General features: G+C 55.0%; 3 protein-coding genes across 3 annotated transcripts; all 3 read left to right on the plus strand.

Moving 5' to 3' along the window:
* Positions 1–6,787: 6,787 nt before the first annotated feature.
* On the plus strand, positions 6,788–9,497 carry LOC128774591 (testis-specific Y-encoded protein 1-like). Its single transcript, XM_053893658.1, has 5 exons — positions 6,788–7,474; positions 8,691–8,768; positions 8,925–9,036; positions 9,175–9,320; positions 9,426–9,497. The coding sequence occupies exons 1-5, from the start codon at positions 6,788–6,790 to the stop codon at positions 9,495–9,497; spliced, it is 1,095 nt and encodes a 364-aa protein (XP_053749633.1).
* Positions 9,498–22,168: 12,671 nt separating this feature from the next.
* LOC128774534 (testis-specific Y-encoded protein 3-like) lies at positions 22,169–24,716 on the plus strand (the record flags this gene model as incomplete). Its single annotated transcript, XM_053893600.1, has 6 exons — positions 22,169–22,351; positions 23,150–23,308; positions 24,001–24,078; positions 24,223–24,334; positions 24,427–24,572; positions 24,666–24,716. Coding segments are annotated over exons 1-6 (729 nt in total), but the record flags the coding sequence as incomplete, so codon positions are not given.
* A 22,309-nt stretch (positions 24,717–47,025) lies between these two features.
* On the plus strand, positions 47,026–49,573 carry LOC128774535 (testis-specific Y-encoded protein 3-like; the record flags this gene model as incomplete). Its single annotated transcript, XM_053893601.1, has 6 exons — positions 47,026–47,208; positions 48,007–48,165; positions 48,858–48,935; positions 49,080–49,191; positions 49,284–49,429; positions 49,523–49,573. Coding segments are annotated over exons 1-6 (729 nt in total), but the record flags the coding sequence as incomplete, so codon positions are not given.
* Between the last annotated feature and the right edge of the window lie 19,592 nt (positions 49,574–69,165).

Raw genomic sequence — 69,165 nt, forward strand, 5'->3', positions numbered from 1 at the left:
TGAGACAGGGAGTCTTAAGAAGTAACGTGTCAAAGAGGCTTTGCCCCTTTGGGGAGCCTGAAGGTGGGAAGGGGGCTAGACAAAAAGAATGAGCAAAGCGGGACAACCAAAGCTGGCTCATCACATAGCACGGTGACAACTGTCATTCCCGGACCATGAACCCCACCCTCAGGCCTCCTACCACCATCCCACATGTTGTCTGGCTTCTGGATCCCCTTGTCAGCTTTGGCACAGCTTATCACACCCTCCCATCCTACTTTCCGTTTGGAAACATTCAAGCAACCTTACTCAGGGCCAAGATAAGACTCTCACCTGTCCTGTGTGTGTGTGTGTGTGTGTGTGTGCGTGTGTGTGTGTGTGTGTGTGTGTGTGTGTGTATGTGTGTGTGTCTGTCTGTCTGTCTGTCTGTGTGTACCCATATATCCCAGGGATATGCACGATCTTGAGAAGAGTATGAAGGAGCGTCGCACTTCATCGACCCCAGTGGAAACCCTTCCGATGCTCACCGATGGTCCACAAGATTCTCCTGGCCATGAAATAAGGACAAGGGTGGTGGTGACACGTGGCGCAGGGCGGGGGTCCAATACATTTGAAGAAATATAGAATGGGAGATAAACAGCATGAAGTGTTTGTGTGTGTCTTCCTCTCAGGTTCGCTCTGGGGCGTGTCCATGTATACATGCGGCTGTCCAGAGGTGTAAGTGTTCTGTGCCTGCACATTGGAGTTCCAAGGAAGGGCGGGACGTAGGACATTGTCCGTAGGGATGGGTCACACATTGGGATTGCATGTGAGGTCAGTAAGATTGAAGCAATGGGGACTTGAGTGAGGGAGGCCAGGGCACAAACCTGAGAGAAAGGCCAGTGCCCAGGTTCATAGCTTTCCTGTGAAAATGAGGAAATTCAAGGAAACGGAGAGGCCAGCACAGGCCAGGGATGTCCAATATTCAGGGATTGGGCATGTCCATGATGGTGCCCCCAGAATCCTGCATGGGGACACCCTCAGTCATGTTGACTGAACCGCCACACAGGGAGGAATTCCCAGGGTTGATTACCCTCTGGTTTTCAGACGTCTACCAATGCAGACTGTCTTGTGGACAAGGTCAGGATCTCAGGACCAGCCACACATATTTGAGGGATTGTGAGCAGGTTGTAAGATTGGCGTCCAGGGGAAGGAACTGAGGGACCAGAGGCAGAGTGGGTGGGTAAGACCGATGAAGTTCTGCTTCAGGCAGAGTTGACAGGGACAACATACACACTGCAGAGAAAACAGCCCACTACAGTCTCACGCAACTCCAAAATCACAGCGAACTTTTCTGGTTCCACTTCCTGAAGCTGAGCCTCCCAAACACCGCTTCACTTATTCTCACACACACACACACACACACACACACACACACACACACACACACACAAGACTCCTGAAGGAGTCCTAGTGCTGATGCCCTTGTGTGAACTTTGCTGTTTCTGAAAAGACCTCTGGTTACGAATGGGTGGCCCAGATTGCAAGCCAACAGAGGGGAGGGTCGCGGGGAGGTGGGGCTCTTCAAGGGCACGAACACGCCAACCTCTCCCGTGTGCCCTCTGCCCTCTCATCATCAGCCGTGATGAGTCGGGTGATGCTCTTCCTCTGTGTCCACAGGCTTAAGCCGTGTGTCCAACACGCCATGTGAGACTTGTGAGAAGACTCCCAAGTGCAAACACCAGCAGGCGCTCAGGGAGGTCGCCTCGTCCCAGGCAGCCTGTGTTCCTTTGCCTGAGTGCCAGGACAAAGGCTGCCTCAGCCACATAGGGAACGATGGACTTGTGAGGCCTTAGCATTCTGTGCAGAGGTCCCCGGCAGGCCTGGAGCTTAGAAAGGACTGGGACGAGCCTCACCTGCGAAGACGTGAGTGCTGGGATACTCCTTACACAGCAGATGGCTGCTTGCCAGAGATGTCTGTGCTAGGGATGGGGCAAAAGCTCCACCGTGCGAGCAGTGCAGTCGACAGAGTTCAGCCTTGTCCATCGCAGGCTCTTCTGTATCCCCATGTAACACGGCCCCCAGCACAGCGTGCCTGACACTGACCTCCCGACACTAATATTCCTGTCTCCCAAGCTGCCCAAGCTCCCCAGGATCCCCACTGCACAGCTCTGCAGTACAAGAGCCTTCTCTGCAGTGGCTCTATTCCAGAGAAGGCGTGGGCAGTCCCAATGCATGGAGGCCTCTTGCCCCTATCATATGCAGACAACACGGTCAGCGGGGTGTCAGCACGCTGTGGAGTTGAGGATCTGTGCGACCAAGCCTTACCTCTTCCAGGGCAGAGGCTGTCGCACTCTCTAGAAGGGAAGGCAGGCCTTTCTCTCGCTGCTGTCTGCACACTGGCTGGAGAGGCACGTCTTCTCAGCTGCTTGATGGGTAAATGTCAGGGTACCCTGGAAAAGCTCCCAGTGCTGACCCGAGTCTTTGGGTGTGAACATCCAAAGAAAGTATGGCCAGTGATTGTGCAGTGGGAATACGGCCTCAGTGGTCATGAGGCTGGGCCCTTTGGGGCATCTTCCTGCACAAGCAGGCCGTTACTTGATAGGTCTTGCCGAGCAGGAACACTTTACGGGACAGGTGAACACAGGGTCCCCCACATGTTAATATCTCCAGCCAATACCTCCTTAGGGGCCAGGGTGACGTTTCCGCCCGGCCTGTCCCAAAGACAAGGTACGGACAAGGTGTGGGTGTGGAATGCACTCACGGCACCCAGAGCCAAACCCTCGAGTGTGGACACTTGAGGTCCGTGGGCAGAGGCCTCGGTGCTCTGTGTCTGAGGGATTACAGCCCTCATGCTGCACACCCGGCATCCCCGGGTGTCCTCCCATATCCGCAGCTCTCCCCGGGGAGCCCTAGGGTCCAGGAGCTGCTAAAGCCCCTGCACAACTGTATCTGCTGCCCAGCGGCCTCTTCCACCCCAACATCAGCGTGTGTGGGCTCCAGAGTGCTGTCCCTCGAGAGAGGACACCCTCAGCAATTCAGGAGCCTTCTGACTTCCATGTCTCTGAACCACACGTGTCTCATTGGCCTGTCGGGATCGTCACGTTGTTCTCTGTTCACAGGAAATGTCTCGCATTGCCTGTGCTCCTCTGTCTCCCTGAGTGAGCCCTGGCGTGTTTGTGTCTTTTCCTGGCTTTGCCTGTGCCGACACCTCTCTGGTGATGCCTCCTTGCCTGGCCTAAGTGGGCACAGCTGTACCCGTGTAACCGCCTTCGTCTCTGCACACCTGTGTGTTGGGTCAGCTGTGGCTCTGGTGGCCTGTCTTGTCTTTGGTGTATGCTTCTGCGCTTGAGTGTGCTTCCCTCTGCATTCAACCCCTTTCTTCCACTGACAGATCCAGTTGCTGTCCTGCTGTCAGGTGGAGGGGCTTCTGCGTGTTCTGTTCTATGTTCCAGGAGCCAGAAATCCTTCCGTGCCTGTAGGACCTTCGTCAGAGGATTGGCCATGCACTCACTGCCAGCCAGTTAATGTCCCCAAATGCAGCTGGCTTGCTGTGAGCATTCCGTCACACCTCTATTTTCTGTCCTTCTGTTTTCAAACCCTTTGCGCCCGAGGGGCTCAAACGTCACTGGCCTGCACATTGCAGATGCAGGCGTAAATTGTGAAAAGCGGACCGGCAACGTTTTCCCACTTACTCTTTTGCCACGTGGCATGTTCCTGGCTGGGAGAGACTTCCCCCTGCCAGTGTGTGTCTCGTTTCCGTGTGCCTCCTGTGTGTTCTGGTCCCTAATTTGTCCATTACGTCCTACCTGGGAGTCTGATCCATGTTTGCAGGAACGAGGCTGACACCTTTGACTGCTGGGTTCTGAGCTCAGCTTAGTCCACCAGGACTAGTGCGTGCCTGAGGGACACAACGGGCAGTGACGGATGTGCCCGTATCCTTCACGTGCAAGCGCTCCGTCCAGCCACCTTCACCGGGACATTTCTCAGCGACCCCTCTTTGTGTGTGGTGAGAGCACTTGCCTCTGAGAAATCTGACGAGGCGGTGAAGCATTGCTTACGGCTGCCCTGTGCAAGTTAGATCTCCAGAACTCATGCACATGGCATGACTGCATCTTCACACCCGAGCCCCGACACCTCCTCATCGCACCCTCCCCTGATTAGCACCACTCTACTCTCTGGTGGACTGCATGCCTTTAACTCCTTTAGTCTCCTCAGGAATCCATCAGGCAGGGCTCACCACCACTGTGCTTCTGTCAGGGGCTGGCTTCTTTCAGTGAGCCCAGTGCTTTCTGCACTGATGCTCAATGCACCCGCAGAAGGGTGAGCCACACTAAGCCCGGCGGCAAACCCTTTGGCCCTACGTTTCCCACACGTGTGCCTGGTGGCAGAGGTGCACAAGGAGCCCGCCTGCATGCGTCTCCCAGGTCCTCCACAGGGTACAAAGTACCGCCTCAGGAGGCTGATCCGCATCACATGGGCATAGCTCTGCTTGCACGTGTTAGCCTTTCGTATCATACAGGCAGCCCAGACTTAGAAATCCTGCTACCTGCTTACAACTATCCAGCCCTCGTGCTTCTGCAGACGCTCTGTGTCTGTACAGACATTTGAGTCACGGTCTCGTGACCTTCCAATACAGCTTGATGGTCTGTCCTTAGCTTACAGCCTGGGATGCGGTTCTCACTCATTGTCCTCCCCTCGGGTGCGAGTTTCCTCCATCACTGTGGTGGAAGGTAACCTTTATCACCATACGTTGGCTTGAAATTACTGGGCGGATCACCTGTCTGCGTCCGGGGATCCGAAGGAGACCTTGGCTCTTTTGCTCACGGTCCACCCTTTCTCTGTGATGAGTCGCATTGGATGAGAAGCTTGCCAGAGGCGAGGGGGCCTCAGAGTTGAGCACATTTCCTGGGCATCTGTGAGAACTTCGTTGGTTCCACACGGAAAGCATTGACATTCATGGATGTGCAGCCTCTGCTTTTGTTTGAATTTGCCGAGCTTTGGGACGTGATTTCTTCCCGCATGTGCTGTGCCTAAATCTCTGCTGTGTCTTTCCGGCAGTCCCGTTTGCTGTCTCCTGCTGTTAAGTACAGGACTTCCAGCAGCCCTGTGGGGAACGGGTCCTTGTTTTCTTCCCTGCGGTGCCCTCTTCCTCACCCCGAATGACCTCACTGCAGCTTCCTCCTAGTTCAGCGATCGTTTCAGACTGCCCTTAAGGTCCAGGTGGGAGCGGTGCCTTTTGTGCTGAGGGCTGACCACTGTAGAGCATTCGTCTCTGTGCAAATTGCACAGGTGAATTTCACCAGGTGAAAGAGAGTGCACACTGCAGTTGCCCTGTCTTCAGAGTCAGCCCACCTGTCTCCGCCTCGGCTGCCCCTGCTCTCCTTCCTCCTACCCTCTCCTTGCCTCCCCCTCCCTTGTCTTCTTCCTGTCCCTCCCTCCCACTTTCCTTCCAGCTCTCTTTGTCTTCGTCTCCCTCCTCTCCATCACTAATGCCTCCCCCTGTCTCCGCCTGTCTTCCTTGTAATAGGTGCCCCTCTGTCTCTTCTTGTCTTGCTCCTCCTCCCTGGCTCTCCCGCCAATCTCCCCGGACTCTCCCTCTCCAGGCTGGTCTTCCCCTCCACTCGTCCTTCCTTCATCTGCTCTGCTAGCACGTGTCTCTCTCTCTCCCTCTATAGCTCTGTCTCTCTGTGTGTCTCTTTTTCACTGTCTCTCTCAGTGGACCTTCTGTGTCTGGGTGCATGCTTCTTCAGAATTCTTGTTGGTGCCTGGGAAATGGGAAGGGAACTCGTCTGCTTTCGTGTGTCCTAGTGAAAGCAGGCACGGGGCTTTCTCAGAGACAGACACAGACAAGTCTGCAATTCTCGGTGAAGGGCCCCTACGTGCCCTGCGTGGTTGGAGTCGTCCTCCTTTTAGTGGAAGGTTAGATTTCAGGACCGGAGCAAGCTGCTAAATCCTACTACCCCCATCTCCCTGGCGCTCTGTACGGAGATCAGTAGGGCACCAGTGGCAGATGGTGCTCTGGGGGTTGTTCTTTGCTCTGCATTGCAGTGCAGTGAGGTCTACTGAGCTGTGTTCTTGCAAGGACATGGCGGTGGGGTGGGTCTAGGGTGGGTGTCACTGGTTCTGGGTGGGCACCCACCTTACCGCCGCCCTCAGCCTGACGGCCAACGAGGAGATACCGTGGGGACGGCCATGTGGCCCCGGTAGGCGTGACACTAAGGACTTCTCCAGGCTTTGCCCCAGCTTCATGAAGAAGGGGCAAGGCACGGAGCAGGGAGTGGCTCACGGCGTGGACGATCCTGTGCTGAATGCTCTGGTGCCCGTAGTGAGGCCTCTGGGGAAAGGGTGTACAAGCGACCACAGACTGCGCGATACCGGGGACCTCCCAAGTGAAGGCTGGAAGGTGACAGCGCTGAAGAGGACATGCGGCAAACGGGGGCCACGCTGGCACCTTGGCACTCGCTCCAGAGCCTGGACCGGCCATTGGCGCGCGCTTGCTGGCGGCCAGCACCCTGTCTTGCTGTCTTGCAACTGATTGCTCCCCGAACCTGGCCAGCTGGCCTGACCTGCCCTGGAACCACTTCGCCCCCAGGCCGCATGCGCACACTCTTCACTGCCTCTGTCTCGGCCCCTCCTCCACAGCAGCCACAGCCAATGCGGAGTCCTCAAATCCCAGAGCCTGTGCGCCTGCGCTCAACTTTGGCGGGCTGCGGCGGGAGGCTTCAGGGAGCTAATGGTCTTGCGGCCAAGGCTCCCCCCACCTGCTGCCGTTTCCTGTCCTTGTCCTGAGGCTGCCCTAGCTACACTGGGGCCGGGGCCGAGCGTCATGGCCAGCGTGTCGCGGTCCGGACAAAGCGGAGATTCCCGCCGACCCTGGGCCCTGATCGTCCCGGATGCGAAAGGTGGAGAGTCCCGGCCCCGCGGGAATGCAGGGGCGCTGGAGGGCGTGGGCTGGCCGCAGTCCCCAGGTTCAGGGGCGGCAAGCGCCCATCCTGTGCAGGAAACCCAGGCCGGGTGTGAGATACAGGTGGCAAGCCCAGCGGAGGAATTGGTGCTGATATTGGATGACGGAATGGTGGCGGCTGAGGTGGTGATCGGGGAGGAGGAAGAGGACGGCGAGGCGACCAAGGATGAGGTGGCTGGAGAGGAGAATTCTGAGGAAGCCAAGCCAGAAGCAGAGGACATGCACGAGGAGGAGGAGGAGGTGGAAGTTGAGAGACAGCAGCAGGAGGAGTTTCAGGAGCAAGAGGAGAAGCGCGAGGCAGATGCAGAGGCGGAGGAGGGGCCCCAGCTCTCACAGCCGCTGCAGCAGCAAGAGCCAGCGCTGCGTCCTGCCTCAGCCCAGGACCCGCTGGCAGCACTGGAGCGTCTTCAGCTGGAGATCAGCGCTGGGAATGCCCAGGATTCCAGGGCCTTATGGCGGCTGAAGCGCAGGATTCTTCGGAGGCAGATTTCTTACCTGGATCACAGAAGGGCCATCATCAAGCACATCCCTGGCTTCTGGGCCCAGGCGGTATCCTTCCTTGTGCTGGTGGGTGATGGCGGGGGCTGTTGTGCAGGAGGGCTGGGCACTGAGAGCAGGGTGCCTCAGGGCGATGGCCCCCAGAGAGGAGAGCTGGGGAATGGTCCCTGGCCCTGGGTTGGTGTGGTCTGGGATCCAGTGTAAGGCCTTGGACAGGGGCGGTTGTTGGGGATGGGGGGACTTGGTGACTGGGTCTGTTTCCTCTAGGTCTCCGCCAACGTTGGCCTGCAGGCTGGTCTCAAATATTACTTGCAGACACGAGCCATGTGTCCCCATGCTACCAGAGCTAGGGTAGCACAAAGCAGCCTTCACTCAGAGCAGATAAGGCAAGGAAACATTTCGCTGCAAAATGGGAGAGTTACGCAGGCCGCACACCCACCTTCACATTCACAGGCTGTGCACGTTTCCTAGCAGTTCCTTCAAAAGAGAGCATTTCAGACACACACTCATGACCTTTAGTGGAACCACGCCACGCCCCTTTGCCAGACAGTAGGACGACTGAGACCCACTCCGAATGGGGTACAAGCTGCCTCCTCAGACCCTGACACACACACACACACACACACACACACACACACACACACACAGAGGATTCTCTCCTGGTATCTCCACCCCTGCTTCCCTCTCTGTCCTCAGGGTCCGGCTCGGTCCCACCCATGTCTTTCTCTCCGGACTGGCTGTGTCACTGTGTCTAATCCTTTTCCCTCCTCGGCCCTCCTCGTCCGTGCTTCTCGATCTCTTTCTCCCTCCCACACCCTCTGCTTGCAGCGTAAGTGTGCAGTCGGGTTCCTGTAAGCCATGTTATTCCATCTGGACTCAGGAGGCTGGTGACAACATAGGTCTTCACGGGAATATGCCAAGAAACCCAGCCGTGAGGAGGGGTCAGAGCACATGCCGACATCACAAGCTATGATGGGCTGCTGGCAGCCCACACAGGTCAGATATAGGAAGGAACTGTGAGGCGTGCAGGCAGTGGAGTCTCTCCCTGCTGTGTGCAGACAGCGTGGCAGGTACAGGAAGCCAACGGACTGCCCAGTGTCGATGGGGTCTGATGCATCTGCAGAGGCTGAGGAGTGTGGGGACTAGTGTTTCCTGGTCTTTCTGCACATGCCGTGATCTAGTCCCTTGCTCTTAGCCTGGGAGGGTTGGAGGGGGGCTGTGTCTGTTTCCACAGCATCTGAAGGCACAGCTCCTTGACACAGCACAGATTCTGAATCACCCCCAGTTGTCGGCCATGATCGGTGCCCAGGACAAAGACGTGCTCAGCTACGTGGTCGACTTGGAGGTGAGACCGGGGAGGCTGTGGCTGGGGGCCGTCCCGTCGGGTGTGGGATTTGGGCAGGAGAAGGTGAGGCAAAGGTGCTCACCCTCACAGCCAGGCAAGTAGCTCAGGACCCCGAGGGAGGACACTTGCCCCCTCCTGTCCCATTGCTCACGGCAGGTGGAAGAAGTGGGCCATCCCAAGTACCGCTGCAGAGTGATGTTTTTCTTTGGGGCCAACCCGTACTTCCGGAACCCAGTGATCATTAAGGAGTATCAGCTGAGCTTTGCTGGTAGGGTGTGGGTCCCATGATGGTGCGGGGCAGGGGGATGAGGAGCATGAATCAGGGGCAGGAGGGAGGGGGAGGGGGAGGGGCAGGTGGGTGGGGAGGAGGCCATCAGCTTGCTCCTCAAATCCTCTCTTCCTGCAGGCTACAGGGTATCGCGTTCCACTCCAGTCCAGTGGTTCTGGGATTATGAACGTGGAGCTCCCAGTCGCAGGCATGACCCCACCAGCCTTAACTTGTTCAACTGGCTGTGTGAGCACAGCTGCCCAGGGGCGAACAGGATTGCCGAGGTGGGGCCCCTGAGGCCTTCGTCAGCAGTGGGGATGTGGGTGGCCCCCGGCCAGAGAGGAGAGTGGGCTATGCCCAATGTGGCGCCGGCCTGTGTCCTCTTCCAGATCATCATCGAGGACCTGTGGCCCAATCCCCTGCAGTACTACCTGAGGGAGGAAGGGACCAGCAGACAGTGATCTGACGTGCTCACGTGTCGGTGAGAACCCCAGTATGCGGTGTGTTGACCTGCGTGTTGTATGGGCAAGGGAACGTGGGCCACACATTGGCTTGGAAATGGAAGGTCCGCCGACACAGGGACACAGGTAGCATGGGGAGAGGGTGGGAGGATGACAGGGGACCTGCAGAGACTCAGCTGCAAACACACAGAGGGTCGAAGCCTGCAAACCAAATGCAGTTGTGCTGTGGGCTGGGGCTTTGGAGAGCAACTGGGGAGGAGCAGTGCTTCACCACAAATGCTCCCCGTGGATGTCCGCCCTGTCCCGGGCTTCCCCCTGCTCCTTCAGTCTGGATTTGCCTGCCAGTCTTTGGGTCAGGAGCTGCCGTGTCCCCAGGCGCCACTGTGGTGAGAATCTCGCACTTCCTTCCATGTGCCCCACCACGCCATGTCCTCCCGCAACCCGACAGCCATTCTTAGAACTGGTCCAAGGCCATTGGGGGCTGGAAATGAATCCCTGGGTGAGAAAGCAAGGGGGATCGCAAAAGGGCGAGGCACAAGAGTGACACCATCTGGGATGTATCTGCAAATATCCCGTATCATTCTTGGTGTCTGTTGCGTGGGGGTGCGTGTGTGCGCGTGTACGCAAATGTGTCTGCGTGTGCCCACATGCGTCAGGGGCTCTGCATCTGTGTGGGCGTGAATGGCGCAGAGCTTCTATCTTTGCCCATGCAGAAACAATGGAGGACGCCACCAGTGCTGGAAGAGATGGGTGGATGAGTCTCCTGTCTTCTACGTGCCCCGGAGAGAATTGAGGAAGAGATAACGTGTGGCAGCCTTGAAGAGGTTCCACGATGTTTATGTGGACACATACAGGAAGCTAAAAACCCTTCTGTTTTTGTGTATGTGTTTGTGTGTGTTTATGGGGGACGCAAGGAGGCTCGACGAGAACGGGACCTGAGTGTGACTGTCCTAGCCGCTGCCCGGGTGATTCTGTGTGTGCAGGAGAGGTGCAGTACTGGGGTGGGGCCGGTGTTGCCATGTGCACAGAGGCCTGCCTTCTTGGGCAGGAAGAGCCTGGAAGGAGGAGGAGGAAGAGACAGACCTGTTATTTGGAGATTTATTGTATAGGCCAGAGCCGAAAGGCAGGGAAGGGGATTGCACAGTGGGACCAAATTGGTCCATTGGGTCGTGGTACAGTGTGGCCAGGACTCGGGGGGTTTTCATCCAGGACCCTTGCTCCCAGAGGGGTGTTGTGTCCTTGGTGAGATAGAATCCAGTCAGCAAAGCCTCCAGTCAGGATCAGAGCTAAGACCACATGTCCCCGGACAACTCAGGAGCAGGCAGCCTTCTCATAGTCGATGGCAGTATACCTTGCTGCTGCCTCCCACACCCGGGGCTCCTTTGACCCCGAGCCCTGTCCTCAGACAGTGGCTCAGGATGGGAGATGTGTGAGGGGGAGGGGCAGGTGTGGGTTGTGGGCAGCAGCGAGGCTTATGAGTGGGAATTCATGGAGAGAGTACGCACGAGGGCAGAGATCCAGCGTGAGTTCGTGCGAGTGTGTGTGGGCGTCTGTGGCAAACTGGGCCTGAGATCCGTGGTGGTGCCGGCAGTGTGAGCGTGCATATGTTCGTGCGATTGCGTAGCCGTGTGTCTCTGTGTGTGCAGGAGTGGGTGGTTAGGCCACTGGAGAGACAAGGAGAGACACAGCGGTCTGTGTGAATGAGGTGCTTATGTGGGACGGTCAGGTGCCAGAATACAAGAGTGCAGTCCCTTCCCTCCTGAGTCCTGATGGTAATCGCTGGGATGGGTGCAATCGTTGCTGTGCCAGGGGGCTCAAGTCAGGATGCAAAAGGGAGATTGGTGCAAGGTCAAGAGGGGGGCCGAGGGGAGGACAGCCTGTGTCCAGTGGCCAGTGGACCACTAGTGAGTAAGTGTGCTTGTGTGTGTGTTAGTGTGTGTCTATGTGGGAGTGAGTGTGTGTGTGTGTGTGTGTGTGTGTGTGTGTGTGTGTGTGTGTGTGTGTGTGAGTGGCTCTGGTGGGCCGACAGTAGCAAATACGTAGGGGCTACATGGTGTGCCCAGGCTTTGTGCACAGGGTAGCTAGGGAACCCAACCTGTCAGGCTACGTGGTGTGCAGAGGGCGTAGGTATTTCCCTGGAGGGAGCCGTCTAGCAAAAATCTCTGCTCTTGGCAGACGAGCCATGTTTTGTCGCCAGTCAGCTCTTCCTTGGGGCTCTCCTCTCTGCTTCCTGTGCACCAGGCCCAGGGAAAGGGAGGAGCTGGGACCCTAGACCTCAGGTGACTTGAGTCCCCCAGGGGTGCCATAGCAGGGTGGTGTGCGTGATCCATGTGTGGATGGGCAGGTGAGCAGCCTGCCAGCTGCTCTCTGAGGGGACAGTTCCTTGCCAGCAACACCTCTCCCCGCAGCACAAGATCACCACTGTCGCTGCAGCTGGGCTGGGGACATGTCAAGGTGTGTCCCAGAACTGTGTTCCCCTTGCATGTAAGTGGTGCCAGAATGCGCCTCTCAGTCCCTGTGCGGGTGACCCTGATTAGCCTCAGGCTTTGTCGACTCCTGGCCTCATGTAAATGGGGAACTGGGTTCCTTTCTCAGTGTCTCAGCGGTTGCATGTCGACAGAGGATGCTGTGGACATTGTGGTCAGGATTCTGACCGGGCTCCCCCCGCCCTGCCCCAAACCACAGTGGGCAGCACATGGCCCACTGTGTGTGCGCTTTGGGGAGGCTAAAGCCGTACAGCCCCTCCAGTATTCTTCTCAGGTGGTGGACGGTCAAAGGGGCCTAGGGAGGAACACTGGTCCCAGTCTGCTGCCGGCTGTGCCCACAGGTGTGTGTGCCCAGCTCCTTGACGCTGAAGCTGCAAGGCTTCCGCACTGCCCCCAAAGCCCCATCCCTAGAATTTGCGTGTGGGCCAGATGGAAGTGAAGTCCCAGTGACCCTGCGGGATCACAGCGGGTGGTCTCGTCTGTGCCTGGCCACCCACCTACCTGCCTTCCCCGCAGCCCGTGGCCCCCATACAGGGCTTTCGGTAAACACACGGCCACCGTCCAGCATGAGAGGAAAGGCTTGACGGTGTCCCAGTACCGCTGGTCATGTGTTGGCTGCTGCCAGCTGACAGCATGGAGACCCCATGGCCCAGTGGAGGATGTCCGACCTGTCCTACAAGGAACTGGGGACGACTGTACGGATGCATCAGGTCCCATGCAGTAACCTAGGCCTGACCTTATCCGCCTAGGGGGTGATCGAAGCGCCTTGGGGTCCCAGGCCTGGCATACGTGTCGGTGAGCTTCCTCCTGGATGGCGCTGCCGACACAAGGCTGGCTGGTCAGGGGTCGCGTGGGAGGCCCGTTGGGTCCCGGCCTCTAGGTCCGATACTGCTGTAGGTGTTGTTGAAAAGACAGAGCACGATATGACCATCCCTTGGGTGTCGCTGCACCGGGGATCCCGTCGCTGCTCCCAGGTTCCCACTACCGAGTCTCCCCGGGAGGCCTGGGAGGTTGCCAGGCTCCTTTTGCAGGGACACAAAGGCCTGTGAGAGCCCATCCGCAGGGTCCGGTGCTCATTGCGGATGACTTGGGGGCAGTGCGAGATCTATTGCTCCCGTCCTTAGAGGAGATTGTGGTAGTCTTAAGGGACAAAGATGTGCCTGGAGAATAGAAGGATGTCCAGAGGAAGCATTGGAGGAGGAAGAGGACGAGGAGGAGTAGGAGGATGAGGAGGAGTTGGAGGAAGAGGATTGGGAGGAGTTAGAGCTGGAAGAGAAGGGTGAATGATTGGGTGCAGGAGAGGGAACAAGTGGAGGAGGAGGATGTCCAGGATGAGGAGGAGCACGAGCCAAAGGAGCAGGAGCAGCTGGGGGAGGATGTTGAGGAGGACGAGAGCAGAGGGAAGAGGGTGGGGAGAAAAGATAGAGCCAGGGTTCCAGAGCATGAGTAGAAGTGTAGGAGCAGAAGGAGGAAGAGCCCGAGGAGGAAGAGGTGGAGGGAGAGGAGGAGCAGGAGGAGTTGGAGGAAGAGGATTGGGTGGGGTTAGAAGAAGAGGAGGAGGAGAAGGAGCAGTGAATGACTGGGTGCAGGAGAAGGACAAATGGAAGAGGATGATGTCCAGCACCAGGAAGAGGAGGATTACGGGCCAGAGGAGCAGGAGCAGCTGGAGGACGGAGTCGACTAGGACGAGAGCAGAGGGAAGAAGAGGTGAAAGGTCAGAGGTAGGGCAGGAAGGGCAGTAGCAGGAGAGGACCTGGAGAAGGAGGAAGAGTCCTAGGAGGAAGAGTTGGAGGAGGAGGAGGAAGAGGTGAAGGACGAGGAGGATCAGATGGAGGAAGAGGACTGGGAGGAGTTACAGGAGGAGGAAGACGAGTGAATGATCGGGTGCAGGCGAGGGAAGAAGTGGAGGAGGAGGAAGTCCAGGACGAGCAAGAGGAGGAGCACGAGTCGAAGAGCAGTAGTAGCTGGGGAGGAAATTGAGGAGGACGTGAGCAGAGGGAAGAAGAGGAGGAGGAGGAAAGGTAGAGCCAGGGCTGGAAAAGCAGTAGCTGCAGAGGGGGAGCAGAAGGATGAAGAGGCCCGAGGCTAAGACTTCCAATACTGTGTTGAATAACAGTGGAGGCGGTGGACATTCCTGTCTCGTTCGTGACTTGAGCTGAGAGCTTTTGCTCCTTGAGATGATATTCACGTTGGGTCGTTCATACATGGCTTTATGATCTCGATGTGTGCTCCTTCTATCCCTACTTTCTTGAGGGGTTTTACCAGGAAAGGATGCTGTATTTTGTCCATCACTCTGTCTGCATCGATTGAGAGGATCCTGTGGTTCTCGTCCTTTCTTTTATTGATGTGAGGAATCACGTTAATTGTTTTGCAGATGTTGAACCAGCCCTGCGTCCCAGGTACAAATCCCACTGGGTCGTGGTGAATAACATTTTCATGTATTGTTGGATCCGAGTGTCTAATACCTTGTTGAGGAGTTTTGCATCCATGTGCATCAGGGAAATTGGCCTACAGTTCTCCTTTTCAGTGGGGTCTCTTTCCGGTTTTGGAATCAAGGTAACGCTGGCTTCATAGAAAGAGTTTGGAAGTTTTCCTTCCATTTCTATTGTGAGAACAGCTTCAAGAGAATAAGTGTTAACTCTTCCTTAAATGTTTGCTGGCACTCCCCTGGAAAGCCATCTGGCCCTGCAGTCTTCTTCCTCCAGCAGGTTTTTGATTACTAATTTGATTTCTTTACTGGCGATGGGTCTGTTCAAATTTTCCTTTTCTTCCTCTTTCAGCTTTGGTAGTGTATACATTTCTAGGAATTTGTCCATTTCTTCCAGATTGCCCATTGTATTGGCAAATAATTGCTCCTAATATTCTCTTCTTATTGTTTGCCTTTCTGCTGTGTTGGTTGTGATGTCTCCTCTTTCATTCTTGCGTTTCTTTATTTGGGCCCTTTCCTTTTTCCTTTTCATCAAACTGATGACTGGCTTATCAATTTTGTTAATTCCTTCAAAGAAGCAGCTTCTGGGCTCATTGATCTGTTCTCCTATTTTGGTTTGTTTCTTTGTTTGTTTGTTTGAGGTTGTTTTTGTTTTTGTTTTGTTTGATTTTTGGTTTCAATAGCATTAATTTCCGTTAATCATTGTTATTTTCTGTCTCCTGAATGTTTTGGGTTTCGTATGGTGTTCTTTTTACAGCCTCTTAAGGCGTAAGGTGAGGTTGTGTCTCTGAGATCTTTCTTTCTTCTTTAGCAAGACCTGACTTGCTAGATAGGTCCTCGTATAACCGACCCTGGTGCGTCCCAGAGGTTTTGGGTTGTGGTGTTATCACTGACTTCCATATACATTTTCATTGACTTCCGTATACTTTTTATATTCTCTTTCAACCCTTGCTTAGCCCGTTCAATCTTTAGTAGGATGTTCTTCAGTCTCCCAGTATTTGTTACCTTTCCAAATTGTTTCTTGTAGTTGATTTCGAGTCTCTTAGTGTTGTGGTCTGAAAATATGCACGGTGTGACCTCGATCTCTTTGAACTTCCTTAGGGATGACTGTTTTCCCCAGCATATGATCTATAGAGGAGAATATTCCGTGAGCACCGGAGAAGAATGTATATTCTGCTGCTTTATTATGAAATGTTCTGAACATATCTGTGAAGCCCATCTTGTCCAGTGTGTCATTCAAAGCCCCCGTTTGCTTGTTGATTTTTCGTTTACATGATCTGTCTATTGCAGTGAGTGAGTGCATAGAAGTCTCCTCCTATGATGGCATTACTAAGAATGAGGTTCCTTATGTTTGCGTTTAATTGGTTTGTATATTTGGTTGCTCTCAAATACGCCACATAAATGTATCCATTTGCTAGGTCTTCTTGGTGGATAGACCCCTGAATTATGACATCATGCCCTTGTGTACCACTTGAGACAGTCTTAAATTAAAGTCTAGATTGTCTGATAGAAGTATGGCTACTTTGGCTTTGTTTTGTTGACGGGTAGCATGACAGATGATTCTCCATCCCCTTCTTTTCACTCTGAAGTTGTTTTCACATCTAAAGTGGGTCTCTGGTAAACAGCATATCGATGGAACTTGTTTTCTCATCCATTCTGTTCCCCTATGTTTTTTGATTGGAGCATTCAGTCCACTGACGTTTAAAGTAGTACTGAAAGACACGATTTTATGGCCATTATCTTGTTTGAAGAGTTGGAGGAAAACATATCTATATATCTTTATATCTGTATCTACGTCTCCATCTCCATCTATATGTATATGTGTATGTGTATGTATATGTGTATGTGTATGTGTATGTATGTATATGTATATGTATTGTATTAACTGTATCTATATATCTATATCTATATCGATATGTATATGTCTATATACATCTATATATATAATTCTATATCTATTTGTATATATAAATATAATTATAAAGATAGATAGATAGTTAGATAGATAGATAGATAGATAGATAGATAGATAGATAGATAGATATCAATTTCCCTCTGAGTGTCCCCCCTTAAAATTGCATGCAGGTGTGATTTAGCGGTCACAAACTCCTTTAAATTTTGTGTATCTGGGAACCTTTTTCCTCTGTTTCTATTTTGAATGATGGCCTTGCTGCATAAAGAATTCTTCACTGTGGATGTTTCTAATTCAGCACTTTGAACGTATCCTACCACTCCTTTCAGGCCTGCCAAGTTTCTCTGGATAGGTCTGCTGCAAACCTGATCTGTCTTCTCTTGTAGTTTAGGGACTTGTTTCCCTTGCTGCCTTGATGATTCTCTTTGCCTGAGTACTTTGTGAGTTTGAATATGATATGCCTTGCTGAGGGTCAGTTTTTGTTGAATCTGATGGGGTCCTCGGTGCTTCCTGGATTTTGATGGTGTGTCTTTCCCCAGGTTAGCAAAATTTCCCACTATGATTTGCTCACATAACCTTTCTACCCCTTTTTCTCTCTCTTCCTCTTCGGGACCCCTATGATTCTGATGTTGTTTTTCGTTCTGCATGAGTCACTGATTTCTCCAATTCTTCAATTGTGCTCTTTTCCTTAATCTCCCTCGATTTTGCTGCTTCCATAGTCTCCATAAGTTGGTCCTCTGAATCGCTGATTCTCTGTTCTGTCTCATCCATCCTTGACACCGCTGCATCCATCCGTCATTGCAGCTCAGTTATATCATTTTTAATTTCATTCTGGCCAGTTTTTACTGCATTTTTTCTCTGCACAAAGGGACTCTAATCTACATTGGACTGCAGCTAGTATTCTCATAATCGTGCTTCTAAATGCTGCTTCAGACATCTTGCTTGTGTCTGTGTTGGTTGAATCCCTGGCTCTCGTTTCTTCAGGCTCTTTCTTTCTGGGTGAATTCCTTCCCTTTGTCATTTTGAATGGAGAAAAGGAACTCATGAGGTAGAAAATTCAATGAAATATTCAAATTATAAAATGTTAAAAGTAAAAACTTAAAAACACACATGTGAATAATGGAATGAATGATGCTAGATTCTAGGCATGTTTCACCTGGGTGTTGAAAGTGGTTTTGACACAGGAGAGAAAAAAACGTGGGAGTGGAGAAAAATTTAGAAAATACTAATAAAAAATATTAAAAAGGGAAATGTTGTGAGAATTTGAAAAACCAATACACTGAAGTAGACTAAAAGGAGAAGATGGGAGTAAAATAGAATCTGTGAATATAGACACAAAAGGAAAGAATAATGTAGAAGAGTATTAAAGAAAGTTAGTAAAATTTCCACCTGCCCAGTCTCCTTCGCCTCTCCGCGCACAAAAGCACCTCCCTTCCCATGCCTCCTCGCTCTCCAAGTTCACTTCTGCATGCCACGTACCTGCTGAATTCGGTGGTTCAGGATATGCAGATTGCTGTGCTAATCCTCCAGTCAGTTTCCTGGGTGGGTAGGATGGTTTAGTGTTGGTCTGGCTGTATCTCATGCACGCGAGACACTTAAGAAGCTTCCATGCTGTCTGCCATCCGGGCTCCTCCCCAAAGAGGTGAGATCTGTAGCACCAGTTCTCCGATATGAGACATCCCACAGGAAAGTTGTGGTCGGTGACAAAGCGGAAAAGGGCATGTACCAAACAGGGAGGTCACCCTGGAGGGGGAGGCAGAGAACCTGCTCCAGACCTGGGAGGGGAGGCAGGGGCTCAAATGCTGGAGCCACGCCCACTGCCCTCCAGCTGATTGTTCCTGAACAGCAGCCAACTGTCTGGGTCTGGCCTGGAGCGCCTTCACCCCAAGGACCCATGGTCAAAAAGTTCACTGCCTCTGCCTCTGCCTCTCCCCCACCTCCACCGCAGCCACAGCCACAGCCACAGCCACAGCCACAGCCACAGCCACAGCCACTTCAGTGTCCGAAGGGCCACGGGGCCGTGGGCGTGCTTCCCAAATGCTGGTGGGCTCCAGAAGGAGGCAGCAGGCATTTAAAAACCTTGGGCCTTGACACTCCACCTGCTGGGCCTAGTCTGGAGCCTCATGCCTCAAGTTCCCACTCCTTCTGCTCTATGGCCCTAGCCTGAGGATGGGCTAGGGCCCCAAAGCAAGGGAGTCCTGTTCCGGAAAACGCTGAGATTGCTGACAATACCGGGCCTCCATTCTGCTGGAAGAGGGCGTTCGAGAGTCCAGGAATCATGGCAACACCCCTGTCTCAGTCCCAGACAATTTCACTCATTCATACGCACTCACACGCACACGCACGGGCACGGGCACACACACACACACTCCCCCTCTGTGGCTGTCTCTAGTGGCGACTTACTCTCCTTCTTCGGCCTCCTTCCATGTCCCTCTGGCCTCTGTCTGTCTCTGAGTCCCTGTGATCATTTTCTTGAGGGAACGCTTCCTCCCTCCCGCACCTCCATCTCTCTTTCTCTGTCTCTGTGCTGTCCTTGCACAGTATCAGTGCATCTGCGTTTCCGTGAGCTGTGCGTGTCCATATGGACGGAGTAGGCTGCTGATGGCACAGGGCTGCAGGGGAACACACAAAGGAACGCACAAGTACCAGGGGTCAGAGCACATCCAGACCTCCTAAGCCGTGACTGCCTCCAGGCAGCCCACACAAGCTGGGTATACATGTGAACTGAGAAAGGTCAGTCCCTTGGCCCTTGCCCTGTAGGTTGCAGCCAGCTGGGAGGTACTGAAACCCAAGGGACTGCCCAGTGTTGAGAGGGTCTGAAGAAAGGGCAGGAGCCGAGGAGGCAGGGAACCTAGTCGTAGCTGGTGTTTCTCCACATGCCATGTTCCGGTGCCATTGGTACTGGAAGGTTGGTATCAGTTGTGGCTCTCTTTCCTTGGCATCTCAATGCAAGCTTCCGTGACCCAATGGAGGTCCTGAATCTGCCCTAGTTTTCAGCCAGGTTGGGCCCCAGGACAAATGCACGTGCTGTGTGAGGGGGGAAAGCAAGTGTGAGTCGTGAGGAGGAGCTAGCCTCGTGAGTGGGATGTGGCAGAGGGCATGAGTGAGTGCACAGGTCCACTAGAGTGTGTCTGTGAATGTATTGTGGCTGGCGCCTGTGAGTACTTTTGCCTGAGACCTAGCGTTTGTGCTGGCAGCGTGCACGTGTCTGTGTCCACGTGCCGCGTGGCCGTGCATCTTTGTGCCTGAGTGAGTGTGTGTAGGCCGTTGGCAAGCGAAGGAAAGAGACTGGGGGCTTTCCTGACTTGGTGAGTAAGGGGGGGCTCCCGTGCCAAAGTGCAGCGAGTGCAATCCCTTCGCGCCTGGGATCGACACGGAGCTAGCTGATCACCTTTCATGACGGGAGGAAAGCCCGGACTTTGCCTGGGTCCGCTCGTCCTGTGTTGCCTTGGCCAGGGGCAAGTTGGGGTTGGGCCACCCATGGCGCAGTGGAGGAGGACCAAAGTTCCCTGCAAGGAAGTGGGCGTTAGTGGAGGGAGGCAGCAGAGAGCATGAGTAAGCCTGGCCCTGCTCCTGGAGCGGCCTTGGGGATCATCGCAAGGCCTTGTGGTCCCAGCCAGGGTATGTGTCTCGGTGAACATCCTCCTGGATGACCCTGCAGAGACAGGCCTGGCTGGTCTAGAGTCCCTTGCGAAGTTGGGGCCCGGCCCCGGGACCCCAATACTGTGGTAGGTGTTGTTCAAACTGAAAGGCATTGCCTGCTTGTCCCAGACAGTCCCTGCACCTGGGACCCAGATTTGTTCCCACGTTCCTGCCACGGGGTCTCCCGGCGATGCGTGGGAGTTTGACAGGCCCCATTTCTCTGGAGGGAGTGAGTTGCATAGGTCAGGTGCACCAGGGTCTGGGCCTGCTTTCCTGTCTTGCCCACCCGCTACGTCCTCTGCTGAGGGCAGCTTGAGGGCTCACCACTGGACCTGTTCCTCTCCCTTTCTGGGTAAGAGTTTGCCTCTCTGTCGGTCACACTGGCCACCCCCTCTCAGCCCCCTACCACCTGTTCAGCCTCCCCCCATCCACCTGCGTTTCTATGCATTGCTGTCACCTGAAGCGGTGGTGTGCTGCCTCATATATCACAGCCACCCTGGAGCATTTCTGTACCCCGTTCGTATCCTGACATAGCCCAGCGAGTCTGGAGGAACCTCTTCTGTGTCACGGAAGCAACATGTTGGCCAGAGGGCCCGGCACACGAATTTGGAAATCCTAGAATCCCCCGCCTGCCTGGCAGCCTCCTGGTCCCATAAAGAGGTAGGGGAACACTGCATTCCACCAAAGGGAAAAGGCAATGCATGAGTGTGGTGCCTGGCCAGGCAATGCATCTCGAGCCTCCAATCCTGCAGTGGCTCTGTGTGGTGTGTGTGTGTGTAGCTTATGCTGTCTGACATAGACCGGCAGGGAGTCCACATCACCACTGCCCTGACAGGGAGGGAGACCACATCATCGCCCTCACTGCACACCGTCTGCAGCTTATTGCTTCCCCAAAGTGGTCATGTGGCTTCATGTAGACCCTGGGGCGTGTCCCTCACTTGGGTCCCAACACTGCATCCCCCAACCCCCCGATACCTCTTGGAGACCCTTGAAATCACGCTGCCTGTGGCACAGGGGGACAGTGTTTTGAGCCAGCGCCCACGCTCATGGCAGCCTGCCGCCTAAGTGAGTGGTAAAGGAAATGGGACCAGGATGAACAGACATACGGCCAACGAAGGCCTGGGGAGGGTCCCTGTGAGAAGATGGCCAAGCATTGTGGGAGGAAGGGGACCGCTGTCTGTGGGACAGACACAAGCTCCAGGAATCCCAGGGCCCACGGTCACGGGTCTTTCCTGTGCACTGCCACACACGGGAGCAATGGGCAGCCCATCATGAGAGGGGGGTGTGTGCTTGCCAGTGTGTCACTTTCCAGGCAACGGGGACAAACGGCAAGAGCGGCGCGCATGATACGCAGCCTCCCCTAGTGTGGCGTCCTCTCCACGTCACACACCTCTGGTCACCGACCTTCCCTAGCCGGTGCACTGCTAGACTGCTGTCATGACATACATGTCTTCTGGGAGCAAGGATGGACGTAGAGAGTATGCAAAGGAGGCTGAGCAGATGGAAAACCGGGGTGCACAGACAGCAGGCGCACAGCTGACATGCGTCTCCCGGACAGCCAAGGTGATCCGCTGAGTGGATTTGTCGGACTAGGGGCACAATGAACAAAGGTGGCGGTGTAAATGGGCAAAGCGGGGAGGTCCCCCTTTACCCGTGTGTGTAGATAGCCGCGTGCCCAGCGCAGCGTGGAATGCAAAGGTCGCTTTCGCATGGCCAGAAGCCAAACAGGGCACCCAGAGCGCACAGAGGGCCGGCTGCAAGCCCCCCGGAGGAGTTGCACTGCACGGGGCCCAGAGCCTTCCTGCCTATGCAACAGACGCGCCCCAGTTTCCGGGTGACCTAGGGGCGGGACCGCCGAAGCCACGCACGCCACCGTCCCTATGATTGGTCCTGAAGGCAGTGAAGCGGCCTGGGCGTGGCTTGGAGCTCCCTCAGCCTCAAAGCCGCAGGCGCACACCTCTCACCACAAAGGCCTCCGAGGCAGCATCGGCATAGCGATAGCCACCGCCGAGGCATCCTGGGTACAGCACCATGCGCATGCGCATGCGCCCCCTCGACCTTTGGGCTCTGGGAGGAAGGGGGAGCGAGTTGCCAGCCATTGCCCTCAGGGCTCCACTCACTGGGTCTGGGGAGGGGGGCCGTGCTTTCACCTCCCGCTTCGTCGTCGGTAGGAGCCACAGTTGGTGTCTCGGGCCGGGGCCGCATGTTGCGCGACTCGTGTTTCCGAAACACTGGGGATGCCCGGAGCCCCCATGCCGCCTTCGACCGGGAACGGGGCGGTCGAGAGACGAGGGCCCGTGGGGACACTGGGTCTCCGGCAGGGCCGGAGGTGCCGCAGGCCGAAGGCTCGCAGGCCACAAGCGAACAGCCTGTGCAGGAAGGCCAGGCCCGACCCGAGAGGCAGGTGGGCGGCCCCAGCGAGATATCGGTGCCGCTGGTGCATGACATAGTGGCGGTGGAGGCGCTGTGGGGCCTGGCGGAGGAGGAGGTTGAGGTGGCGGCCGCGGAAGAGGACGCGCCTGGGGCAGAGGGGCATGAGCAGAGGAAGAAGGGGGAGGAGGACGAGGAGCAGGAGCCGGGGAAGGAGAAGGTCCAAGTTCACGAGGAGGAGGACCTGAAGGGCGAGGGGGAGCAGCAGGACCAGAAGAGCAGAAGGAGGAGGAGGAGGAGGAGGAAGAGGGGGAGAGGCAGCAGGAGTAAAAGATTAGAAGGAGGAGGAGCAGCAGAAGCCCAAGCAGAAGGAGGAAGAGCGGAAGGAGGAGGAGTTGGCGGAAATGAAAGGGGAGGAGCAGGAGCAGCAGGGTATAGAAGCGGGCGCGGCGGCGGCCACGGCGCCGGCCGCGGCGGTGGCGGTGGAGGCATTGGCGGCGGCAGTGGCAGGGGAAGGGGACCAGGAGGAGGAGCAGGAGGAGGAAGGGAAGGCGTGCGAGCCATTAAAGGGAGAGCAGAATTGCAAACCGAGGAGGAAGAGGAGCAGGAGAAGGAAGCGCTGGAGGAGCAGCAGCAGGGCGAGGAGGAGGTGGAGGGCAAGGAGGACAAGGAGGAGCGGGTGGAGGAGGAACAGAAGCCGAGTGAGCAGGAAGGCCGATGGGTGGAAGAAGCCCAGGAGCTGCAGGTGAAGCAGGCTAAGAAGGAGCAGGTAGAGTCAGGCCTCCGTCCTTGCCCTTCCCCACTGGAGGCTCTGGAGGCTCTGGAGGCCCTTCAGATAGAGCTACAGCCGGTGAATAAACAAGCCAGCCGGGAGCACGCTCGACTCAAACTCAGGATGTGGCAGAGGCGGCAGCGACATCTGCAGCAGAGAGGTGCCCTTATCCAGGGCATCCGTGGTTTCTGGGCCAAGGCTGTATCCTTCCTGCTGCTGGTGGAGGGTCCACAGGGGGCTGGGCTTGCGCAAGAGGAAGGAAAGGGAGGTGCCATTTAGAGGAACCCAGGACAGGGACTGGAGCTAAGCCACGCTCCAGTGGCCGGGAACGTGCAAACGTGATCCCATCCGGTGGTCCTGGCTCTGCAATGAGTGTGGGAGGAGGGCAGTGCCGGGGTGGGGGAGGCATGTGTGCTTTACGTCGCACCTGGCACGGAAACAGCGCTGGGAGAGTGGGGAGTGGCGGTGGAGGTCCAGGCCAGGTCGGGGAAATGACCGAGGGCTTCTTCCCACACAAAGCCGCGTGGGGGCACGTTTCTGGGTCCCGCTAAGCATCTTGCTGCGGGGAAGGCGATGTGAATGCCCACTGGTCGGCGCGAGACCGGATGTGTGCTGTCTGGCTGTGTGGAAGTAAGCGTCCTCAGTGTCCTCACGAGCACACAAAGCTAGGCGTGGTTGCGGGCGTCTGGGCATGCACAGCCTCCTGTGCGTGTCTAGCAGAGCCCTGCGCGATCCTGAGACCCCGTGGGCCTGGACGCAGCCTGTGGGGAGGGCTTGAGACCCTGGGGGAGGACGCCAGTCCCGGGGGGAGGACGCCTGGATGCTGTCCACACTGGTTCTCTGGTTCGAGCTCTCTCACGCCCAGCACCTGAAGGCTCTTTGACCTGCGGCAGTTTGTGAACCACCCTCAGATGTCAGCCCTGATTAGTAAGCCCGATGAAAGCATGCTTCGCCACATGACCAATTTGAAGGTCGGCCTGGGAGTGGGAGGTGGTGTGGGTGGCTGGCTGTGTGGGGAGGGGAGGTGGTGGGGAGAAGTGATGTGTTCCTTCCTCAGGGGAGGGCGGGTCTCCTGGAACAAGATTTCACATTTCTGCCCCACTGTACCACGGCAGGTGGAGGAACACAAGTTTCCCAGGGAATGCCGGAAGATCCTGCTGTTTTTTGGCAAGAACTCCTACTTCCAGAATGAAGTCGTTACGAAGGAGTATGTCCTAGGCCTTGATGGTAAGTGTCCACTGACTGCATGGGCGGCAGTGGGTGCAGGGTTGAATGTGATTAGTTCTCTGGCGCCTTCTCACATACTCGTCTTCCTGCAGGGTATAGGGCGTCTCATTCCAGTCCCATCCAGTGGTACCCAAGGTACAGACAGGAGGCCTACAGACGCAGGCATGACAACAGCAGCCTCAACTTCTTCAACTGGTTCTCTGACCACAGCTTTGCCGGCTCTAGCAGGATTGCTGAGGTGGGGCCCTGTAACAAGGAAGGGAGGTGATTTTCATGGGTTCCCCCACTGCGTGGGATAGCTACCTGAGGCCTGGCCTGTCTCCCCTACCAGATAATCATAGAGGATCTTTGGCCCAACCCCCTGCCGTATTTCAAGATGAAGGAGGCCCCAGGAGAGAGAACTGAGAGGGAAAGAGGTGAGCAGCCAAGGGTGTGGGCACGGAAATGTGTGTCATGGGGTCCAGGGCACAATTCTCTTCTGCATGGAGGCACCGAGACTCACAGCGGCACAGGAGGTGACCCCAGGTCAAAAGGGCATCAGCCTGAGACAGGGAGTCTTAAGAAGTAACGTGTCAAAGAGGCTTTGCCCCTTTGGGGAGCCTGAAGGTGGGAAGGGGGCTAGACAAAAAGAATGAGCAAAGCGGGACAACCAAAGCTGGCTTATCACATAGCACGGTGACAACTGTCATTCCCGGACCATGAACCCCACCCTCAGGCCTCCTACCACCATCCCACATGTTGTCTGGCTTCTGGATCCCCTTGTCAGCTTTGGCACAGCTTATCACACCCTCCCATCCTACTTTCCGTTTGGAAACATTCAAGCAACCTTACTCAGGGCCAAGATAAGACTCTCACCTGTCCTGTATGTGTGTGTGTGTGTGTGTGTGTGTGTGTGTGTGTGTGTGTGTGTGTGTGTGTGTGTGTGTATGTGTGTGTGTCTGTCTGTCTGTCTGTCTGTGTGTACCCATATATCCCAGGGATATGCACGATCTTGAGAAGAGTATGAAGGAGCGTCGCACTTCATCGACCCCAGTGGAAACCCTTCCGATGCTCACCGATGGTCCACAAGATTCTCCTGGCCATGAAATAAGGACAAGGGTGGTGGTGACACGTGGCGCAGGGCGGGGGTCCAATACATTTGAAGAAATATAGAATGGGAGATAAACAGCATGAAGTGTTTGTGTGTGTCTTCCTCTCAGGTTCGCTCTGGGGCGTGTCCATGTATACATGCGGCTGTCCAGAGGTGTAAGTGTTCTGTGCCTGCACATTGGAGTTCCAAGGAAGGGCGGGACGTAGGACATTGTCCGTAGGGATGGGTCACACATTGGGATTGCATGTGAGGTCAGTAAGATTGAAGCAATGGGGACTTGAGTGAGGGAGGCCAGGGCACAAACCTGAGAGAAAGGCCAGTGCCCAGGTTCATAGCTTTCCTGTGAAAATGAGGAAATTCAAGGAAACGGAGAGGCCAGCACAGGCCAGGGATGTCCAATATTCAGGGATTGGGCATGTCCATGATGGTGCCCCCAGAATCCCGCATGGGGACACCCTCAGTCATGTTGACTGAACCGCCACACAGGGAGGAATTCCCAGGGTTGATTACCCTCTGGTTTTCAGACGTCTACCAATGCAGACTGTCTTGTGGACAAGGTCAGGATCTCAGGACCAGCCACACATATTTGAGGGATTGTGAGCAGGTTGTAAGATTGGCGTCCAGGGGAAGGAACCGAGGGACCAGAGGCAGAGTGGGTGGGTAAGACCGATGAAGTTCTGCTTCAGGCAGAGTTGACAGGGACAACATACACACTGCAGAGAAAACAGCCCACTACAGTCTCACGCAACTCCAAAATCACAGCGAACTTTTCTGGTTCCACTTCCTGAAGCTGAGCCTCCCAAACACCGCTTCACTTATTCTCACACACACACACACACACACACACACACACACACACACACACACAAGACTCCTGAAGGAGTCCTAGTGCTGATGCCCTTGTGTGAACTTTGCTGTTTCTGAAAAGACCTCTGGTTACGAATGGGTGGCCCGGATTGCAAGCCAACAGAGGGGAGGGTCGCGGGGAGGTGGGGCTCTTCAAGGGCACGAACACGCCAACCTCTCCCGTGTGCCCTCTGCCCTCTCATCATCAGCCGTGATGAGTCGGGTGATGCTCTTCCTCTGTGTCCACAGGCTTAAGCCGTGTGTCCAACACGCCATGTGAGACTTGTGAGAAGACTCCCAAGTGCAAACACCAGCAGGCGCTCAGGGAGGTCGCCTCGTCCCAGGCAGCCTGTGTTCCTTTGCCTGAGTGCCAGGACAAAGGCTGCCTCAGCCACATAGGGAACGATGGACTTGTGAGGCCTTAGCATTCTGTGCAGAGGTCCCCGGCAGGCCTGGAGCTTAGAAAGGACTGGGACGAGCCTCACCTGCGAAGACGTGAGTGCTGGGATACTCCTTACACAGCAGATGGCTGCTTGCCAGAGATGTCTGTGCTAAACAAAAGCTCCACCGTGCGAGCAGTGCAGTCGACAGAGTTCAGCCTTGTCCATCGCAGGCTCTTCTGTATCCCCATGTAACACGGCCCCCAGCACAGCGTGCCTGACACTGACCTCCCGACACTAATATTCCTGTCTCCCAAGCTGCCCAAGCTCCCCAGGATCCCCACTGCACAGCTCTGCAGTACAAGAGCCTTCTCTGCAGTGGCTCTATTCCAGAGAAGGCGTGGGCAGTCCCAATGCATGGAGGCCTCTTGCCCCTATCATATGCAGACAACACGGTCAGCGGGGTGTCAGCACGCTGTGGAGTTGAGGATCTGTGCGACCAAGCCTTACCTCTTCCAGGGCAGAGGCTGTCGCACTCTCTAGAAGGGAAGGAGGCCTTTCTCTCGCTGCTGTCTGCACACTGGCTGGAGAGGCACGTCTTCTCAGCTGCTTGATGGGTAAAAGTCAGGGTACCCTGGAAAAGCTCCCAGTGCTGACCCGAGTCTTTGGGTGTGAACATCCAAAGAAAGTATGGCCAGTGATTGTGCAGTGGGAATACGGCCTCAGTGGTCATGAGGCTGGGCCCTTTGGGGCATCTTCCTGCACAAGCAGGCCGTTACTTGATAGGTCTTGCCGAGCAGGAACACTTTAGGGGACAGGTGAACACAGGGTCCCCCACATGTTAATATCTCCAGCCAATACCTCCTTAGGGGCCAGGGTGACGTTTCCGCCCGGCCTGTCCCAAAGACAAGGTACGGACAAGGTGTGGGTGTGGAATGCACTCACGGCACCCAGAGCCAAACCCTCGAGTGTGGACACTTGAGGTCCGTGGGCAGAGGCCTCGGTGCTCTGTGTCCGAGGGATTACAGCCCTCATGCTGCACACCCGGCATCCCCGGGTGTCCTCCCGTATCCGCAGCTCTCCCCGGGGAGCCCTAGGGTCCAGGAGCTGCTAAACCCCCTGCACAACTGTATCTGCTGCCCAGCGGCCTCTTCCACCCCAACATCAGCGTGTGTGGGCTCCAGAGTGCTGTCCCTCGAGAGAGGACACCCTCAGCAATTCAGGAGCCTTCTGACTTCCATGTCTCTGAACCACACGTGTCTCATTGGCCTGTCGGGATCGTCACGTTGTTCTCTGTTCACAGGAAATGTCTCGCATTGCCTGTGCTCCTCTGTCTCCCTGAGTGAGCCCTGGCGTGTTTGTGTCTTTTCCTGGCTTTGCCTGTGCCGACACCTCTCTGGTGATGCCTCCTTGCCTGGCCTAAGTGGGCACAGCTGTACCCGTGTAACCGCCTTCGTCTCTGCACACCTGTGTGTTGGGTCAGCTGTGGCTCTGGTGGCCTGTCTTGTCTTTGGTGTATGCTTCTGCGCTTGAGTGTGCTTCCCTCTGCATTCAACCCCTTTCTTCCACTGACAGATCCAGTTGCTGTCCTGCTGTCAGGTGGAGGGGCTTCTGCGTGTTCTGTTCTATGTTCCAGGAGCCAGAAATCCTTCCGTGCCTGTAGGACCTTCGTCAGAGGATTGGCCATGCACTCACTGCCAGCCAGTTAATGTCCCCAAATGCAGCTGGCTTGCTGTGAGCATTCCGTCACACCTCTATTTTCTGTCCTTCTGTTTTCAAACCCTTTGCGCCCGAGGGGCTCAAACGTCACTGGCCTGCACATTGCAGATGCAGGCGTAAATTGTGAAAAGCGGACCGGCAACGTTTTCCCACTTACTCTTTTGCCACGTGGCATGTTCCTGGCTGGGAGAGACTTCCCCCTGCCAGTGTGTGTCTCATTTCCCTGTGCCTCCTGTGTGTTCTGGTCCCTAATTTGTCCATTACGTCCTACCTGGGAGTCTGATCCATGTTTGCAGGAACGAGGCTGACACCTTTGACTGCTGGGTTCTGAGCTCAGCTTAGTCCACCAGGACTAGTGCGTGCCTGAGGGACACAACGGGCAGTGACGGATGTGCCCGTATCCTTCACGTGCAAGCGCTCCGTCCAGCCACCTTCACCGGGACATTTCTCAGCGACCCCTCTTTGTGTGTGGTGAGAGCACTTGCCTCTGAGAAATCTGACGAGGCGGTGAAGCATTGCTTACGGCTGCCCTGTGCAAGTTAGATCTCTAGAACTCATGCACATGGCATGACTGCATCTTCACACCCGAGCCCCGACACCTCCTCATCGCACCCTCCCCTGATTAGCACCACTCTACTCTCTGGTGGACTGCATGCCTTTAACTCCTTTAGTCTCCTCAGGAATCCATCAGGCAGGGCTCACCACCACTGTGCTTCTGTCAGGGGCTGGCTTCTTTCAGTGAGCCCAGTGCTTTCTGCACTGATGCTCAATGCACCCGCAGAAGGGTGAGCCACACTAAGCCCGGCGGCAAACCCTTTGGCCCTACGTTTCCCACACGTGTGCCTGGTGGCAGAGGTGCACAAGGAGCCCGCCTGCATGCGTCTCCCAGGTCCTCCACAGGGTACAAAGTACCGCCTCAGGAGGCTGATCCGCATCACATGGGCATAGCTCTGCTTGCACGTGTTAGCCTTTCGTATCATACAGGCAGCCCAGACTTAGAAATCCTGCTACCTGCTTACAACTATCCAGCCCTCGTGCTTCTGCAGACCCTCTGTGTCTGTACAGACATTTGAGTCACGGTCTCGTGACCTTCCAATACAGCTTGATGGTCTGTCCTTAGCTTACAGCCTGGGATGCGGTTCTCACTCATTGTCCTCCCCTCGGGTGCGAGTTTCCTCCATCACTGTGGTGGAAGGTAACCTTTATCACCATACGTTGGCTTGAAATTACTGGGCGGATCACCTGTCTGCGTCCGGGGATCCGAAGGAGACCTTGGCTCTTTTGCTCACGGTCCACCCTTTCTCTGTGATGAGTCGCTTTGGATGAGAAGCTTGCCAGAGGCGAGGGGGCCTCAGAGTTGAGCACATTTCCTGGGCATCTGTGAGAACTTCGTTGGTTCCACTCGGAAAGCATTGACATTCATGGATGTGCAGCCTCTGCTTTTGCTTGAATTTGTCGAGCTTTGGGACGTGATTTCTTCCCGCATGTGCTGTGCCTAAATCTCTGCTGTGTCTTTCCGGCAGTCCCGTTTGCTGTCTCCTGCTGTTAAGTACAGGACTTCCAGCAGCCCTGTGGGGAACGGGTCCTTGTTTTCTTCCCTGCGGTGCCCTCTTCCTCACCCCGAATGACCTCACTGCAGCTTCCTCCTAGTTCAGCGATCGTTTCAGACTGCCCTTAAGGTCCAGGTGGGAGCGGTGCCTTTTGTGCTGAGGGCTGACCACTGTAGAGCATTCGTCTCTGTGCAAATTGCACAGGTGAATTTCACCAGGTGAAAGAGAGTGCACACTGCAGTTGCCCTGTCTTCAGAGTCAGCCCACCTGTCTCCGCCTCGGCTGCCCCTGCTCTCCTTCCTCCTACCCTCTCCTTGCCTCCCCCTCCCTTGTCTTCTTCCTGTCCCTCCCTCCCACTTTCCTTCCAGCTCTCTTTGTCTTCGTCTCCCTCCTCTCCATCACTAATGCCTCCCCCTGTCTCCGCCTGTCTTCCTTGTAATAGGTGCCCCTCTGTCTCTTCTTGTCTTGCTCCTCCTCCCTGTCTCTCCCGCCAATCTCCCCGGACTCTCCCTCTCCAGGCCGGTCTTCCCCTCCACTCGTCCTTCCTTCATCTGCTCTGCTAGCACGTGTCTCTCTCTCTCCCTCTATAGCTCTGTCTCTCTGTGTGTCTCTTTTTCACTGTCTCTCTCAGTGGACCTTCTGTGTCTGGGTGCATGCTTCTTCAGAATTCTTGTTGGTGCCTGGGAAATGGGAAGGGAACTCGTCTGCTTTCGTGTGTCCTCGTGAAAGCAGGCACAGGGCTTTCTCAGAGACAGACACAGACAAGTCTGCAATTCTCGGTGAAGGGCCCCTACGTGCCCTGCGTGGTTGGAGTCGTCCTCCTTTTAGTGGAAGGTTAGATTTCAGGACCGGAGCAAGCTGCTAAATCCTACTACCCCATTTCCCTGGCGCTCTGTACGGAGATCAGTAGGGCACCAGTGGCAGATGGTGCTCTGGGGGTTGTTCTTTGATCTGCATTGCAGTGCAGTGAGTCTACTGAGCTGTGTTCTTGCAAGGACATGGCGGTGGGGTGGGTCTAGGGTGGGTGTCACTGGTTCTGGGTGGGCACCCACCTTACCGCCGCCCTCAGCCTGACGGCCAAGGAGGAGATACCGTGCGGACGGCCATGTGGCCCCGGTAGGCGTGACACTAAGGACTTCTCCAGGCTTTGCCCCAGCTTCATGAAGAAGGGGCAAGGCACGGAGCAGGGAGTGGCTCACGGCGTGGACGATCCTGTGCTGAATGCTCTGGTGCCCGTAGTGAGGCCTCTGGGGAAAGGTGTACAAGCGACCACAGACTGCGCGATACCGGGGACCTCGCAAGTGAAGGCTGGAAGGTGACAGCGCTGAAGAGGACATGCGGCAAACGGGGGCCACGCTGGCACCTTGGCACTCGCTCCAGAGCCTGGACCGGCCATTGGCGCGCGCTTGCTGGCGGCCAGCACCCTGTCTTGCTGTCTTGCAACTGATTGCTCCCCGAACCTGGCCAGCTGGCCTGACCTGCCCTGGAACCACTTCGCCCCCAGGCCGCATGCGCACACTCTTCACTGCCTCTGTCTCGGCCCCTCCTCCACAGCAGCCACAGCCAATGCGGAGTCCTCAAATCCCAGAGCCTGTGCGCCTGCGCTCAACTTTGGCGGGTTGCGGCGGGAGGCTTCAGGGAGCTAATGGTCTTGCGGCCAAGGCTCCCCCCACCTGCTGCCGTTTCCTGTCCTTGTCCTGAGGCTGCCCTAGCTACACTGGGGCCGGGGCCGAGCGTCATGGCCAGCGTGTCGCGGTCCGGACAAAGCGGAGATTCCCGCCGACCCTGGGCCCTGATCGTCCCGGATGCGAAAGGTGGAGAGTCCCGGCCCCGCGGGAATGCAGGGGCGCTGGAGGGCGTGGGCTGGCCGCAGTCCCCAGGTTCAGGGGCGGCAAGCGCCCATCCTGTGCAGGAAACCCAGGCCGGGTGTGAGATACAGGTGGCAAGCCCAGCGGAGGAATTGGTGCTGATATTGGATGACGGAATGGTGGCGGCTGAGGTGGTGATCGGGGAGGAGGAAGAGGACGGCGAGGCGACCAAGGATGAGGTGGCTGGAGAGGAGAATTCTGAGGAAGCCAAGCCAGAAGCAGAGGACATGCACGAGGAGGAGGAGGAGGTGGAAGTTGAGAGACAGCAGCAGGAGGAGTTTCAGGAGCAAGAGGAGAAGCGCGAGGCAGATGCAGAGGCGGAGGAGGGGCCCCAGCTCTCACAGCCGCTGCAGCAGCAAGAGCCAGCGCTGCGTCCTGCCTCAGCCCAGGACCCGCTGGCAGCACTGGAGCGTCTTCAGCTGGAGATCAGCGCTGGGAATGCCCAGGATTCCAGGGCCTTATGGCGGCTGAAGCGCAGGATTCTTCGGAGGCAGATTTCTTACCTGGATCACAGAAGGGCCATCATCAAGCACATCCCTGGCTTCTGGGCCCAGGCGGTATCCTTCCTTGTGCTGGTGGGTGATGGCGGGGGCTGTTGTGCAGGAGGGCTGGGCACTGAGAGCAGGGTGCCTCAGGGCGATGGCCCCCAGAGAGGAGAGCTGGGGAATGGTCCCTGGCCCTGGGTTGGTGTGGTCTGGGATCCAGTGTAAGGCCTTGGACAGGGGCGGTTGTTGGGGATGGGGGGACTTGGTGACTGGGTCTGTTTCCTCTAGGTCTCCGCCAACGTTGGCCTGCAGGCTGGTCTCAAATATTACTTGCAGACACGAGCCATGTGTCCCCATGCTACCAGAGCTAGGGTAGCACAAAGCAGCCTTCACTCAGAGCAGATAAGGCAAGGAAACATTTCGCTGCAAAATGGGAGAGTTACGCAGGCCGCACACCCACCTTCACATTCACAGGCTGTGCACGTTTCCTAGCAGTTCCTTCAAAAGAGAGCATTTCAGACACACACTCATGACCTTTAGTGGAACCACGCCACGCCCCTTTGCCAGACAGTAGGACGACTGAGACCCACTCCGAATGGGGTACAAGCTGCCTCCTCAGACCCTGAGACACACACACACACACACACACACACACACACACACACACAGAGGATTCTCTCCTGGTATCTCCACCCCTGCTTCCCTCTCTGTCCTCAGGCTCCGGCTCGGTCCCACCCATGTATTCTCTCCGGACTGGCTGTGTCACTGTGTCTAATCCTTTTCCCTCCTCGGCCCTCCTCGTCCGTGCTTCTCGATCTCTTTCTCCCTCCCACACCCTCTGCTTGCAGCGTAAGTGTGCAGTCGGGTTCCTGTAAGCCATGTTATTCCATCTGGACTCAGGAGGCTGGTGACAACATAGGTCTTCACGGGAATATGCCAAGAAACCCAGCCGTGAGGAGGGGTCAGAGCACATGCCGACATCACAAGCTATGATGGGCTGCTGGCAGCCCACACAGGTCAGATATAGGAAGGAACTGAGAGGCGTGCAGGCAGTGGAGTCTCTCCCTGCTGTGTGCAGACAGCGTGGGAGGTACAGGAAGCCAACGGACTGCCCAGTGTCGATGGGGTCTGATGCATCTGCAGAGGCTGAGGAGTGTGGGGACTAGTGTTTCCTGGTCTTTCTGCACATGCCGTGATCTAGTCCCTTGCTCTTAGCCTGGGAGGGTTGGAGGGGGGCTGTGTCTGTTTCCACAGCATCTGAAGGCACAGCTCCTTGACACAGCACAGATTCTGAATCACCCCCAGTTGTCGGCCATGATCGGTGCCCAGGACAAAGACGTGCTCAGCTACGTGGTCGACTTGGAGGTGAGACCGGGGAGGCTGTGGCTGGGGGCCGTCCCGTCGGGTGTGGGATTTGGGCAGGAGAAGGTGAGGCAAAGGTGCTCACCCTCACAGCCAGGCAAGTAGCTCAGGACCCCGAGGGAGGACACTTGCCCCCTCCTGTCCCATTGCTCACGGCAGGTGGAAGAAGTGGGCCATCCCAAGTACCGCTGCAGAGTGATGTTTTTCTTTGGGGCCAACCCGTACTTCCGGAACCCAGTGATCATTAAGGAGTATCAGCTGAGCTTTGCTGGTAGGGTGTGGGTCCCATGATGGTGCGGGGCAGGGGGATGAGGAGCATGAATCAGGGACAGGAGGGAGGGAGAGGGGGAGGGGCAGGTGGGTGGGGAGGAGGCCATCAGCTTGCTCCTCAAATCCTCTCTTCCTGCAGGCTACGGGACATCGCGTTCCACTCCAGTCCAGTGGTTCTGGGATTATGAACGTGGAGCTCCCAGTCGCAGGCATGACCCCACCAGCCTTAACTTGTTCAACTGGCTGTGTGAGCACAGCTGCCCAGGGGCCAACAGGATTGCCGAGGTGGGGCCCCTGAGGCCTTCGTCAGCAGTGGGGATGTGGGTGGCCCCCGGCCAGAGAGGAGAGTGGGCTATGCCCAATGTGGCGCCGGCCTGTGTCCTCTTCCAGATCATCATCGAGGACCTGTGGCCCAATCCCCTGCAGTACTACCTGAGGGAGGAAGGGACCAGCAGACAGTGATCTGACGTGCTCACGTGTCGGTGAGAACCCCAGTATGCGGTGTGTTGACCTGCGTGTTGTATGGGCAAGGGAACGTGGGCCACACATTGGCTTGGAAATGGAAGGTCCGCCGACACAGGGACACAGGTAGCATGGGGAGAGGGTGGGAGGATGACAGGGGACCTGCAGAGACTCAGCTGCAAACACACAGAGGGTCGAAGCCTGCAAACCAAATGCAGTTGTGCTGTGGGCTGGGGCTTTGGAGAGCAACTGGGGAGGAGCAGTGCTTCACCACAAATGCTCCCCGTGGATGTCCGCCCTGTCCCGGGCTTCCCCCTGCTCCTTCAGTCTGGATTTGCCTGCCAGTCTTTGGGTCAGGAGCTGCCGTGTCCCCAGGCGCCACTGTGGTGAGAATCTCGCACTTCCTTCCATGTGCCCCACCACGCCATGTCCTCCCGCAACCCGACAGCCATTCTTAGAACTGGTCCAAGGCCATTGGGGGCTGGAAATGAATCCCTGGGTGAGAAAGCAAGGGGGATCGCAAAAGGGCGAGGCACAAGAGTGACACCATCTGGGATGTATCTGCAAATATCCCGTATCATTCTTGGTGTCTGTTGCGTGGGGGTGCGTGTGTGCGCGTGTACGCAAATGTGTCTGCGTGTGCCCACATGCGTCAGGGGCTCTGCATCTGTGTGGGCGTGAATGGCGCAGAGCTTCTATCTTTGCCCATGCAGAAACAATGGAGGACGCCACCAGTGCTGGAAGAGATGGGTGGATGAGTCTCCTGTCTTCTACGTGCCCCGGAGAGAATTGAGGAAGAGATAACGTGTGGCAGCCTTGAAGAGGTTCCACGATGTTTATGTGGACACATACAGGAAGCTAAAAACCCTTCTGTTTTTGTGTATGTGTTTGTGTGTGTTTATGGGGGACGCAAGGAGGCTCGACGAGAACGGGACCTGAGTGTGACTGTCCTAGCCGCTGCCCGGGTGATTCTGTGTGTGCAGGAGAGGTGCAGTACTGGGGTGGGGCCGGTGTTGCCATGTGCACAGAGGCCTGCCTTCTTGGGCAGGAAGAGCCTGGAAGGAGGAGGAGGAAGAGACAGACCTGTTATTTGGAGATTTATTGTATAGGCCAGAGCCGAAAGGCAGGGAAGGGGATTGCACAGTGGGACCAAATTGGTCCACTGGGTCGTGGTACAGTGTGGCCAGGACTCGGGGGGGTTTCATCCAGGACCCTTGCTCCCAGAGGGGTGTTGTGTCCTTGGTGAGATAGAATCCAGTCAGCAAAGCCTCCAGTCAGGATCAGAGCTAAGACCACATGTCCCCGGACAACTCAGGAGCAGGCAGCCTTCTCATAGTCGATGGCAGTATACCTTGCTGCTGCCTCCCACACCCGGGGCTCCTTTGACCCCGAGCCCTGTCCTCAGACAGTGGCTCAGGATGGGAGATGTGTGAGGGGGAGGGGCAGGTGTGGGTTGTGGGCAGCAGCGAGGCTTATGAGTGGGAATGCATGGAGAGAGTACGCACGAGGGCAGAGATCCAGCGTGAGTTCGTGCGAGTGTGTGTGGGCGTCTGTGGCAAACTGGGCCTGAGATCCGTGGTGGTGCCGGCAGTGTGAGCGTGCATATGTTCGTGCGATTGCGTAGCCGTGTGTCTCTGTGTGTGCAGGAGTGGGTGGTTAGGCCACTGGAGAGACAAGGAGAGACACAGCGGTCTGTGTGAATGAGGTGCTTATGTGGGACGGTCAGGTGCCAGAATACAAGAGTGCAGTCCCTTCCCTCCTGAGTCCTGATGGTAATCGCTGGGATGGGTGCAATCGTTGCTGTGCCAGGGGGCTCAAGTCAGGATGCAAAAGGGAGATTGGTGCAAGGTCAAGAGGGGGGCCGAGGGGAGGACAGCCTGTGTCCAGTGGCCAGTGGACCACTTGTGAGTAAGTGTGCTTGTGTGTGTGTTAGTGTGTGTCTATGTGGGAGTGAGTGTGTGTGTGTGTGTGTGTGTGTGTGTGTGTGTGTGTGTGTGTGAGTGGCTCTGGTGGGCCGACAGTAGCAAATACGTAGGGGCTACATGGTGTGCCCAGGCTTTGTGCACAGGGTAGCTAGGGAACCCAACCTGTCAGGCTACGTGGTGTGCAGAGGGCGTAGGTATTTCCCTGGAGGGAGCCGTCTAGCAAAAATCTCTGCTCTTGGCAGACGAGCCATGTTTTGTCGCCAGTCAGCTCTTCCTTGGGGCTCTCCTCTCTGCTTCCTGTGCACCAGGCCCAGGGAAAGGGAGGAGCTGGGACCCTAGACCTCAGGTGACTTGAGTCCCCCAGGGGTGCCATAGCAGGGTGGTGTGCGTGATCCATGTGTGGATGGGCAGGTGAGCAGCCTGCCAGCTGCTCTCTGAGGGGACAGTTCCTTGCCAGCAACACCTCTCCCCGCAGCACAAGATCACCACTGTCGCTGCAGCTGGGCTGGGGACATGTCAAGGTGTGTCCCAGAACTGTGTTCCCCTTGCATGTAAGTGGTGCCAGAATGCGCCTCTCAGTCCCTGTGCGGGTGACCCTGATTAGCCTCAGGCTTTGTCGACTCCTGGCCTCATGTAAATGGGGAACTGGGTTCCTTTCTCAGTGTCTCAGCGGTTGCATGTCGACAGAGGATGCTGTGGACATTGTGGTCAGGATTCTGACCGGGCTCCCCCCGCCCTGCCCCAAACCACAGTGGGCAGCACATGGCCCACTGTGTGTGCGCTTTGGGGAGGCTAAAGCCGTACAGCCCCTCCAGTATTCTTCTCAGGTGGTGGACGGTCAAAGGGGCCTAGGGAGGAACACTGGTCCCAGTCTGCTGCCGGCTGTGCCCACAGGTGTGTGTGCCCAGCTCCTTGACGCTGAAGCTGCAAGGCTTCCGCACTGCCCCCAAAGCCCCATCCCTAGAATTTGCGTGTGGGCCAGATGGAAGTGAAGTCCCAGTGACCCTGCGGGATCACAGCGGGTGGTCTCGTCTGTGCCTGGCCACCCACCTACCTGCCTTCCCCGCAGCCCGTGGCCCCCATACAGGGCTTTCGGTAAACACACGGCCACCGTCCAGCATGAGAGGAAAGGCTTGACGGTGTCCCAGTACCGCTGGTCATGTGTTGGCTGCTGCCAGCTGACAGCATGGAGACCCCATGGCCCAGTGGAGGATGTCCGACCTGTCCTACAAGGAACTGGGGACGACTGTACGGATGCATCAGGTCCCATGCAGTAACCTAGGCCTGACCTTATCCGCCTAGGGGGTGATCGAAGCGCCTTGGGGTCCCAGGCCTGGCATACGTGTCGGTGAGCTTCCTCCTGGATGGCGCTGCCGACACAAGGCTGGCTGGTCAGGGGTCGCGTGGGAGGCCCGTTGGGTCCCGGCCTCTAGGTCCGATACTGCTGTAGGTGTTGTTGAAAAGACAGAGCACGATATGACCATCCCTTGGGTGTCGCTGCACCGGGGATCCCGTCGCTGCTCCCAGGTTCCCACTACCGAGTCTCCCCGGGAGGCCTGGGAGGTTGCCAGGCTCCTTTTGCAGGGACACAAAGGCCTGTGAGAGCCCATCCGCAGGGTCCGGTGCTCATTGCGGATGACTTGGGGGCAGTGCGAGATCTATTGCTCCCGTCCTTAGAGGAGATTGTGGTAGTCTTAAGGGACAAAGATGTGCCTGGAGAATAGAAGGATGTCCAGAGGAAGCATTGGAGGAGGAAGAGGACGAGGAGGAGTAGGAGGATGAGGAGGAGTTGGAGGAAGAGGATTGGGAGGAGTTAGAGCTGGAAGAGAAGGGTGAATGATTGGGTGCAGGAGAGGGAACAAGTGGAGGAGGAGGATGTCCAGGATGAGGAGGAGCACGAGCCAAAGGAGCAGGAGCAGCTGGGGGAGGATGTTGAGGAGGACGAGAGCAGAGGGAAGAGGGTGGGGAGAAAAGATAGAGCCAGGGTTCCAGAGCATGAGTAGAAGTGTAGGAGCAGAAGGAGGAAGAGCCCGAGGAGGAAGAGGTGGAGGGAGAGGAGGAGCAGGAGGAGTTGGAGGAAGAGGATTGGGTGGGGTTAGAAGAAGAGGAGGAGGAGAAGGAGCAGTGAATGACTGGGTGCAGGAGAAGGACAAATGGAAGAGGATGATGTCCAGCACCAGGAAGAGGAGGATTACGGGCCAGAGGAGCAGGAGCAGCTGGAGGACGGAGTCGACTAGGACGAGAGCAGAGGGAAGAAGAGGTGAAAGGTCAGAGGTAGGGCAGGAAGGGCAGTAGCAGGAGAGGACCTGGAGAAGGAGGAAGAGTCCTAGGAGGAAGAGTTGGAGGAGGAGGAGGAAGAGGTGAAGGACGAGGAGGATCAGATGGAGGAAGAGGACTGGGAGGAGTTACAGGAGGAGGAAGACGAGTGAATGATCGGGTGCAGGCGAGGGAAGAAGTGGAGGAGGAGGAAGTCCAGGACGAGCAAGAGGAGGAGCACGAGTCGAAGAGCAGTAGTAGCTGGGGAGGAAATTGAGGAGGACGTGAGCAGAGGGAAGAAGAGGAGGAGGAGGAAAGGTAGAGCCAGGGCTGGAAGAGCAGTAGCTGCAGAGGGGGAGCAGAAGGATGAAGAGGCCCGAGGCTAAGACTTCCAATACTGTGTTGAATAACAGTGGAGGCGGTGGACATTCCTGTCTCGTTCGTGACTTGAGCTGAGAGCTTTTGCTCCTTGAGATGATATTCACGTTGGGTCGTTCATACATGGCTTTATGATCTCGATGTGTGCTCCTTCTATCCCTACTTTCTTGAGGGGTTTTACCAGGAAAGGATGCTGTATTTTGTCCATCACTCTGTCTGCATCGATTGAGAGGATCCTGTGGTTCTCGTCCTTTCTTTTATTGATGTGAGGAATCACGTTAATTGTTTTGCAGATGTTGAACCAGCCCTGCGTCCCAGGTACAAATCCCACTGGGTCGTGGTGAATAACATTTTCATGTATTGTTGGATCCGAGTGTCTAATACCTTGTTGAGGAGTTTTGCATCCATGTGCATCAGGGAAATTGGCCTATAGTTCTCCTTTTCAGTGGGGTCTCTTTCCGGTTTTGGAATCAAGGTAACGCTGGCTTCATAGAAAGAGTTTGGAAGTTTTCCTTCCATTTCTATTGTGAGAACAGCTTCAAGAGAAAAAGTGTTAACTCTTCCTTAAATGTTTGCTGGCACTCCCCTGGAAAGCCATCTGGCCCTGCAGTCTTCTTCCTCCGGCAGGTTTTTGATTACTAATTTGATTTCTTTACTGGCGATGGGTCTGTTCAAATTTTCCTTTTCTTCCTCTTTCAGCTTTGGTAGTGTATACATTTCTAGGAATTTGTCCATTTCTTCCAGATTGCCCATTGTATTGGCAAATAATTGCTCCTAATATTCTCTTCTTATTGTTTGCCTTTCTGCTGTGTTGGTTGTGATGTCTCCTCTTTCATTCTTGCGTTTCTTTATTTGGGCCCTTTCCTTTTTCCTTTTCATCAAACTGATGACTGGCTTATCAATTTTGGTAATTCCTTCAAAGAAGCAGCTTCTGGGCTCATTGATCTGTTCTCCTATTTTGGTTTGTTTCTTTGTTTGTTTGTTTGAGGTTGTTTTTGTTTTTGTTTTGTTTGATTTTTGGTTTCAATAGCATTAATTTCCGTTAATCATTGTTATTTTCTGTCTCCTGAATGTTTTGGGTTTCGTATGGTGTTCTTTTTACAGCCTCTTAAGGCGTAAGGTGAGGTTGTGTCTCTGAGATCTTTCTTTCTTCTTTAGCAAGACCTGACTTGCTAGATAGGTCCTCGTATAACCGACCCTGGTGCGTCCCAGAGGTTTTGGGTTGTGGTGTTATCACTGACTTCCATATACATTTTCATTGACTTCCGTATACTTTTTATATTCTCTTTCAACCCTTGCTTAGCCCGTTCAATCTTTAGTAGGATGTTCTTCAGTCTCCCAGTATTTGTTACCTTTCCAAATTGTTTCTTGTAGTTGATTTCGAGTCTCTTAGTGTTGTGGTCTGAAAATATGCACGGTGTGACCTCGATCTCTTTGAACTTCCTTAGGGATGACTGTTTTCCCCAGCATATGATCTATAGAGGAGAATATTCCGTGAGCACCGGAGAAGAATGTATATTCTGCTGCTTTATTATGAAATGTTCTGAACATATCTGTGAAGCCCATCTTGTCCAGTGTGTCATTCAAAGCCCCCGTTTGCTTGTTGATTTTTCGTTTACATGATCTGTCTATTGCAGTGAGTGAGTGCATAGAAGTCTCCTCCTATGATGGCATTACTAAGAATGAGGTTCCTTATGTTTGCGTTTAATTGGTTTGTATATTTGGTTGCTCTCAAATACGCCACATAAATGTATCCATTTGCTAGGTCTTCTTGGTGGATAGACCCCTGAATTATGACATCATGCCCTTGTGTACCACTTGAGACAGTCTTAAATTAAAGTCTAGATTGTCTGATAGAAGTATGGCTACTTTGGCTTTGTTTTGTTGACGGGTAGCATGACAGATGATTCTCCATCCCCTTCTTTTCACTCTGAAGTTGTTTTCACATCTAAAGTGGGTCTCTGGTAAACAGCATATCGATGGAACTTGTTTTCTCATCCATTCTGTTCCCCTATGTTTTTTGATTGGAGCATTCAGTCCACTGACGTTTAAAGTAGTACTGAAAGACACGATTTTATGGCCATTATCTTGTTTGAAGAGTTGGAGGAAAACATATCTATATATCTTTATATCTGTATCTACGTCTCCATCTCCATCTATATGTATATGTGTATGTGTATGTATATGTGTATGTGTATGTGTATGTATGTATATGTATATGTATTGTATTAACTGTATCTATATATCTATATCTATATCGATATGTATATGTCTATATACATCTATATATATAATTCTATATCTATTTGTATATATAAATATAATTATAAAGATAGATAGATAGATAGATAGATAGTTAGATAGATAGATAGATAGATAGATAGATATCAATTTCCCTCTGAGTGTCCCCCCTTAAAATTGCATGCAGGTGTGATTTAGCGGTCACAAACTCCTTTAAATTTTGTGTATCTGGGAACCTTTTTCCTCTGTTTCTATTTTGAATGATGGCCTTGCTGCATAAAGAATTCTTCACTGTGGATGTTTCTAATTCAGCACTTTGAACGTATCCTACCACTCCTTTCAGGCCTGCCAAGTTTCTCTGGATAGGTCTGCTGCAAACCTGATCTGTCTTCTCTTGTAGTTTAGGGACTTGTTTCCCTTGCTGCCTTGATGATTCTCTTTGCCTGAGTACTTTGTGAGTTTGAATATGATATGCCTTGCTGAGGGTCAGTTTTTGTTGAATCTGATGGGGTCCTCGGTGCTTCCTGGATTTTGATGGTGTGTCTTTCCCCAGGTTAGCAAAATTTCCCACTATGATTTGCTCACATAACCTTTCTACCCCTTTTTCTCTCTCTTCCTCTTCGGGACCCCTATGATTCTGATGTTGTTTTTCGTTCTGCATGAGTCACTGATTTCTCCAATTCTTCAATTGTGCTCTTTTCCTTAATCTCCCTCGATTTTGCTGCTTCCATAGTCTCCATAAGTTGGTCCTCTGAATCGCTGATTCTCTGTTCTGTCTCATCCATCCTTGACACCGCTGCATCCATCCGTCATTGCAGCTCAGTTATATCATTTTTAATTTCATTCTGGCCAGTTTTTACTGCATTTTTTCTCTGCACAAAGGGACTCTAATCTACATTGGACTGCAGCTAGTATTCTCATAATCGTGCTTCTAAATGCTGCTTCAGACATCTTGCTTGTGTCTGTGTTGGTTGAATCCCTGGCTCTCGTTTCTTCAGGCTCTTTCTTTCTGGGTGAATTCCTTCCCTTTGTCATTTTGAATGGAGAAAAGGAACTCATGAGGTAGAAAATTCAATGAAATATTCAAATTATAAAATGTTAAAAGTAAAAACTTAAAAACACACATGTGAATAATGGAATGAATGATGCTAGATTCTAGGCATGTTTCACCTGGGTGTTGAAAGTGGTTTTGACACAGGAGAGAAAAAAACGTGGGAGTGGAGAAAAATTTAGAAAATACTAATAAAAAATATTAAAAAGGGAAATGTTGTGAGAATTTGAAAAACCAATACACTGAAGTAGACTAAAAGGAGAAGATGGGAGTAAAATAGAATCTGTGAATATAGACACAAAAGGAAAGAATCATGTAGAAGAGTATTAAAGAAAGTTAGTAAAATTTCCACCTGCCCAGTCTCCTTCGCCTCTCCGCGCACAAAAGCACCTCCCTTCCCATGCCTCCTCGCTCTCCAAGTTCACTTCTGCATGCCACGTACCTGCTGAATTCGGTGGTTCAGGATATGCAGATTGCTGTGCTAATCCTCCAGTCAGTTTCCTGGGTGGGTAGGATGGTTTAGTGTTGGTCTGGCTGTATCTCATGCACGCGAGACACTTAAGAAGCTTCCATGCTGTCTGCCATCCGGGCTCCTCCCCAAAGAGGTGAGATCTGTAGCACCAGTTCTCTGATATGAGACATCCCACAGGAAAGTTGTGGTCGGTGACAAAGCGGAAAAGGGCATGTACCAAACAGGGAGGTCACCCTGGAGGGGGAGGCAGAGAACCTGCTCCAGACCTGGGAGGGGAGGCAGGGGCTCAAATGCTGGAGCCACGCCCACTGCCCTCCAGCTGATTGTTCCTGAACAGCAGCCAACTGTCTGGGTCTGGCCTGGAGCGCCTTCACCCCAAGGACCCATGGTCAAAAAGTTCACTGCCTCTGCCTCTGCCTCTCCCCCACCTCCACCGCAGCCACAGCCACAGCCACAGCCACAGCCACAGCCACTTCAGTGTCCGAAGGGCCACGGGGCCGTGGGCGTGCTTCCCAAATGCTGGTGGGCTCCAGAAGGAGGCAGCAGGCATTTAAAAACCTTGGGCCTTGACACTCCACCTGCTGGGCCTAGTCTGGAGCCTCATGCCTCAAGTTCCCACTCCTTCTGCTCTATGGCCCTAGCCTGAGGATGGGCTAGGGCCCCAAAGCAAGGGAGTCCTGTTCCGGAAAACGCTGAGATTCCTGACAATACCGGGCCTCCATTCTGCTGGAAGAGGGCGTTCGAGAGTCCAGGAATCGTGGCAACACCCCTGTCTCAGTCCCAGACAATTTCACTCATTCATACGCACTCACACGCACACGCACGGGCACGGGCACACACACACACACTCCCCCTCTGTGGCTGTCTCTAGTGGTGACTTACTCTCCTTCTTCGGCCTCCTTCCATGTCCCTCTGGCCTCTGTCTGTCTCTGAGTCCCTGTGATCATTTTCTTGAGGGAACGCTTCCTCCCTCCCGCACCTCCATCTCTCTTTCTCTGTCTCTGTGCTGTCCTTGCACAGTATCAGTGCATCTGGGTTTCCGTGAGCTGTGCGTGTCCATATGGACGGAGTAGGCTGCTGATGGCACAGGGCTGCAGGGGAACACACAAAGGAACGCACAAGTACCAGGGGTCAGAGCACATCCAGACCTCCTAAGCCGTGACTGCCTCCAGGCAGCCCACACAAGCTGGGTATACATGTGAACTGAGAAAGGTCAGTCCCTTGGCCCTTGCCCTGTAGGTTGCAGCCAGCTGGGAGGTACTGAAACCCAAGGGACTGCCCAGTGTTGAGAGGGTCTGAAGAAAGGGCAGGAGCCGAGGAGCCAGGGAACCTAGTCGTAGCTGGTGTTTCTCCACATGCCATGTTCCGGTGCCATTGGTACTGGAAGGTTGGTATCAGTTGTGGCTCTCTTTCCTTGGCATCTCAATGCAAGCTTCCGTGACCCAATGGAGGTCCTGAATCTGCCCTAGTTTTCAGCCAGGTTGGGCCCCAGGACAAATGCACGTGCTGTGTGAGGGGGGAAAGCAAGTGTGAGTCGTGAGGAGGAGCTAGCCTCGTGAGTGGGATGTGGCAGAGGGCATGAGTGAGTGCACAGGTCCACTAGAGTGTGTCTGTGAATGTATTGTGGCTGGCGCCTGTGAGTACTTTTGCCTGAGACCTAGCGTTTGTGCTGGCAGCGTGCACGTGTCTGTGTCCACGTGCCGCGTGGCCGTGCATCTTTGTGCCTGAGTGAGTGTGTGTAGGCCGTTGGCAAGCGAAGGAAAGAGACTGGGGGCTTTCCTGACTTGGTGAGTAAGGGGGGGCTCCCGTGCCAAAGTGCAGCGAGTGCAATCCCTTCGCGCCTGGGATCGACACGGAGCTAGCTGATCACCTTTCATGACGGGAGGAAAGCCCGGACTTTGCCTGGGTCCGCTCGTCCTGTGTTGCCTTGGCCAGGGGCAAGTTGGGGTTGGGCCACCCATGGCGCAGTGGAGGAGGACCAAAGTTCCCTGCAAGGAAGTGGGCGTTAGTGGAGGGAGGCAGCAGAGAGCATGAGTAAGCCTGGCCCTGCTCCTGGAGCGGCCTTGGGGATCATCGCAAGGCCTTGTGGTCCCAGCCAGGGTATGTGTCTCGGTGAACATCCTCCTGGATGACCCTGCAGAGACAGGCCTGGCTGGTCTAGAGTCCCTTGCGAAGTTGGGGCCCGGCCCCGGGACCCCAATACTGTGGTAGGTGTTGTTCAAACTGAAAGGCATTGCCTGCTTGTCCCAGACAGTCCCTGCACCTGGGACCCAGATTTGTTCCCACGTTCCTGCCACGGGGTCTCCCGGCGATGCGTGGGAGTTTGACAGGCCCCATTTCTCTGGAGGGAGTGAGTTGCATAGGTCAGGTGCACCAGGGTCTGGGCCTGCTTTCCTGTCTTGCCCACCCGCTACGTCCTCTGCTGAGGGCAGCTTGAGGGCTCACCACTGGACCTGTTCCTCTCCCTTTCTGGGTAAGAGTTTGCCTCTCTGTTGGTCACACTGGCCACCCCCTCTCAGCCCCCTACCACCTGTTCAGCCTCCCCCCATCCACCTGCGTTTCTATGCATTGCTGTCACCTGAAGCGGTGGTGTGCTGCCTCATATATCACAGCCACCCTGGAGCATTTCTGTACCCCGTTCGTATCCTGACATAGCCCAGCGAGTCTGGAGGAACCTCTTCTGTGTCACGGAAGCAACATGTTGGCCAGAGGGCCCGGCACACGAATTTGGAAATCCTAGAATCCCCCGCCTGCCTGGCAGCCTCCTGGTCCCATAAAGAGGTAGGGGAACACTGCATTCCACCAAAGGGAAAAGGCAATGCATGAGTGTGGTGCCTGGCCAGGCAATGCATCTCGAGCCTCCAATCCTGCAGTGGCTCTGTGTGGTGTGTGTGTGTGTAGCTTATGCTGTCTGACATAGACCGGCAGGGAGTCCACATCACCACTGCCCTGACAGGGAGGGAGACCACATCATCGCCCTCACTGCACACCGTCTGCAGCTTATTGCTTCCCCAAAGTGGTCATGTGGCTTCATGTAGACCCTGGGGCGTGTCCCTCACTTGGGTCCCAACACTGCATCCCCCAACCCCCCGATACCTCTCGGAGACCCTTGAAATCACGCTGCCTGTGGCACAGGGGGACAGTGTTTTGAGCCAGCGCCCACGCTCATGGCAGCCTGCCGCCTAAGTGAGTGGTAAAGGAAATGGGACCAGGATGAACAGACATACGGCCAACGAAGGCCTGGGGAGGGTCCCTGTGAGAAGATGGCCAAGCATTGTGGGAGGAAGGGGACCGCTGTCTGTGGGACAGACACAAGCTCCAGGAATCCCAGGGCCCACGGTCACGGGTCTTTCCTGTGCACTGCCACACACGGGAGCAATGGGCAGCCCATCATGAGAGGGGGGTGTGTGCTTGCCAGTGTGTCACTTTCCAGGCAACGGGGACAAACGGCAAGAGCGGCGCGCATGATACGCAGCCTCCCCTAGTGTGGCGTCCTCTCCACGTCACACACCTCTGGTCACCGACCTTCCCTAGCCGGTGCACTGCTAGACTGCTGTCATGACATACATGTCTTCTGGGAGCAAGGATGGACGTAGAGAGTATGCAAAGGAGGCTGAGCAGATGGAAAACCGGGGTGCACAGACAGCAGGCGCACAGCTGACATGCGTCTCCCGGACAGCCAAGGTGATCCGCTGAGTGGATTTGTCGGACTAGGGGCACAATGAACAAAGGTGGCGGTGTAAATGGGCAAAGCGGGGAGGTCCCCCTTTACCCGTGTGTGTAGATAGCCGCGTGCCCAGCGCAGCGTGGAATGCAAAGGTCGCTTTCGCATGGCCAGAAGCCAAACAGGGCACCCAGAGCGCACAGAGGGCCGGCTGCAAGCCCCCCGGAGGAGTTGCACTGCACGGGGCCCAGAGCCTTCCTGCCTATGCAACAGACGCGCCCCAGTTTCCGGGTGACCTAGGGGCGGGACCGCCGAAGCCACGCACGCCACCGTCCCTATGATTGGTCCTGAAGGCAGTGAAGCGGCCTGGGCGTGGCTTGGAGCTCCCTCAGCCTCAAAGCCGCAGGCGCACACCTCTCACCACAAAGGCCTCCGAGGCAGCATCGGCATAGCGATAGCCACCGCCGAGGCATCCTGGGTACAGCACCATGCGCATGCGCATGCGCATGCGCATGCGCCCCCTCGACCTTTGGGCTCTGGGAGGAAGGGGGAGCGAGTTGCCAGCCATTGCCCTCAGGGCTCCACTCACTGGGTCTGGGGAGGGGGGCCGTGCTTTCACCTCCCGCTTCGTCGTCGGTAGGAGCCACAGTTGGTGTCTCGGGCCGGGGCCGCATGTTGCACGACTCGTGTTTCCGAAACACTGGGGATGCCCGGAGCCCCCATGCCGCCTTCGACCGGGAACGGGGCGGTCGAGAGACGAGGGCCCGTGGGGACACTGGGTCTCCGGCAGGGCCGGAGGTGCCGCAGGCCGAAGGCTCGCAGGCCACAAGCGAACAGCCTGTGCAGGAAGGCCAGGCCCGACCCGAGAGGCAGGTGGGCGGCCCCAGCGAGATATCGGTGCCGCTGGTGCATGACATAGTGGCGGTGGAGGCGCTGTGGGGCCTGGCGGAGGAGGAGGTTGAGGTGGCGGCCGCGGAAGAGGACGCGCCTGGGGCAGAGGGGCATGAGCAGAGGAAGAAGGGGGAGGAGGACGAGGAGCAGGAGCCGGGGAAGGAGAAGGTCCAAGTTCACGAGGAGGAGGACCTGAAGGGCGAGGGGGAGCAGCAGGACCAGAAGAGCAGAAGGAGGAGGAGGAGGAGGAGGAAGAGGGGGAGAGGCAGCAGGAGTAAAAGATTAGAAGGAGGAGGAGCAGCAGAAGCCCAAGCAGAAGGAGGAAGAGCGGAAGGAGGAGGAGTTGGCGGAAATGAAAGGGGAGGAGCAGGAGCAGCAGGGTATACAAGCGGGCGCGGCGGCGGCCACGGCGCCGGCCGCGGCGGTGGCGGTGGAGGCATTGGCGGCGGCAGTGGCAGGGGAAGGGGACCAGGAGGAGGAGCAGGAGGAGGAAGGGAAGGCGTGCGAGCCATTAAAGGGAGAGCAGAATTGCAAACCGAGGAGGAAGAGGAGCAGGAGAAGGAAGCGCTGGAGGAGCAGCAGCAGGGCGAGGAGGAGGTGGAGGGCAAGGAGGACAAGGAGGAGCGGGTGGAGGAGGAACAGAAGCCGAGTGAGCAGGAAGGCCGATGGGTGGAAGAAGCCCAGGAGCTGCAGGTGAAGCAGGCTAAGAAGGAGCAGGTAGAGTCAGGCCTCCGTCCTTGCCCTTCCCCACTGGAGGCTCTGGAGGCTCTGGAGGCCCTTCAGATAGAGCTACAGCCGGTGAATAAACAAGCCAGCCGGGAGCACGCTCGACTCAAACTCAGGATGTGGCAGAGGCGGCAGCGACATCTGCAGCAGAGAGGTGCCCTTATCCAGGGCATCCGTGGTTTCTGGGCCAAGGCTGTATCCTTCCTGCTGCTGGTGGAGGGTCCACAGGGGGCTGGGCTTGCGCAAGAGGAAGGAAAGGGAGGTGCCATTTAGAGGAACCCAGGACAGGGACTGGAGCTAAGCCACGCTCCAGTGGCCGGGAACGTGCAAACGTGATCCCATCCGGTGGTCCTGGCTCTGCAATGAGTGTGGGAGGAGGGCAGTGCCGGGGTGGGGGAGGCATGTGTGCTTTACGTCGCACCTGGCACGGAAACAGCGCTGGGAGAGTGGGGAGTGGCGGTGGAGGTCCAGGCCAGGTCGGGGAAATGACCGAGGGCTTCTTCCCACACAAAGCCGCGTGGGGGCACGTTTCTGGGTCCCGCTAAGCATCTTGCTGCGGGGAAGGCGATGTGAATGCCCACTGGTCGGCGCGAGACCGGATGTGTGCTGTCTGGCTGTGTGGAAGTAAGCGTCCTCAGTGTCCTCACGAGCACACAAAGCTAGGCGTGGTTGCGGGCGTCTGGGCATGCACAGCCTCCTGTGCGTGTCTAGCAGAGCCCTGCGCGATCCTGAGACCCCGTGGGCCTGGACGCAGCCTGTGGGGAGGGCTTGAGACCCTGGGGGAGGACGCCAGTCCCGGGGGGAGGACGCCTGGATGCTGTCCACACTGGTTCTCTGGTTCGAGCTCTCTCACGCCCAGCACCTGAAGGCTCTTTGACCTGCGGCAGTTTGTGAACCACCCTCAGATGTCAGCCCTGATTAGTAAGCCCGATGAAAGCATGCTTCGCCACATGACCAATTTGAAGGTCGGCCTGGGAGTGGGAGGTGGTGTGGGTGGCTGGCTGTGTGGGGAGGGGAGGTGGTGGGGAGAAGTGATGTGTTCCTTCCTCAGGGGAGGGCGGGTCTCCTGGAACAAGATTTCACATTTCTGCCCCACTGTACCACGGCAGGTGGAGGAACACAAGTTTCCCAGGGAATGCCGGAAGATCCTGCTGTTTTTTGGCAAGAACTCCTACTTCCAGAATGAAGTCGTTACGAAGGAGTATGTCCTAGGCCTTGATGGTAAGTGTCCACTGACTGCATGGGCGGCAGTGGGTGCAGGGTTGAATGTGATTAGTTCTCTGGCGCCTTCTCACATACTCGTCTTCCTGCAGGGTATAGGGCGTCTCATTCCAGTCCCATCCAGTGGTACCCAAGGTACAGACAGGAGGCCTACAGACGCAGGCATGACAACAGCAGCCTCAACTTCTTCAACTGGTTCTCTGACCACAGCTTTGCCGGCTCTAGCAGGATTGCTGAGGTGGGGCCCTGTAACAAGGAAGGGAGGTGATTTTCATGGGTTCCCCCACTGCGTGGGATAGCTACCTGAGGCCTGGCCTGTCTCCCCTACCAGATAATCATAGAGGATCTTTGGCCCAACCCCCTGCCGTATTTCAAGATGAAGGAGGCCCCAGGAGAGAGAACTGAGAGGGAAAGAGGTGAGCAGCCAAGGGTGTGGGCACGGAAATGTGTGTCATGGGGTCCAGGGCACAATTCTCTTCTGCATGGAGGCACCGAGACTCACAGCGCACAGGAGGTGACCCCAGGTCAAAAGGGCATCAGCCTGAGACAGGGAGTCTTAAGAAGTAACGTGTCAAAGAGGCTTTGCCCCTTTGGGGAGCCTGAAGGTGGGAAGGGGGCTAGACAAAAAGAATGAGCAAAGCGGGACAACCAAAGCTGGCTTATCACATAGCACGGTGACAACTGTCATTCCCGGACCATGAACCCCACCCTCAGGCCTCCTACCACCATCCCACATGTTGTCTGGCTTCTGGATCCCCTTGTCAGCTTTGGCACAGCTTATCACACCCTCCCATCCTACTTTCCGTTTGGAAACATTCAAGCAACCTTACTCAGGGCCAAGATAAGACTCTCACCTGTCCTGTGTGTGTGTGTGTGTGTGTGTGTGCGTGTGTGTGTGTGTGTGTGTGTGTGTGTGTGTGTGTGTGTCTGTCTGTCTGTCTGTCTGTGTGTACCCATATATCCCAGGGATATGCACGATATTGAGAAGAGTATGAAGGAGCGTCGCACTTCATCGACCCCAGTGGAAACCCTTCCGATGCTCACCGATGGTCCACAAGATTCTCCTGGCCATGAAATAAGGACAAGGGTGGTGGTGACACGTGGCGCAGGGCGGGGGTCCAATACATTTGAAGAAATATAGAATGGGAGATAAACAGCATGAAGTGTTTGTGTGTGTCTTCCTCTCAGGTTCGCTCTGGGGCGTGTCCATGTATACATGCGGCTGTCCAGAGGTGTAAGTGTTCTGTGCCTGCACATTGGAGTTCCAAGGAAGGGCGGGACGTAGGACATTGTCCGTAGGGATGGGTCACACATTGGGATTGCATGTGAGGTCAGTAAGATTGAAGCAATGGGGACTTGAGTGAGGGAGGCCAGGGCACAAACCTGAGAGAAAGGCCAGTGCCCAGGTTCATAGCTTTCCTGTGAAAATGAGGAAATTCAAGGAAACGGAGAGGCCAGCACAGGCCAGGGATGTCCAATATTCAGGGATTGGGCATGTCCATGATGGTGCCCCCAGAATCCCGCATGGGGACACCCTCAGTCATGTTGACTGAACCGCCACACAGGGAGGAATTCCCAGGGTTGATTACCCTCTGGTTTTCAGACGTCTACCAATGCAGACTGTCTTGTGGACAAGGTCAGGATCTCAGGACCAGCCACACATATTTGAGGGATTGTGAGCAGGTTGTAAGATTGGCGTCCAGGGGAAGGAACCGAGGGACCAGAGGCAGAGTGGGTGGGTAAGACCGATGAAGTTCTGCTTCAGGCAGAGTTGACAGGGACAACATACACACTGCAGAGAAAACAGCCCACTACAGTCTCACGCAACTCCAAAATCACAGCGAACTTTTCTGGTTCCACTTCCTGAAGCTGAGCCTCCCAAACACCGCTTCACTTATTCTCACACACACACACACACACACACACACACACACACACACACACACACAAGACTCCTGAAGGAGTCCTAGTGCTGATGCCCTTGTGTGAACTTTGCTGTTTCTGAAAAGACCTCTGGTTACGAATGGGTGGCCCGGATTGCAAGCCAACAGAGGGGAGGGTCGCGGGGAGGTGGGGCTCTTCAAGGGCACGAACACGCCAACCTCTCCCGTGTGCCCTCTGCCCTCTCATCATCAGCCGTGATGAGTCGGGTGATGCTCTTCCTCTGTGTCCACAGGCTTAAGCCGTGTGTCCAACACGCCATGTGAGACTTGTGAGAAGACTCCCAAGTGCAAACACCAGCAGGCGCTCAGGGAGGTCGCCTCGTCCCAGGCAGCCTGTGTTCCTTTGCCTGAGTGCCAGGACAAAGGCTGCCTCAGCCACATAGGGAACGATGGACTTGTGAGGCCTTAGCATTCTGTGCAGAGGTCCCCGGCAGGCCTGGAGCTTAGAAAGGACTGGGATGAGCCTCACCTGCGAAGACGTGAGTGCTGGGATACTCCTTACACAGCAGATGGCTGCTTGCCAGAGATGTCTGTGCTAGGGATGGGGCAAAAGCTCCACCGTGCGAGCAGTGCAGTCGACAGAGTTCAGCCTTGTCCATCGCAGGCTCTTCTGTATCCCCATGTAACACGGCCCCCAGCACAGCGTGCCTGACACTGACCTCCCGACACTAATATTCCTGTCTCCCAAGCTGCCCAAGCTCCCCAGGATCCCCACTGCACAGCTCTGCAGTACAAGAGCCTTCTCTGCAGTGGCTCTATTCCAGAGAAGGCGTGGGCAGTCCCAATGCATGGAGGCCTCTTGCCCCTATCATATGCAGACAACACGGTCAGCGGGGTGTCAGCACGCTGTGGAGTTGAGGATCTGTGCGACCAAGCCTTACCTCTTCCAGGGCAGAGGCTGTCGCACTCTCTAGAAGGGAAGGCAGGCCTTTCTCTCGCTGCTGTCTGCACACTGGCTGGAGAGGCACGTCTTCTCAGCTGCTTGATGGGTAAATGTCAGGGTACCCTGGAAAAGCTCCCAGTGCTGACCCGAGTCTTTGGGTGTGAACATCCAAAGAAAGTATGGCCAGTGATTGTGCAGTGGGAATACGGCCTCAGTGGTCATGAGGCTGGGCCCTTTGGGGCATCTTCCTGCACAAGCAGGCCGTTACTTGATAGGTCTTGCCGAGCAGGAACACTTTAGGGGACAGGTGAACACAGGGTCCCCCACATGTTAATATCTCCAGCCAATACCTCCTTAGGGGCCAGGGTGACGTTTCCGCCCGGCCTGTCCCAAAGACAAGGTACGGACAAGGTGTGGGTGTGGAATGCACTCACGGCACCCAGAGCCAAACCCTCGAGTGTGGACACTTGAGGTCCGTGGGCAGAGGCCTCGGTGCTCTGTGTCCGAGGGATTACAGCCCTCATGCTGCACACCCGGCATCCCCGGGTGTCCTCCCGTATCCGCAGCTCTCCCCGGGGAGCCCTAGGGTCCAGGAGCTGCTAAACCCCCTGCACAACTGTATCTGCTGCCCAGCGGCCTCTTCCACCCCAACATCAGCGTGTGTGGGCTCCAGAGTGCTGTCCCTCGAGAGAGGACACCCTCAGCAATTCAGGAGCCTTCTGACTTCCATGTCTCTGAACCACACGTGTCTCATTGGCCTGTCGGGATCGTCACGTTGTTCTCTGTTCACAGGAAATGTCTCGCATTGCCTGTGCTCCTCTGTCTCCCTGAGTGAGCCCTGGCGTGTTTGTGTCTTTTCCTGGCTTTGCCTGTGCCGACACCTCTCTGGTGATGCCTCCTTGCCTGGCCTAAGTGGGCACAGCTGTACCCGTGTAACCGCCTTCGTCTCTGCACACCTGTGTGTTGGGTCAGCTGTGGCTCTGGTGGCCTGTCTTGTCTTTGGTGTATGCTTCTGCGCTTGAGTGTGCTTCCCTCTGCATTCAACCCCTTTCTTCCACTGACAGATCCAGTTGCTGTCCTGCTGTCAGGTGGAGGGGCTTCTGCGTGTTCTGTTCTATGTTCCAGGAGCCAGAAATCCTTCCGTGCCTGTAGGACCTTCGTCAGAGGATTGGCCATGCACTCACTGCCAGCCAGTTAATGTCCCCAAATGCAGCTGGCTTGCTGTGAGCATTCCGTCACACCTCTATTTTCTGTCCTTCTGTTTTCAAACCCTTTGCGCCCGAGGGGCTCAAACGTCACTGGCCTGCACATTGCAGATGCAGGCGTAAATTGTGAAAAGCGGACCGGCAACGTTTTCCCACTTACTCTTTTGCCACGTGGCATGTTCCTGGCTGGGAGAGACTTCCCCCTGCCAGTGTGTGTCTCGTTTCCCTGTGCCTCCTGTGTGTTCTGGTCCCTAATTTGTCCATTACGTCCTACCTGGGAGTCTGATCCATGTTTGCAGGAACGAGGCTGACACCTTTGACTGCTGGGTTCTGAGCTCAGCTTAGTCCACCAGGACTAGTGCGTGCCTGAGGGACACAACGGGCAGTGACGGATGTGCCCGTATCCTTCACGTGCAAGCGCTCCGTCCAGCCACCTTCACCGGGACATTTCTCAGCGACCCCTCTTTGTGTGTGGTGAGAGCACTTGCCTCTGAGAAATCTGACGAGGCGGTGAAGCATTGCTTACGGCTGCCCTGTGCAAGTTAGATCTCCAGAACTCATGCACATGGCATGACTGCATCTTCACACCCGAGCCCCGACACCTCCTCATCGCACCCTCCCCTGATTAGCACCACTCTACTCTCTGGTGGACTGCATGCCTTTAACTCCTTTAGTCTCCTCAGGAATCCATCAGGCAGGGCTCACCACCACTGTGCTTCTGTCAGGGGCTGGCTTCTTTCAGTGAGCCCAGTGCTTTCTGCACTGATGCTCAATGCACCCGCAGAAGGGTGAGCCACACTAAGCCCGGCGGCAAACCCTTTGGCCCTACGTTTCCCACACGTGTGCCTGGTGGCAGAGGTGCACAAGGAGCCCGCCTGCATGCGTCTCCCAGGTCCTCCACAGGGTACAAAGTACCGCCTCAGGAGGCTGATCCGCATCACATGGGCATAGCTCTGCTTGCACGTGTTAGCCTTTCGTATCATACAGGCAGCCCAGACTTAGAAATCCTGCTACCTGCTTACAACTATCCAGCCCTCGTGCTTCTGCAGACCCTCTGTGTCTGTACAGACATTTGAGTCACGGTCTCGTGACCTTCCAATACAGCTTGATGGTCTGTCCTTAGCTTACAGCCTGGGATGCGGTTCTCACTCATTGTCCTCCCCTCGGGTGCGAGTTTCCTCCATCACTGTGGTGGAAGGTAACCTTTATCACCATACGTTGGCTTGAAATTACTGGGCGGATCACCTGTCTGCGTCCGGGGATCCGAAGGAGACCTTGGCTCTTTTGCTCACGGTCCACCCTTTCTCTGTGATGAGTCGCTTTGGATGAGAAGCTTGCCAGAGGCGAGGGGGCCTCAGAGTTGAGCACATTTCCTGGGCATCTGTGAGAACTTCGTTGGTTCCACTCGGAAAGCATTGACATTCATGGATGTGCAGCCTCTGCTTTTGCTTGAATTTGCCGAGCTTTGGGACGTGATTTCTTCCCGCATGTGCTGTGCCTAAATCTCTGCTGTGTCTTTCCGGCAGTCCCGTTTGCTGTCTCCTGCTGGTAAGTACAGGACTTCCAGCAGCCCTGTGGGGAACGGGTCCTTGTTTTCTTCCCTGCGGTGCCCTCTTCCTCACCCCGAATGACCTCACTGCAGCTTCCTCCTAGTTCAGCGATCGTTTCAGACTGCCCTTAAGGTCCAGGTGGGAGCGGTGCCTTTTGTGCTGAGGGCTGACCACTGTAGAGCATTCGTCTCTGTGCAAATTGCACAGGTGAATTTCACCAGGTGAAAGAGAGTGCACACTGCAGTTGCCCTGTCTTCAGAGTCAGCCCACCTGTCTCCGCCTCGGCTGCCCCTGCTCTCCTTCCTCCTACCCTCTCCTTGCCTCCCCCTCCCTTGTCTTCTTCCTGTCCCTCCCTCCCACTTTCCTTCCAGCTCTCTTTGTCTTCGTCTCCCTCCTCTCCATCACTAATGCCTCCCCCTGTCTCCGCCTGTCTTCCTTGTAATAGGTGCCCCTCTGTCTCTTCTTGTCTTGCTCCTCCTCCCTGTCTCTCCCGCCAATCTCCCCGGACTCTCCCTCTCCAGGCCGGTCTTCCCCTCCACTCGTCCTTCCTTCATCTGCTCTGCTAGCACGTGTCTCTCTCTCTCCCTCTATAGCTCTGTCTCTCTGTGTGTCTCTTTTTCACTGTCTCTCTCAGTGGACCTTCTGTGTCTGGGTGCATGCTTCTTCAGAATTCTTGTTGGTGCCTGGGAAATGGGAAGGGAACTCGTCTGCTTTCGTGTGTCCTCGTGAAAGCAGGCACAGGGCTTTCTCAGAGACAGACACAGACAAGTCTGCAATTCTCGGTGAAGGGCCCCTACGTGCCCTGCGTGGTTGGAGTCGTCCTCCTTTTAGTGGAAGGTTAGATTTCAGGACCGGAGCAAGCTGCTAAATCCTACTACCCCATCTCCCTGGCGCTCTGTACGGAGATCAGTAGGGCACCAGTGGCAGATGGTGCTCTGGGGGTTGTTCTTTGATCTGCATTGCAGTGCAGTGAGTCTACTGAGCTGTGTTCTTGCAAGGACATGGCGGTGGGGTGGGTCTAGGGTGGGTGTCACTGGTTCTGGGTGGGCACCCACCTTACCGCCGCCCTCAGCCTGACGGCCAAGGAGGAGATACCGTGCGGACGGCCATGTGGCCCCGGTAGGCGTGACACTAAGGACTTCTCCAGGCTTTGCCCCAGCTTCATGAAGAAGGGGCAAGGCACGGAGCAGGGAGTGGCTCACGGCGTGGACGATCCTGTGCTGAATGCTCTGGTGCCCGTAGTGAGGCCTCTGGGGAAAGGGTGTACAAGCGACCACAGACTGCGCGATACCGGGGACCTCGCAAGTGAAGGCTGGAAGGTGACAGCGCTGAAGAGGACATGCGGCAAACGGGGGCCACGCTGGCACCTTGGCACTCGCTCCAGAGCCTGGACCGGCCATTGGCGCGGGCTTGCTGGCGGCCAGCACCCTGTCTTGCTGTCTTGCAACTGATTGCTCCCCGAACCTGGCCAGCTGGCCTGACCTGCCCTGGAACCACTTCGCCCCCAGGCCGCATGCGCACACTCTTCACTGCCTCTGTCTCGGCCCCTCCTCCACAGCAGCCACAGCCAATGCGGAGTCCTCAAATCCCAGAGCCTGTGCGCCTGCGCTCAACTTTGGCGGGCTGCGGCGGGAGGCTTCAGGGAGCTAATGGTCTTGCGGCCAAGGCTCCCCCCACCTGCTGCCGTTTCCTGTCCTTGTCCTGAGGCTGCCCTAGCTACACTGGGGCCGGGGCCGAGCGTCATGGCCAGCGTGTCGCGGTCCGGACAAAGCGGAGATTCCCGCCGACCCTGGGCCCTGATCGTCCCGGATGCGAAAGGTGGAGAGTCCCGGCCCCGCGGGAATGCAGGGGCGCTGGAGGGCGTGGGCTGGCCGCAGTCCCCAGGTTCAGGGGCGGCAAGCGCCCATCCTGTGCAGGAAACCCAGGCCGGGTGTGAGATACAGGTGGCAAGCCCAGCGGAGGAATTGGTGCTGATATTGGATGACGGAATGGTGGCGGCTGAGGTGGTGATCGGGGAGGAGGAAGAGGACGGCGAGGCGACCAAGGATGAGGTGGCTGGAGAGGAGAATTCTGAGGAAGCCAAGCCAGAAGCAGAGGACATGCACGAGGAGGAGGAGGAGGTGGAAGTTGAGAGACAGCAGCAGGAGGAGTTTCAGGAGCAAGAGGAGAAGCGCGAGGCAGATGCAGAGGCGGAGGAGGGGCCCCAGCTCTCACAGCCGCTGCAGCAGCAAGAGCCAGCGCTGCGTCCTGCCTCAGCCCAGGACCCGCTGGCAGCACTGGAGCGTCTTCAGCTGGAGATCAGCGCTGGGAATGCCCAGGATTCCAGGGCCTTATGGCGGCTGAAGCGCAGGATTCTTCGGAGGCAGATTTCTTACCTGGATCACAGAAGGGCCATCATCAAGCACATCCCTGGCTTCTGGGCCCAGGCGGTATCCTTCCTTGTGCTGGTGGGTGATGGCGGGGGCTGTTGTGCAGGAGGGCTGGGCACTGAGAGCAGGGTGCCTCAGGGCGATGGCCCCCAGAGAGGAGAGCTGGGGAATGGTCCCTGGCCCTGGGTTGGTGTGGTCTGGGATCCAGTGTAAGGCCTTGGACAGGGGCGGTTGTTGGGGATGGGGGGACTTGGTGACTGGGTCTGTTTCCTCTAGGTCTCCGCCAACGTTGGCCTGCAGGCTGGTCTCAAATATTACTTGCAGACACGAGCCATGTGTCCCCATGCTACCAGAGCTAGGGTAGCACAAAGCAGCCTTCACTCAGAGCAGATAAGGCAAGGAAACATTTCGCTGCAAAATGGGAGAGTTACGCAGGCCGCACACCCACCTTCACATTCACAGGCTGTGCACGTTTCCTAGCAGTTCCTTCAAAAGAGAGCATTTCAGACACACACTCATGACCTTTAGTGGAACCACGCCACGCCCCTTTGCCAGACAGTAGGACGACTGAGACCCACTCCGAATGGGGTACAAGCTGCCTCCTCAGACCCTGACACACACACACACACACACACACACACACACACACACACACACAGAGGATTCTCTCCTGGTATCTCCACCCCTGCTTCCCTCTCTGTCCTCAGGCTCCGGCTCGGTCCCACCCATGTCTTTCTCTCCGGACTGGCTGTGTCACTGTGTCTAATCCTTTTCCCTCCTCGGCCCTCCTCGTCCGTGCTTCTCGATCTCTTTCTCCCTCCCACACCCTCTGCTTGCAGCGTAAGTGTGCAGTCGGGTTCCTGTAAGCCATGTTATTCCATCTGGACTCAGGAGGCTGGTGACAACATAGGTCTTCACGGGAATATGCCAAGAAACCCAGCCGTGAGGAGGGGTCAGAGCACATGCCGACATCACAAGCTATGATGGGCTGCTGGCAGCCCACACAGGTCAGATATAGGAAGGAACTGTGAGGCGTGCAGGCAGTGGAGTCTCTCCCTGCTGTGTGCAGACAGCGTGGCAGGTACAGGAAGCCAACGGACTGCCCAGTGTGGATGGGGTCTGATGCATCTGCAGAGGCTGAGGAGTGTGGGGACTAGTGTTTCCTGGTCTTTCTGCACATGCCGTGATCTAGTCCCTTGCTCTTAGCCTGGGAGGGTTGGAGGGGGGCTGTGTCTGTTTCCACAGCATCTGAAGGCACAGCTCCTTGACACAGCACAGATTCTGAATCACCCCCAGTTGTCGGCCATGATCGGTGCCCAGGACAAAGACGTGCTCAGCTACGTGGTCGACTTGGAGGTGAGACCGGGGAGGCTGTGGCTGGGGGCCATCCCGTCGGGTGTGGGATTTGGGCAGGAGAAGGTGAGGCAAAGGTGCTCACCCTCACAGCCAGGCAAGTAGCTCAGGACCCCGAGGGAGGACACTTGCCCCCTCCTGTCCCATTGCTCACGGCAGGTGGAAGAAGTGGGCCATCCCAAGTACCGCTGCAGAGTGATGTTTTTCTTTGGGGCCAACCCGTACTTCCGGAACCCAGTGATCATTAAGGAGTATCAGCTGAGCTTTGCTGGTAGGGTGTGGGTCCCATGATGGTGCGGGGCAGGGGGATGAGGAGCATGAATCAGGGACAGGAGGGAGGGAGAGGGGGAGGGGCAGGTGGGTGGGGAGGAGGCCATCAGCTTGCTCCTCAAATCCTCTCTTCCTGCAGGCTACGGGATATCGCGTTCCACTCCAGTCCAGTGGTTCTGGGATTATGAACGTGGAGCTCCCAGTCGCAGGCATGACCCCACCAGCCTTAACTTGTTCAACTGGCTGTGTGAGCACAGCTGCCCAGGGGCGAACAGGATTGCCGAGGTGGGGCCCCTGAGGCCTTCGTCAGCAGTGGGGATGTGGGTGGCCCCCGGCCAGAGAGGAGAGTGGGCTATGCCCAATGTGGCGCCGGCCTGTGTCCTCTTCCAGATCATCATCGAGGACCTGTGGCCCAATCCCCTGCAGTACTACCTGAGGGAGGAAGGGACCAGCAGACAGTGATCTGACGTGCTCACGTGTCGGTGAGGACCCCAGTATGCGGTGTGTTGACCTGCGTGTTGTATGGGCAAGGGAACGTGGGCCACACATTGGCTTGGAAATGGAAGGTCCGCCAAGACAGGGACACAGGTAGCATGGGGAGAGGGTGGGAGGATGACAGGGGACCTGCAGAGACTCAGCTGCAAACACACAGAGGGTCGAAGCCTGCAAACCAAATGCAGTTGTGCTGTGGGCTGGGGCTTTGGAGAGCAACTGGGGAGGAGCAGTGCTTCACCACAAATGCTCCCCGTGGATGTCCGCCCTGTCCCGGGCTTCCCCCTGCTCCTTCAGTCTGGATTTGCCTGCCAGTCTTTGGGTCAGGAGCTGCCGTGTCCCCAGGCGCCACTGTGGTGAGAATCTCGCACTTCCTTCCATGTGCCCCACCACGCCATGTCCTCCCGCAACCCGACAGCCATTCTTAGAACTGGTCCAAGGCCATTGGGGGCTGGAAATGAATCCCTGGGTGAGAAAGCAAGGGGGATCGCAAAAGGGCGAGGCACAAGAGTGACACCATCTGGGATGTATCTGCAAATATCCCGTATCATTCTTGGTGTCTGTTGCGTGGGGGTGCGTGTGTGCGCGTGTACGCAAATGTGTCTGCGTGTGCCCACATGCGTCAGGGGCTCTGCATCTGTGTGGGCGTGAATGGCGCAGAGCTTCTATCTTTGCCCATGCAGAAACAAAGGAGGACGCTACCAGTGCTGGAAGAGATGGGTGGATGAGTCTCCTGTCTTCTACGTGCCCCGGAGAGAATTGAGGAAGAGATAACGTGTGGCAGCCTTGAAGAGTTTCCACGATGTTTATGTGGACACATACAGGAAGCTAAAAACCCTTCTGTTTTTGTGTATGTGTTTGTGTGTGTTTATGGGGGACGCAAGGAGGCTCGACGAGAACGGGACCTGAGTGTGACTGTCCTAGCCGCTGCCCGGGTGATTCTGTGTGTGCAGGAGAGGTGCAGTACTGGGGTGGGGCCGGTGTTGCCATGTGCACAGAGGCCTGCCTTCTTGGGCAGGAAGAGCCTGGAAGGAGGAGGAGGAAGAGACAGACCTGTTATTTGGAGATTTATTGTATAGGCCAGAGCCGAAAGGCAGGGAAGGGGATTGCACAGTGGGACCAAATTGGTCCATTGGGTCGTGGTACAGTGTGGCCAGGACTCGGGGGGGTTTCATCCAGGACCCTTGCTCCCAGAGGGGTGTTGTGTCCTTGGTGAGATAGAATCCAGTCAGCGAAGCCTCCAGTCAGGATCAGAGCTAAGACCACATGTCCCCGGACAACTCAGGAGCAGGCAGCCTTCTCATAGTCGATGGCAGTATACCTTGCTGCTGCCTCCCACACCCGGGGCTCCTTTGACCCCGAGCCCTGTCCTCAGACAGTGGCTCAGGATGGGAGATGTGTGAGGGGGAGGGGCAGGTGTGGGTTGTGGGCAGCAGCGAGGCTTATGAGTGGGAATGCATGGAGAGAGTACGCACGAGGGCAGAGATCCAGCGTGAGTTCGTGCGAGTGTGTGTGGGCGTCTGTGGCAAACTGGGCCTGAGATCCGTGGTGGTGCCGGCAGTGTGAGCGTGCATATGTTCGTGCGATTGCGTAGCCGTGTGTCTCTGTGTGTGCAGGAGTGGGTGGTTAGGCCACTGGAGAGACAAGGAGAGACACAGCGGTCTGTGTGAATGAGGTGCTTATGTGGGACGGTCAGGTGCCAGAATACAAGAGTGCAGTCCCTTCCCTCCTGAGTCCTGATGGTAATCGCTGGGATGGGTGCAATCGTTGCTGTGCCAGGGGGCTCAAGTCAGGATGCAAAAGGGAGATTGGTGCAAGGTCAAGAGGGGGGCCGAGGGGAGGACAGCCTGTGTCCAGTGGCCAGTGGACCACTAGTGAGTAAGTGTGCTTGTGTGTGTGTTAGTGTGTGTCTATGTGGGAGTGAGTGTGTGTGTGTGTGTGTGTGTGTGTGTGTGTGTGTGTGTGTGTGAGTGGCTCTGGTGGGCCGACAGTAGCAAATACGTAGGGGCTACATGGTGTGCCCAGGCTTTGTGCACAGGGTAGCTAGGGAACCCAACCTGTCAGGCTACGTGGTGTGCAGAGGGCGTAGGTATTTCCCTGGAGGGAGCAGTCTAGCAAAAATCTCTGCTCTTGGCAGACGAGCCATGTTTTGTCGCCAGTCAGCTCTTCCTTGGGGCTCTCCTCTCTGCTTCCTGTGCACCAGGCCCAGGGAAAGGGAGGAGCTGGGACCCTAGACCTCAGGTGACTTGAGTCCCCCAGGGGTGCCATAGCAGGGTGGTGTGCGTGATCCATGTGTGGATGGGCAGGTGAGCAGCCTGCCAGCTGCTCTCTGAGGGGACAGTTCCTTGCCAGCAACAGCTCTCCCCGCAGCACAAGATCACCACTGTCGCTGCAGCTGGGTTGGGGACATGTCAAGGTGTGTCCCAGAACTGTGTTCCCCTTGCATGTAAGTGGTGCCAGAATGCGCCTCTCAGTCCCTGTGCGGGTGACCCTGATTAGCCTCAGGCTTTGTCGACTCCTGGCCTCATGTAAATGGGGAACTGGGTTCCTTTCTCAGTGTCTCAGCGGTTGCATGTCGACAGAGGATGCTGTGGACATTGTGGTCAGGATTCTGACCGGGCTCCCCCCGCCCTGCCCCAAACCACAGTGGGCAGCACATGGCCCACTGTGTGTGCGCTTTGGGGAGGCTAAAGCCGTACAGCCCCTCCAGTATTCTTCTCAGGTGGTGGACGGTCAAAGGGGCCTAGGGAGGAACACTGGTCCCAGTCTGCTGCCGGCTGTGCCCACAGGTGTGTGTGCCCAGCTCCTTGACGCTGAAGCTGCAAGGCTTCCGCACTGCCCCCAAAGCCCCATCCCTAGAATTTGCGTGTGGGCCAGATGGAAGTGAAGTCCCAGTGACCCTGCGGGATCACAGCGGGTGGTCTCGTCTGTGCCTGGCCACCCACCTACCTGCCTTCCCCGCAGCCCGTGGCCCCCATACAGGGCTTTCGGTAAACACACGGCCACCGTCCAGCATGAGAGGAAAGGCTTGACGGTGTCCCAGTACCGCTGGTCATGTGTTGGCTGCTGCCAGCTGACAGCATGGAGACCCCATGGCCCAGTGGAGGATGTCCGACCTGTCCTACAAGGAACTGGGGACGACTGTACGGATGCATCAGGTCCCATGCAGTAACCTAGGCCTGACCTTATCCGCCTAGGGGGTGATCGAAGCGCCTTGGGGTCCCAGGCCTGGCATACGTGTCGGTGAGCTTCCTCCTGGATGGCGCTGCCGACACAAGGCTGGCTGGTCAGGGGTCGCGTGGGAGGCCCGTTGGGTCCCGGCCTCTAGGTCCGATACTGCTGTAGGTGTTGTTGAAAAGACAGAGCACGATATGACCATCCCTTGGGTGTCGCTGCACCGGGGATCCCGTCGCTGCTCCCAGGTTCCCACTACCGAGTCTCCCCGGGAGGCCTGGGAGGTTGCCAGGCTCCTTTTGCAGGGACACAAAGGCCTGTGAGAGCCCATCCGCAGGGTCCGGTGCTCATTGCGGATGACTTGGGGGCAGTGCGAGATCTATTGCTCCCGTCCTTAGAGGAGATTGTGGTAGTCTTAAGGGACAAAGATGTGCCTGGAGAATAGAAGGATGTCCAGAGGAAGCATTGGAGGAGGAAGAGGACGAGGAGGAGTAGGAGGATGAGGAGGAGTTGGAGGAAGAGGATTGGGAGGAGTTAGAGCTGGAAGAGAAGGGTGAATGATTGGGTGCAGGAGAGGGAACAAGTGGAGGAGGAGGATGTCCAGGATGAGGAGGAGCACGAGCCAAAGGAGCAGGAGCAGCTGGGGGAGGATGTTGAGGAGGACGAGAGCAGAGGGAAGAGGGTGGGGAGAAAAGATAGAGCCAGGGTTCCAGAGCATGAGTAGAAGTGTAGGAGCAGAAGGAGGAAGAGCCCGAGGAGGAAGAGGTGGAGGGAGAGGAGGAGCAGGAGGAGTTGGAGGAAGAGGATTGGGTGGGGTTAGAAGAAGAGGAGGAGGAGAAGGAGCAGTGAATGACTGGGTGCAGGAGAAGGACAAATGGAAGAGGATGATGTCCAGCACCAGGAAGAGGAGGATTACGGGCCAGAGGAGCAGGAGCAGCTGGAGGACGGAGTCGACTAGGACGAGAGCAGAGGGAAGAAGAGGTGAAAGGTCAGAGGTAGGGCAGGAAGGGCAGTAGCAGGAGAGGACCTGGAGAAGGAGGAAGAGTCCTAGGAGGAAGAGTTGGAGGAGGAGGAGGAAGAGGTGAAGGACGAGGAGGATCAGATGGAGGAAGAGGACTGGGAGGAGTTACAGGAGGAGGAAGACGAGTGAATGATCGGGTGCAGGCGAGGGAAGAAGTGGAGGAGGAGGAAGTCCAGGACGAGCAAGAGGAGGAGCACGAGTCGAAGAGCAGTAGTAGCTGGGGAGGAAATTGAGGAGGACGTGAGCAGAGGGAAGAAGAGGAGGAGGAGGAAAGGTAGAGCCAGGGCTGGAAGAGCAGTAGCTGCAGAGGGGGAGCAGAAGGATGAAGAGGCCCGAGGCTAAGACTTCCAATACTGTGTTGAATAACAGTGGAGGCGGTGGACATTCCTGTCTCGTTCGTGACTTGAGCTGAGAGCTTTTGCTCCTTGAGATGATATTCACGTTGGGTCGTTCATACATGGCTTTATGATCTCGATGTGTGCTCCTTCTATCCCTACTTTCTTGAGGGGTTTTACCAGGAAAGGATGCTGTATTTTGTCCATCACGCTGTCTGCATCGATTGAGAGGATCCTGTGGTTCTCGTCCTTTCTTTTATTGATGTGAGGAATCACGTTAATTGTTTTGCAGATGTTGAACCAGCCCTGCGTCCCAGGTACAAATCCCACTGGGTCGTGGTGAATAACATTTTCATGTATTGTTGGATCCGAGTGTCTAATACCTTGTTGAGGAGTTTTGCATCCATGTGCATCAGGGAAATTGGCCTACAGTTCTCCTTTTCAGTGGGGTCTCTTTCCGGTTTTGGAATCAAGGTAACGCTGGCTTCATAGAAAGAGTTTGGAAGTTTTCCTTCCATTTCTATTGTGAGAACAGCTTCAAGAGAATAAGTGTTAACTCTTCCTTAAATGTTTGCTGGCACTCCCCTGGAAAGCCATCTGGCCCTGCAGTCTTCTTCCTCCGGCAGGTTTTTGATTACTAATTTGATTTCTTTACTGGCGATGGGTCTGTTCAAATTTTCCTTTTCTTCCTCTTTCAGCTTTGGTAGTGTATACATTTCTAGGAATTTGTCCATTTCTTCCAGATTGCCCATTGTATTGGCAAATAATTGCTCCTAATATTCTCTTCTTATTGTTTGCCTTTCTGCTGTGTTGGTTGTGATGTCTCCTCTTTCATTCTTGCGTTTCTTTATTTGGGCCCTTTCCTTTTTCTTTTTCATCAAACTGATGACTGGCTTATCAATTTTGGTAATTCCTTCAAAGAAGCAGCTTCTGGGCTCATTGATCTGTTCTCCTATTTTGGTTTGTTTCTTTGTTTGTTTGTTTGAGGTTGTTTTTGTTTTTGTTTTGTTTGATTTTTGGTTTCAATGGCATTAATTTCCGTTAATCATTGTTATTTTCTGTCTCCTGAATGTTTTGGGTTTCGTATGGTGTTCTTTTTACAGCCTCTTAAGGCGTAAGGTGAGGTTGTGTCTCTGAGATCTTTCTTTCTTCTTTAGCAAGACCTGACTTGCTAGATAGGTCCTCTTATAACCGACCCTGGTGCGTCCCAGAGGTTTTGGGTTGTGGTGTTATCACTGACTTCCATATACATTTTCATTGACTTCCGTATACTTTTTATATTCTCTTTCAACCCTTGCTTAGCCCATTCAATCTTTAGTAGGATGTTCTTCAGTCTCCCAGTATTTGTTACCTTTCCAAATTGTTTCTTGTAGTTGATTTCGAGTCTCTTAGTGTTGTGGTCTGAAAATATGCACGGTGTGACCTCGATCTCTTTGAACTTCCTTAGGGATGACTGTTTTCCCCAGCATATGATCTATAGAGGAGAATATTCCGTGAGCACCGGAGAAGAATGTATATTCTGCTGCTTTATTATGAAATGTTCTGAACATATCTGTGAAGCCCATCTTGTCCAGTGTGTCATTCAAAGCCCCCGTTTGCTTGTTGATTTTTCGTTTACATGATCTGTCTATTGCAGTGAGTGAGTGCATAGAAGTCTCCTCCTATGATGGCATTACTAAGAATGAGGTTCCTTATGTTTGCGTTTAATTGGTTTGTATATTTGGTTGCTCTCAAATACGCCACATAAATGTATCCATTTGCTAGGTCTTCTTGGTGGATAGACCCCTGAATTATGACATCATGCCCTTGTGTACCACTTGAGACAGTCTTAAATTAAAGTCTAGATTGTCTGATAGAAGTATGGCTACTTTGGCTTTGTTTTGTTGACGGGTAGCATGACAGATGATTCTCCATCCCCTTCTTTTCACTCTGAAGTTGTTTTCACATCTAAAGTGGGTCTCTGGTAAACAGCATATCGATGGAACTTGTTTTCTCATCCATTCTGTTCCCCTATGTTTTTTGATTGGAGCATTCAGTCCACTGACGTTTAAAGTAGTACTGAAAGACACGATTTTATGGCCATTATCTTGTTTGAAGAGTTGGAGGAAAACATATCTATATATCTTTATATCTGTATCTACGTCTCCATCTCCATCTATATGTATATGTGTATGTGTATGTATATGTGTATGTGTATGTGTATGTATGTATATGTATATGTATTGTATTAACTGTATCTATATATCTATATCTATATCGATATGTATATGTCTATATACATCTATATATATAATTCTATATCTATTTGTATATATAAATATAATTATAAAGATAGATAGATAGATAGATAGATAGATAGATAGATAGATAGATATCAATTTCCCTCTGAGTGTCCCCCCTTAAAATTGCATGCAGGTGTGATTTAGCGGTCACAAACTCCTTTAAATTTTGTGTATCTGGGAACCTTTTTCCTCTGTTTCTATTTTGAATGATGGCCTTGCTGCATAAAGAATTCTTCACTGTGGATGTTTCTAATTCAGCACTTTGAACGTATCCTACCACTCCTTTCAGGCCTGCCAAGTTTCTCTGGATAGGTCTGCTGCAAACCTGATCTGTCTTCTCTTGTAGTTTAGGGACTTGTTTCCCTTGCTGCCTTGATGATTCTCTTTGCCTGAGTACTTTGTGAGTTTGAATATGATATGCCTTGCTGAGGGTCAGTTTTTGTTGAATCTGATGGGGTCCTCGGTGCTTCCTGGATTTTGATGGTGTGTCTTTCCCCAGGTTAGCAAAATTTCCCACTATGATTTGCTCACATAACCTTTCTACCCCTTTTTCTCTCTCTTCCTCTTCGGGACCCCTATGATTCTGATGTTGTTTTTCGTTCTGCATGAGTCACTGATTTCTCCAATTCTTCAATTGTGCTCTTTTCCTTAATCTCCCTCGATTTTGCTGCTTCCATAGTCTCCATAAGTTGGTCCTCTGAATCGCTGATTCTCTGTTCTGTCTCATCCATCCTTGACACCGCTGCATCCATCCGTCATTGCAGCTCAGTTATATCATTTTTAATTTCATTCTGGCCAGTTTTTACTGCATTTTTTCTCTGCACAAAGGGACTCTAATCTACATTGGACTGCAGCTAGTATTCTCATAATCGTGCTTCTAAATGCTGCTTCAGACATCTTGCTTGTGTCTGTGTTGGTTGAATCCCTGGCTCTCGTTTCTTCAGGCTCTTTCTTTCTGGGTGAATTCCTTCCCTTTGTCATTTTGAATGGAGAAAAGGAACTCATGAGGTAGAAAATTCAATGAAATATTCAAATTATAAAATGTTAAAAGTAAAAACTTAAAAACACACATGTGAATAATGGAATGAATGATGCTAGATTCTAGGCATGTTTCACCTGGGTGTTGAAAGTGGTTTTGACACAGGAGAGAAAAAAACGTGGGAGTGGAGAAAAATTTAGAAAATACTAATAAAAAATATTAAAAAGGGAAATGTTGTGAGAATTTGAAAAACCAATACACTGAAGTAGACTAAAAGGAGAAGATGGGAGTAAAATAGAATCTGTGAATATAGACACAAAAGGAAAGAATCATGTAGAAGAGTATTAAAGAAAGTTAGTAAAATTTCCACCTGCCCAGTCTCCTTCGCCTCTCCGCGCACAAAAGCACCTCCCTTCCCATGCCTCCTCGCTCTCCAAGTTCACTTCTGCATGCCACGTACCTGCTGAATTCGGTGGTTCAGGATATGCAGATTGCTGTGCTAATCCTCCAGTCAGTTTCCTGGGTGGGTAGGATGGTTTAGTGTTGGTCTGGCTGTATCTCATGCACGCGAGACACTTAAGAAGCTTCCATGCTGTCTGCCATCCGGGCTCCTCCCCAAAGAGGTGAGATCTGTAGCACCAGTTCTCCGATATGAGACATCCCACAGGAAAGTTGTGGTCGGTGACAAAGCGGAAAAGGGCATGTACCAAACAGGGAGGTCACCCTGGAGGGGGAGGCAGAGAACCTGCTCCAGACCTGGGAGGGGAGGCAGGGGCTCAAATGCTGGAGCCACGCCCACTGCCCTCCAGCTGATTGTTCCTGAACAGCAGCCAACTGTCTGGGTCTGGCCTGGAGCGCCTTCACCCCAAGGACCCATGGTCAAAAAGTTCACTGCCTCTGCCTCTGCCTCTCCCCCACCTCCACCGCAGCCACAGCCACAGCCACAGCCACAGCCACAGCCACTTCAGTGTCCGAAGGGCCACGGGGCCGTGGGCGTGCTTCCCAAATGCTGGTGGGCTCCAGAAGGAGGCAGCAGGCATTTAAAAACCTTGGGCCTTGACACTCCACCTGCTGGGCCTAGTCTGGAGCCTCATGCCTCAAGTTCCCACTCCTTCTGCTCTATGGCCCTAGCCTGAGGATGGGCTAGGGCCCCAAAGCAAGGGAGTCCTGTTCCGGAAAACGCTGAGATTGCTGACAATACCGGGCCTCCATTCTGCTGGAAGAGGGCGTTCGAGAGTCCAGGAATCGTGGCAACACCCCTGTCTCAGTCCCAGACAATTTCACTCATTCATACGCACTCACACGCACACGCACGGGCACGGGCACACACACACACACTCCCCCTCTGTGGCTGTCTCTAGTGGTGACTTACTCTCCTTCTTCGGCCTCCTTCCATGTCCCTCTGGCCTCTGTCTGTCTCTGAGTCCCTGTGATCATTTTCTTGAGGGAACGCTTCCTCCCTCCCGCACCTCCATCTCTCTTTCTCTGTCTCTGTGCTGTCCTTGCACAGTATCAGTGCATCTGGGTTTCCGTGAGCTGTGCGTGTCCATATGGACGGAGTAGGCTGCTGATGGCACAGGGCTGCAGGGGAACACACAAAGGAACGCACAAGTACCAGGGGTCAGAGCACATCCAGACCTCCTAAGCCGTGACTGCCTCCAGGCAGCCCACACAAGCTGGGTATACATGTGAACTGAGAAAGGTCAGTCCCTTGGCCCTTGCCCTGTAGGTTGCAGCCAGCTGGGAGGTACTGAAACCCAAGGGACTGCCCAGTGTTGAGAGGGTCTGAAGAAAGGGCAGGAGCCGAGGAGGCAGGGAACCTAGTCATAGCTGGTGTTTCTCCACATGCCATGTTCCGGTGCCATTGGTACTGGAAGGTTGGTATCAGTTGTGGCTCTCTTTCCTTGGCATCTCAATGCAAGCTTCCGTGACCCAATGGAGGTCCTGAATCTGCCCTAGTTTTCAGCCAGGTTGGGCCCCAGGACAAATGCACGTGCTGTGTGAGGGGGGAAAGCAAGTGTGAGTCGTGAGGAGGAGCTAGCCTCGTGAGTGGGATGTGGCAGAGGGCATGAGTGAGTGCACAGGTCCACTAGAGTGTGTCTGTGAATGTATTGTGGC

The sequence above is a fragment of the Panthera pardus genome, unplaced genomic scaffold (genome assembly GCF_024362965.1).
Source record: "Panthera pardus isolate Hobbes unplaced genomic scaffold, ASM2436296v1 HiC_scaffold_333, whole genome shotgun sequence".
Classification (NCBI taxonomy): domain Eukaryota; kingdom Metazoa; phylum Chordata; class Mammalia; order Carnivora; family Felidae; genus Panthera; species Panthera pardus.

Coding starts and splice junctions, on each gene's coding strand:
- LOC128774591 (XM_053893658.1), top strand. CDS start 6,788: ATGGCCAGCGTGTCGCGGTCCGGACAAAGCGGAGATTCCCGCCGACCC. Junction 8,769..8,924: donor GCTACGTGGTCGACTTGGAG/GTGAGACCGGGG, acceptor TGCTCACGGCAG/GTGGAAGAAGTGGGCCATCC. Junction 9,321..9,425: donor GGGCGAACAGGATTGCCGAG/GTGGGGCCCCTG, acceptor GTCCTCTTCCAG/ATCATCATCGAGGACCTGTG.